Source organism: Aythya marila, assembly GCF_965140915.1.
Source record: "Aythya marila genome assembly, contig: HAP1_HAP1_SCAFFOLD_192, whole genome shotgun sequence".
Taxonomy (NCBI): Eukaryota; Metazoa; Chordata; class Aves; order Anseriformes; family Anatidae; genus Aythya; species Aythya marila.
Window position 1 is genome coordinate 344,380 of NW_028137141.1, and position 51,982 is coordinate 396,361.

Here is a 51,982-nt window from a genome sequence, read left to right on the forward strand (position 1 = left end):
TTAGATGCACTGGTATGTTTTTTGCTGTACAGGTAATAAAGACGGGGAAAGGTTTTTGTGTTTTCTTAATAGGTGAAGAAATCTTGAAGACCAGAGATTGGAACATGCTGAATTTTAAATTACAAAAAAAAAAAAAAAAAGTTCAATTGTCCGGCTGTGGAAGATGGAGCCTCATTTTTGCAGCCACTTTGAATCACGAGTTCATCTCTAAATGCGCTGTTTTTTGTTTTTTTTTTTTTGTTTTTTTTTTTTTTTTTGTTTTGTTTTGTTTTGTTTTGTTTTTTGGTTTTTATTTTTTTGAAGAGCTAACTAACCCTGGCTGCCTCCAGCCTGAGAGAGCATTCAAATGGACTTGCTTCCTCTCTTAGTTATAAGCTGTTTAAAAGCGCATCCTATGTTTGAATTGTGGATGAGAGGTTCCCTTGGGAAAGTGAGGAGGAAAATTCTTCCTACCCCTTTATTATTAATTCACGGATTCAGTCTTGGTTCGGCCTACAGGAGCAGTTAACTGGAAGCCTTTGAAGATCGATAACTTTGCTGAGGTTGTCCAGGTAGGTGAAATCGAAGACCCACAGGGCCTGGAACGTGCTGTTTAATGCGTCCTAACTGTGTTCTAGAGAAGTTATTTGTAGCCATAGTTGATTATTGACTTGCATGTATCATCAGGTGGTTTTTTAAGGAGTGACTCCGTTTTCAGGCTTCCAGATGTGCTCCAAGTCATATTATTGAGGCTGTGGAAGAGAACGCTTGCTGACAAAGCTCCTGGCAGCTTTACAGAACTTTAATATTTAGTTAGTTCATGTCACAGCTGATTTCAAGGCTTTGCTCTCTTCGAGAGACTGATAACTTGATTTGATTAACTGAAGAAAGCTGGAAAAATGTTCGTTCCTCATTATTTTTCACTTGTTACTTTCTTTCGGGTTCCTTTTAAAAAGAAGATTTCACCGATCACAAGCCAGTAGAAGACTTTCAGCCCAAGCAAGGGTGAAGACAGCTCTCTCCAAGAGCAGAGGAAGTCCCTGTGGAGAGAACCCGAGCTTGTTAGCAGAACTCGTCGGCATGTCTAAACAAGGAGACGATTGCTACTTCTATTTCTATTCTACCTGTAGCAAGGTATGGCTGGCTTTCCTTTGCTTTGCTTTTTTTTCCCCTTTTTTCAGGAAGGAGTAGATTAGGAGGAGGAAGCACACTGGTCTTTGTTTAACCGTAGAACCAGATAGATTGTGAATTCAGTTGTAGCACCATTAGGCAGCAGCATGGCCCTTTTTGAGGCTGTACTCTATTTTCCTTGTTGGTTTCCTTTTGGTTCCAGGGAGACAAATGTGCCTACCGCCACTGCGAAGCTGCTCTGGGCAATGAGACGGTCTGCAAGCTGTGGCAGGAGGGTCGTTGTTTCAGGAATGTCTGCCGATTCAGACACATGGAAATTGAGGTGAGTGCCTAACGATGTGTTCTCAAAATAAATCCACAAAAGCATTTTTCAGTGCCGTAGGTGTACTGATTGTGCTTTTGCAGGATAGATTCGTTTGCTTCAAAATCATACTGGTTTCTGTTACCAAGAGAGGGGGTGGGAGGAAGCAGAGGGAAATAAAATCAATGCCTTAGGTATTTCTTAGCAAGATATTTTTATTTTATTTTTTATTAGATGCTGAGAGTTTTCTCAACAGATGCAGAATAGCTGTTAAATAGACTGCTAAAACCTGCTGGAGCAGGGGGGTAATAAACAGGCTGTTCTATCCTCATGGGAGCAGGCTTGATAATGAACTATCAGGTCTCTTCTGACCCACGGTCCTTCAGATAAGGCTGTTGTAGCTGCCTGGGGTAGGAAGTGGGGAAAGTTAAAGGTGCAGCAGAACTAAGTCTCCAAGAAGTAGTTCTAGACAGGGTTAACCTAGGCAATTTCAGATGTTCTTTTTCCCTCTGAATAATCCTCGTATAATCCTAGGTGTATTAGTTTAACCCCCCCTCAACTGATGTCTGAGAGTGCCTGTCTTCTCAAACTGAATGATGACCAATCTAAATGTGCATAGTGGTTACAGCTTATGCAAACTTTGTGAATATGCCCAGAAATACTGCACTTAACTGAGAAACTGACCTTTGGAATGCTGTTTCAGCACTGTGTTGTGACAGCTGTCACGATCTGGAGCTGTGCATCTCTTTGCAAGCCTCAGGTGCATGTTATCACGAGCTTTTCTTTCCTTCTGTATTCAGAAAAAGCGCAGTGAGATTCCTTGCTACTGGGAGAACCAGCCGGGAGGCTGTCAGAAAGCCAACTGTGCTTTTCATCATGCAAAGGGACGTTACATCGATGGACAATTCTTACCCCCAAGCAAGAGTGAGTTTAGGTCCTTTTTCTTTAAGCGCTGAAGAATTAATTTTGAGTATTACTTAGTGGGTGCCAATGCTGTAGGGGGCGTCAGGTAACTGTTCATTTGTGAGGGCAGGAAAAGGTCTGCAGTCATAGGTGTACTGCACCGAGTGTACTGCTGCTGTTTGTTTTCTGCTTTCGTGCTCAGCTTCTCTTTGCTTTGTGTGATGTTTGCCTTGCAGTTTGCTTCCTGTTGTTTCCTCTTTTGCTGGGTGGTAGGGAGATGTGTTGTTGTTGGAAGGGAAATCATTGTTCACGGTGTAAGCAGTGATGGGATGGGCAAAAGGAGATGCTGAACTCGTTGTCTGTGCGGGTTATCTGCCTTTGCTACCATCTCTTTGCATTGTGGTCAAAGTCTTAAACTGCCATATTACCGATGATCCTCCTCTTCCTCTAGCTACACTGCCAAGTCCGCCTGAGTCCGCGGACGATGATTTGAAAGTGGCTCAGATGTCACTGCAGCAAAACAAACTTTCTGTCCAGTCAAATCCCTCTCCACAGCTAAGGGGGTGACGAAAGTGGAAAACTCTGAAAATGTCCCAAGCCCTACACACCCTCCAGTTGTAATCAATGCTGCAGATGATGATGAAGATGATGATGGTGAGCATGTTTTGGTTCTTGGAAGGAATTTGTGCTGTAAATGATTGTGTAAATCTTTGGTTCTTGAAGGAATTTGTGCTGTAAATGAATGTGTTAAATCTTTGGTTCTTGAAGGAATCTGTGCTGTAAATGAATGTATAAATCACAGATGACCTGAGGTCTGACTAGCGATAGGGCAGGCAGTCTGGCCAGGTCACTGGTGGCTTTGTCTGGCAGTCGGTGGACAGAAGCTGAAACGTTGGAGGAAAGCTTAGAACCACTCCTGGCTTTAGCTGGTCTGTTGTGTAAAGTTGTATGTGAAGCTAGGAAGGAAATTTGTTTTTTCTGTCTGAAGAGCAATGTGTTGTGTAGTAGTTAAAGCTGCAGAGAGAATCTAGAGTCCTAGATGTTTTGTCCTAGTGTATTCTACTTAGGAGTTCATCAGGTCAGTGTAGCTGTTTAGAAACAAAGAAAGAAACAAACAAACAAAAAAAAAAAAAAAAAAAAAAAAAGCAACAAAGTTTTTTATATGAACCATGGGCTGAAGTGTCACTGCATGAGCTACGTAATCATGACCAATCTGGTCTATGCATAACTGAATCGATTTTTGCCCTTCAGAGCAACTTTCTGAGGAAGGAGAAGAAACTAAAACTCCCGTCCAGCAACCAGCTGCGGAAGGCAAAAATGGATTACGGGTGATTTCCACTCGGAAAGGCAGTTCTATTACTACTAAACAAGGTATGCCAGCACCTTAGTAGGATAAATCAGAAGAACTTGACAGTTAACTCAAAAGCAGCGTGGTGTAAAAACACAACAAAATGTAGGGGTGCTGAATGGAGTCGGTTATTTCCACGATCTCATTTCTGCCATTAATACCATCACGTGCCCATTGGGTCAGAAAGGTGAACTCCTTTTCTTTACTTTTGGAGAACAAAACAGGGCCACAGCATGGAGTTTAAATGGCTGCACGTGCAGCCTTGCAACCACTGTTGATAAGCCATATCTAACGATAGAGGGATCTAATATCGTGTAAATGGATGAAAATTAAAACTACATTTTGAACCCTGAAGGATGAAAGGAGGGGCAAAATGCCATTGGTTCTATGGCTCTTTCACTTGTGAGGAGTGTTGACAGGCTTTATTCGAAATACTTCAGAAAGTTCCTGAGCGCTAAGAAGCCTGAGGACCTGTGGTCCTCAGTGAGTGCCTCTAAGCCTGTCTCACGAACTGTTTCCTGTTTTCAGAGGGCAATCTGAATTTTGGAATAAAAACACTTGAGGAAATGAAATGGCAGAAGATGAAGGAAAAAACTAAGAGACACGGTGGTGAGTTAATATTGCCTACTTTCTTATCCTGTTCACGGCAGGTGATGGTGACTGGGAGCTGCTTGAGGGACAGACTTCCATTTTTAGCTGGGGGCATAAAGCAACCTGATTCTCAGCCAGCTGGTATTCTAAATGGGAGTGCAAAGGGCAACCAGAGGCAAATTAGTCACCTCTCTTCTTTACATGCTCTGCTTGCTGTATTTTTGACAGTAACAAATCATTTAAAGTTTTTTGTTCTTTGTGATAGTTTTTTATGTTGGGTAAACTTCCTTATGTTTTGGTTGCTCTGAACAGAAGGTTCTTCGAGATCTTCTCTTCGTCCCGTTGATTCTATGATTTTTCCTGCTCCAGAAAAGGAAAATGTCCGGACAGTGGTGAGAACTGTGACACTGTCTTCCAAAAAAGGTAATAATGAATGCTTTTGTTTTGATTTCATTAGTCCTGAACTGGAGGGTTAAGCAATACCTAAAACAATTCACCCATGTTAGCCTTCTGGTGCTGCCTTGTGTTCAAAACGTGCTTTTATGCTTAAAGCCCCTGGTTGTACTGGAAAGATTTGGTGCTCAGGTTAAGTGCAGTGGCAGGAGAAAAAAAAAAAAAGTGTCAGTATGCAAATAGGGGGGTAACTGAAAAACAGAAGAGTAACGAGAAGAAGGAGCTGTAGAAGACAGTGCTATATAAGAAGCAATTTCTGAAGCATTAAAGAGGCGTACAGTGGCAGGTGTGGACACAGTATGACAGGAGTTTGTGTATAAATTGTTTAGAGCTGTGCAAATGCCTTTTAAAGGGAAAAAAGTGTGGAAGTACTTTTACTCGTAGACATTCACCTTAGAAAGGAATATTTCTCAGCATTTGCACCTAAGAATATTCTGCTTGCTTATGCAGCTTTGTTCTGCACAAAGTATAGGTGTCAAGCAGACTCAGATTCACTCTCTACTATCTCAGCTGGAATTTGAAGCAAGCACTGAGACTATTAATATTTTTTTCTATGTTAATTATAGTTAAAATATGAGTTTATGTGGTTTAGCTGTCAAAAGAGTGTCTGACTGGGGTTTGTTGGACATGGGCTAACAGGATAATATTTCTGTTGGCTACTGGTTTCTGTGAAATAGAAAAAAAAAATCCCCTTTGTTTTAGGGGCGGAACCTGTGGTTCGAGTAGATCTTGCTGATAGACAAGGAAAACGGAAAGCCTCCACGGGTAAGAACTTTTTATGAGCTGTTACGTAGGTGCTGCCTTCTATATATGACTGCATTAAAGAGTATTTGTGATGTATGAAAGGAAAATACTTTGCAGTGGAGATCTGTGTTGACTGCAGAAATGGCAAAAAACAAAAAAAATCATTTAGCAGCTGAAAGGCAATTATTTGAAAATATGCTTGAAAAAGAGAAGCTTATTGTTGACTGTTCTCAAACCTTCCTGCAAAGAAAAGTCCTTACAATATTCCTTGTTTTCTCTGAAGATGATGTAGGCAGCCTTCCAGTGAAGCGCAGCCTTGCTGAAAGGCTGGGGAAGAAGGTAGAGGCTCCGGGAAATGCTGACAAAGCACCCAAGAGAGAGACAGGTACTAAACGGGCATCTGGATTGGATTCCTGGGTTTCGTTTTTAGTCTTTCTGTTTGTCCTTTTCCAGTGATGTTTCTTTTTGCATGTTGGCTGAGGTCGTAATCACTGGGATTCAAGGTTCCCTTTCCTGTCTTGTTTTGAAATGTGAACCTGAAGTTGACATTATGCAGCCTCCCTAATTCGTTCTTTTTCTGTTTTGCAGTTCGAGTTCCCAAGTCTCTGAAGGACAGGCTGGGATTACCTCCTAAACAGACCAGTACTGAGAGAGGTAACAGCTAGATCTTAAATATGCTTTCTCCTCCTTCCTTTCCACGAACTTGGACTGCTTTCATACATCCCTACAAACTAATTGAAACGAAAACAAAGAACTGACGCCTCTTGCTTGAGTGCTGAAGCTCTTCTGACAGCCACTATCAGAACTCTGGCTCTAGGTGTGTGTTTATTTTCTGCTTGTGCCTTGTCAAGGTTTTTAGCTGCTTCTGTGAACCGTTAGGTACAATTAGAATAGAACCACTGCCAGGAGCAGGAATTTGAAATGCAGTCTGAACAAGTAATCAAGTAAAGCAGCATTTCTGTGTAGCAGTTCTCTCTGGATAGGGCTGGTCTTCAAAATACAAGTGGCTCATAGGAGGAGGAGAATGTTGTTCTAAGGATATTGTTCTAAGATGCATTATTGGGAACGCTCAAGATGAGTTTTCCTTAGTGCTCTGACAAATTCTGGAGACTTAAAATATTGCTGGACTCTCTTTAAATGTTGGTGCTTCTCCTCATTTCTTGATGATGACAGGGAAGGCTGCTAAGCCGATGGGAGAGATCCATGTGAAAACACTGGAGGAAATCCGTCGTGAGAAAGCTCTTCAGAGACGCGAAACTCAAGCCAAAGCCGAGGCTGAAGGGCATGGTAAAACTGAAGATTCCAGCGCAGGGGCAAGAGCTGCTCGTGCAGGTCGCATGCAAACTTTCTCTGAAGCCTTGTCTGAAAAAGAGAATAATCGCTTGGTAGAAGAGAAGAAAGCACAACCCGGACCTGCCCCAGCAGAGCAGAAATCTTTATGGAGCACAAAACTAACAGGTAATAAGATGCTTTAATGCCTGCCCCAGTGAGGTGCTTCCCATATTGAGCAAGTTCAGTTTGCTCAGGATCTGCTTCATGGATAAATGCTGAATGGCTTGCACATCGTAGCCTTTCTCTCTCTCTCTCATGGGACACAAGGAAATAAATGCACAAAGGAAACAAGTACCCAGCTTTCTTTATTTCTGCCGTTGACAACACTTTTTTTTGTCTTTTTTTAAAGCACCTGAAAAAGAAGAAAAGAAGGCAGTGGAATTGAACCGGCCTTTTCCTAAACTTTCCTCTGGACCTGATGTACGGGTGAGTCCTCTGTGAAGACACACATACATCCGTACAATTTCTGATAATTCTGACAAGTTTTGTTACTCACCGTGTGCCACCCTCTTGAGTGTGTTCTTACCCTTCAGCAGCTGGTAGGAGCTGCAGTGCAGTCTAAATCCTGTCGCCTGCAGCATTTCCAGACAACTCTGTAATCCTCAAACTTGGAATCAGTCTGTTTATACCACAGCAAGAAAGAAACCCTGTTAGCACCAGCTGAAATCTACACAGTTAACGTGGAGGGAATTCTTTTTGTTCTTACTGACTTGATCTGTCAGACATGAAGGATTTCATACAGAAGGCCAGAGTTCTGTGTTCAAGGAAATCAATCTGTCAGTGGATACTGTATAGGGGAACTTGTATGACTTTCTGCTGCTTAAAAAGAATGGCATAAATAGATGTACAGCAGAACACCCTAGCTGTTTAAAGAAGCTTGCCATAGTGGATATTGCAGATATGTGAGACTGTGTCCATAGTAAAGCATGGCTCTTGTTACAGAATGCAGAATTTTATGGAAAAAAAAAAAAAAAAAAAAAAAAAAAAAAAAAAAAAAAAAAACAGTAACCTGAACGAGATTAATATGCTGTTCCACTTCAAGACCATTTTGGAGGGATTGCTGATCAGATTTTCTTAACGAAATCTCCACGGATTTTTTTATTTTATTTTTTTTGTCCTCTTCATGCACTACTTTTCTTTCCTTTTAGCCCACTCAGCAGATTGGAACTCGTAAATGTCCAGAGAAGAGCTTTGAAGAGAGACGGTGGGAGAAGTGGCAACAGAGAGAACAACAAGAGAAGCTTCGGAAGGAGGCAGCTGCTGTCAAATCTACTGCTGGCTTCTTTAATACTGAACCAGCAGGGAAAGTGGCAGCTCAATTTCAGGGCCAGGAAGCTAAAAGTAAGTGTTGAAGGTTAAGAGTTACTTAGGTTGTCTTCTGAAATACAGGCAGAAGATGCCAATTCTCATGCTGTAACTCTGGCTGGGTGCATTTTGCCACGCAGTGCTACGAAGCGAAGGGTGTACTTTCTTTTTCTTAGTTTGCTTCTTTTCCTGCCAGCCAGATGTTAGGTAAGGAATGGGAGACTAGAAAATGACACTACAAATGTGGACTTTGTAGAACAACTTAACTGTGGGACATCACGGCAAGGGAGAGGAAGCTGGTACAACAGTTGCCTACACTCTTGTCCTACTATAACTGCTGCTTTTTCCTTTGCTAGAGGGAGCAGGACTTTCAATATAAGAGCTGTCTATATTTGTGAACCTAGCTTGCACTTAGGATTGCTATGTGTCTGAGGTTTCCCTTGTCCTGGATTATTATTTACTGTAGCTCTTCGGTTTCTTTGTTCCTTTGTATGGCTTGTTGGTAGACAGAGTTTACTATGTGGAAAAGATTCCTGAGAATCCAGGCAATGGCGGTGTAATTCTGCTGGCCAAATGCATTTAACTGTGTAGAAGGACTGTGGAAATGATTAGGAGAACCTGGATTTTTCCTGAGGCAGAGCAAGACTGTATCAGTTCTCTCTTCCTTTTACTCTAGGCAACTTTATGACATCTGCGAAGCCTTCGGGTAGGAAAGTCACTTTCCCCAAGAAGAAGGCACTGAAACGTAAGGCACCTGGGAGTTACCCGGCTGCCATAGCAGCTGTGGAACTACAGACTGCCTTTGATGCTGACATGATGGGACCTCCAGCCAAAAAAGCAGCCATGGTAAGGCCAGGGGCTAATGCAGAGATGGATCCCTTGTTAAATTTCTACCCTCCTCTATTTGAAAAGGTGGAAAACTCAAACGTTCTGCAGGCCTTCTGTTTCCTTTGAAATCCAGTAGCTGTCTGCAGGATGCTTGTAGAACCCTTCTGTATTTATGAGATGAATGGCACTCTGTAACCGGTACTCTGATGCTGTGATTTCTCTGGTGGGGGGGATTTTGTCCATTAATGCCATGTTCTTAAAAGACACCAGATCATGAGTAACCTCCAGGTGAATGTGAACTTTCTTCAGGAGCACCTTGGTTTTGTATTTTGGCCACGGCTCCGCAATGCCAGAGGAGAAGCAGTGTGGAGGAAAAGGCTATTAAGGAATCTTTTACCCATGTGTCATAAATACTGTTTTGCTGCTTTCTAGGGTGTTCCAGACGTGCCGGAGCACGTCCCAGCCATCAGAATTGAAGAAAATCCCCAAAACAGGTGACACCCCCAACTTGTTCTTTTTCTTAATCAGTGTATATCCCCAGGGAAACATAAGTTCTGTCACATGTGGGAAAAAATCAGGGTTCTGAGATAATTAAAGCCAAAATCCATCAAAGGAATAAGTCACCTGAAACCACGTTCTAGCAGCTAGCAGGATTGCTTAATTAGGCTTTCTTGAAATGCTGCAAGTCAGCACAGCTTTCCGGTGACTTCTTGGGTTGTCTGAATACCTGAACGAGGATGAGGTGAAGTTCTACTTCCTCGTGAGGTGATAGATGATGAGTAGTGTCCTCTGCCTTTTGGTCCTCAAGAATGCCACCTCAACTCCAGGTGCCCTGGCTTCACAGATAAACCCGCAGACTGCAAAATGTACCTGGTAACGCATCGGGCTCTAAATGTAGCCCTGGGTTGATTGATAACAATCCCTGTGTAAGACTGAAGCGTAGGAGGGCTTGCCTACAGTTTTAAGAGCCGGTTTGCAGGAAAGGGATTTCCCGTTAAGAAATGGCATATCCTGATTGTTCTTTCTTGCTCTCCCAAGACCTGAAGTGCGTCTTGGAAGCCCGGAAAGATTTGAGGAGCAGATGGAGATGGATCTCGAGAGCTCGACCTCAGCTTCTTCCCAGCCAGAAGAGGCACGGACACGCCGGCTGAGTTCCACAGGGAACGCGCCCTTATCTGCGGATGAAGATTTTGAGAAGCTACTTTGGGAAATCTCAGGAGGCAGACTGGAAGCCGAAATCGACTTAGACCCAGGGAAGGACGAGGATGACCTCCTCCTTGAACTCTCCGAGATGATTGACAGTTGAACTGTGTAGTCCTGTGGAATAATTAAAAAAAAAATAAAATTAAAAAAAAACCTGTTCTTCTTGTTGGATACCCCGAGGTCATCGTTTTTCTAACTGAGGCTTTGCAATGAGACTTAAAGCACAGTCCGAAGTGGTAGAAATTGGCAGGATCTGCACTCAGTTGTCCTAAATTTCCCTGCTGGTCAGAGTTAAGGTCTTGTGCATCCGTTCTGTAAGTATAGGTGGTTACCTTCGATATCGAGAGGACAAAGCACTTCTTTTGGCACAGAAAGATCTCCATTGGCACGCCATGGTGGCTGCAAATCGATCTTCTGATGGAGCGATGCTCTGAAGGCTTAAACGTAAAGCTTCTTCCTTCCTCCGCCCTTGGCACAACTCGATGTTGGGCACATTGTGAAGCTTCGGTGTTCTGATTTCTCGGACAGTTGATAGCCAAATCCTGGAGTTACTATGTCAACTCTTGACTTTGACTCGTGTATGCCATTGTTTTGACTGTACCCGTGTCAGATGATGAAGCTGTAGGGGTGGGAGGGAGCAGAATCGTTGTTCCAGTGTGTTGTGGACCAAACTTGCTGCCAGGAATGGGGGTGGGGGTCAGCCCACCCAGCCTTCCTTTCAATTATCAGGGAGGATCAAATGGTGAAAAGCAGCAGCTCTGCCATGCGGCTCCGCTACCCCCACTCCCTCCTCTTGTGCTGTACCAAAGTTCCCCCAGGCTTTGGTTGGTGCTTTTTGCCTGTGTGAGGACTCCGGGGCGAGCAGTCGGGACTCTGCCGCAGTCACAGGGTTGATGAAGGGTTGTTTAAGTGCCTCTTGGTTTTAAAACTTGCTCCCCTGAGCTGCTGGCTCTGCTGCCTGCTACAGCAAATGTTCGGGTGCCATCAGCATCGCGCTTGGGCGTGGGCACTGACCCTGCGGAGGACAGAGCTGAGATTCGGGTGTATTGTGTACCCTGCCACCAGCCATCGTTTTTTTTCCCCTAGCAGAGCAATTTTGAATTATTTTCCGAACTTTTCGCGGCACGGTAGGCTCTTCCCGCTAGGATTTGTGAAGCTGTGGGGGCCCTCAGGCATTTGCTGCTGGCAGAGGAAAAGCGCTTGTCGAATTTGTTGTAAATACTTAATGTTTGGACAAAACCACGCGTCTCTGTGTGTGTGTGTGTGTGTGTGTGCTGTGACGCCCCGGCCCCACCAGGGAAAACCTCCGCCGCCGAAACTGCTGCTGGAGCTCACGCAGGCCTTCATCGTGCCGAAGGACTTCACGGGGACTTCTGCCGGCTCAGAAATGGGGGAGAAAAAGCAAACTCAGGAGGAGGAGAGCTCAGAGACTGCGCCCACCTGCCCTCGCTTTCCCTTCACCCCAAGAAGCCCTGTTCTACCATCAGCCTTGGCCTCTTCTGCCTGCGGTGCTGGGAGCGGGAGCGGCGAGGCGGCGGCAGCCATGGCGTACCGCGGGCAGGGCCAGAAGGTGCAGAAGGTGATGGTGCAGCCCATCGTATCCTTCCTGCGGCTGGGGGGTGCCGGGGAGGTGGGTGGGGGGCGGCTCGGACCTCAGGGGGCTCGGCCCGGGCCTTGAGGCCTTGTCGCGGGGCCCTGAGGCCTCGCTGTGGGGTTTGGGGCCTTGTCCCGAGCCCGGAACTGTCGTCCCCGTGCTGAGCCCTTAACGCAGCGCCCCAGAACCTCATCTTCCGCTCCCTGCAGAACGTGAGTACCGCGGGGAGGGGGCGGGGATGGGGATTTGGGGGGTGTGGGGGGAGTGGGGAGGGTCTGGGGATTCCCCTCGGTGAGTTTTCGGCTCCTGGCCGTGTCCCGGTGCTGTCGTGGCTGTGGCTAGCAGGTATTTCTGAACACATGAGAGAACAAACCTGCTCAGTGTTTGTGGCCCGCCTTACTCTCCTCCTTCGTTCTGCAGAGGTCGAGGATCCAGGTGTGGCTCTATGAGCAGGTGAACATGCGGATAGAAGGCTGCATCATCGTAAGTATGCGCACATCCCCATGTTACATCTTTCATTTTGCCTCATTCACAATCGTGTGGTTTGGTCAAGAAAAGTTATCACAAGGAAAAAGAGATTTGTACTTCTCTGCCTTTCCCCTCGCCCTGCCCTTCCCTCCCGCTCCTGAGCCCTTCGTCAGGCCTTGCTGGGCCCTCTGTCCGGCTGTCTGTCTGTCCGTCCATCATACCCTGTGGCCATCTGTCCCACCACCCTGCCCCGTCCCTGCGCTCTCCCTAAGGAAGCAAAGAGTCCCCGGGCTGCCTTCAAGGGGGGAAGGGGAGGGGAGAGGGGAGGTTCTGCTGAGAAAAAAATGAAAGATTTCCCCCTTAACGGGCGCCTTGCGAATTATTTCTGTTATAAGTCGCCCCCTTAATTAATTTTCAGAGAGCATTGCATTAATAATAGAAAGGAATTTATTGAGTAAGCAACAGCAAGCAAAACAGCGCTGGGCGGCCGGGGAGTCTCGGCTCCACCAACGGCGCGCACCTCACCCCCGCCAGGGTCCCTTTTTATATCTTGGTGATTTCAGGATTACGCAGCACATCCTGGTATATTCTGCGACTGCGCGCACTGTTGCTAGGGGGTCGTCTCTGTCCCTCTGGTGGTCGTGAAGATGAAGGCCGTAGTCTTCCTCCGCGTTGTGGTTCAACTTCTTTTTTTTATTTGGTCATGTTGGCCCAGCGTGAGACAGGAATGCAGGATGTTGATACACTAGTTTAGCAACTTATCAGGAGATGGTTACATGAACTTTGCAGCAGTGTCTTTGAACAAAAGAGGCAACTGAGATGCAGAAGGAGAGAAGGGGAGGGGGTTCTCTTTTTTGTTACATTAAGCAAAAGAATTTTCATAGTGTCTAGCAAAGGAGTTTTCACAACTCCCGTTCCTCAAACAGAACTCCTTGTTTTTATAATACAAAAGACAATGAACAAACATTTATTGTGTATTACAGAGAAGACTGAGGGGAGACCTCATCCATGTGTATAAATATCTGAGGGGAGGGCGTCAGGAGGATGGAACCAGACTCTTCTCAGTTGTACCCAGTAACAGGACAAGAGGCAACGGGCATAAACTGAAGCACAGGAGGTTCCAACTGTATATGAGGGAGCACTTCTTTACTGTGAGAGTGACAGTTTCACAGAGAGGTGGTGGAGTCTTCCTCTCTGGAGATATTCAAAACTCACCTGGATGCCATCCTGTGCAATACATTCTCGGTGATACTGCTTGGCAGGGGGGTTGGACTAGATGATCTTCAGAGGTCCCTTCTAACCTTGGCCACTCCAAGATTCTGTGAAACCTAAAGAAAACAGGGAGACAGGTAGCCTTGAGATATCAGAAGCAAGGGAGATAAGGGATGGAAGATAAAAAACAAAAAGGAGAAAAACAACTGCAGGAAGATTCCAGACTGACCTTTTGCTTGTTAAGGGTCATTAACATATTAAAAATCACACCAATCAAAATGGTAATGTATGCTAATGTGGAATATGGTGTTTTCCCCACCTGCCTCCCAATACCCCTCCTCCCCCTGCCCCTGGTCCTCTGTAATGCACAAACTCAGTAGAGGTAAGTTAGGAAAAGCTGAAACAGCCAATTAAAAGTAGCCAGAGAGAGAGTTTCATAAGTTTGCTGTGTGTAAAAAATGGTGATTCAAGCTAGATGTATGCTTGCTTTACAAAAGTTCACCAAGAAACCTGACTCTGCAGAGTTCTATAATTATTTAATTCAAAGACCTTTGTGTGCATTCTGACTCTACGTGCATATTGGTGGGGCAGACGGGGCATGAACATACGGACAACACTTGCAGCCCATGGGTACTATGACAGAGTAGATCTCCACACCACAGCCAGTGGAGGAGCCCCAGGTGGAGCAGGTGTATGTGGCCTAGAGGAGGCTGCGGCCCATGGAGAGCCCCTACAGAAGCAGGGGATCTGGGGATCTGGGGGGAGCTGCTGCCTGTGCGGGACAGCAGTTTGCTCCTGACAGATGACCCCAACGGTATGGACCCATGTAAGAGCAATTATTGAAGAGCTGCTGCCTGTGGGAAGCACACACAGGATCAGTTTGGGTAGGACAGCACCCCGTGGGAGGGATCCCGTGCTGGAGCAGGGGCAGAGAGTGACCCTGAAGGAGTGGTGGAGATGAAGCATCATGGACTAACTGCACCTCCCATTCCCTATACCCCTGAGCTACTTGGGGGGTGTAAGTAGAAGAGGATGTATGGAGGGCAAGGTGGTTTTTAGTTTGCTTATAGCTCCTCACTATTCTAATCTGCTGGTGATAGGCAACAAATTATATTAGTTTCCTACGCTCATTCATTTTTGCCCATGACAATAACTGGTGACTGTGACAATACAGGGGGTTGCAGTTGGACCAAATGATCTTGGAGGTCTTTTCCAACCTTAATGATTCTATGACTCTATGAATTCATGAAGCTTGGTGGCTGATCTGATCTTACTAGGTAAACAAACCCTGAGCACTTTTCATCATATTTTCTCCCCCTTTTCCCTTAGGAAGAAGGAGTTAGTGAGAGGTTGTGGTGGAGTTCAGCTGCTTAGCAAAGTAAAACCACCATAGAAGTCAAATGGGAGGGGTTCAGCACCAGAGCTGTGGCCATCCAAGGATGGCATCTCAGCACCCAGGACATGATCTGATATCTCCCAGGGAAATCTGGCCCTGGATTTTCCATCTTTACAGGGATACACAGAGTAGTGATTAAAACAGGCTTTGGGCTCAAAGCAGACATAGCATCAGAACCCAAGAGTCCTGACTGCCACATTGTCCCCTGAGCCCAGTGGGACCCTCAGGAAGGGCTCTCACAGCAGCTACTAGCCCTCTCCAGCTCCCCACTTCCTCCCCCCCTAAGCCCAGGACTTGCAGGTTTTGACAGCTGACAGCAGGTAGAGTAGAAGAGAAGGGTGGATATCTTTTTAATCATTTTAGTTCACTTCTTATTTTTCTTTCTTATTTATTTATTTTTCTCACTGCTTCTGTCTGTTAGTAAATATTATCTTAATCTCCCTACAGGGTCTGCTTCCATGACTGCAGTCATCTCTCCGTCCCTTGACTCAACCCTGCAGCCCTTTCCAACTCTATTTTCTTCGTCTGTACCTTTCAGAAGCAGGGGTGATAGAGTGGTGTGATGGAGTTCAGCTGCCCATCTGTGAAACCACTGCAATGCTCAGACCTATTGCTGACACCAGTGTTGAAAGAAGAGGCAGGATTTCAGGCAGTGCATTGGAGAGATCCTGTTTTATTAAGCAGATGCTAAAAGAAAGTCATTGCTGATATGCATGCAGGCAAAAATTGTACAGTGTAAACAAAGCAGTTTAATACCTCAGGAGATGCTGGATGAATAATAAGCCTTTATTCTAAGAAAGTAATAAATGGAAATGACACTAAAGATAAAGATCAAAATACCAATATTCTTAACGAAACAAGTACCAGGCCTTCAAAGCATATCCAGGAAGTCATTTGTGGAGAAAGAGGGGAAGTTTATCACCATTCAGAAATATCCATGAAATTCCTTTCCTAATAGTAGCCTTGAGCTTCTTGTTTCTCATGCTGTAGAAGAGGGGATTGAATGTTGTGGGCAGCACCGAGTACAGAACTGCCACCATGAGATTTAAGGTTGGGGAGGATAGGGAGAGGGGCTTGAGGTAGGCAAACATGGCAGTGCTGACAAACAGGGAGACCACAAACAGGTGAGGGAGGCACGTGGAGAAGGCTTTGTGCCATCCCTGCTCTGAGGGCATTCTCAACACAGCACTGAAAATCTGCACATAGGAAAAAAGAATGAAAACAAAACATCCAGATGCAAAACAGATACCAACCATAAGTACCCAAATTTCCCTGAGGTAGGAATCTGAGCAGGAGAGCTTGAGGATCTGGGGGATTTCACAGAAGAACTGGTCCACAGCATTACCTTGGCAGAGGGGCAGGGAAAATGTATTGGAAGTTTGCAGGACAGCATTGAGAAAGCCACTGCCCCAGGCAGCTGCTGCCATCTGGGCACAAGCTCTGCTGCCCAGGAAGCTTCCGTAGTGCAGGGGCTTGCAGATGGCAACGTAGCGGTCGTAGGACATGACAGCGAGAAAAGCATGCTCTGCTGATATCAAGAAGATGAACAAAAAGAACTGTGAAACACATCCTGAGTAGGAGATGGCTCTGGTGTCCCAGAGGGAATTGGCCATGGCTTTGGGGAGAGTGGTGGAGATGCAGCCCAGGTCGAGGAGGGCAAGGTTGAGAAGGAGGAAGTACATGGGGGTGTGGAGGCGGTGGTTGCAGGCTACGGTGGTGAGGATGAGGCTGTTGCCCAGGAGGGCAGCCAGGTAGATGCCCAGGAAGAGCGTGAAGTGCAGGAGCTGCATCTCCCGTGTGTCTGCAAATGCCAGCAGGAGGAACTCGGTGATGGAGCTGCTGTTGGACATTTGATTCCCCTGGGCACGGGGACCAGTCTGAGGAGGAAAATACAGAAAATTTTTAGGCTGTATTCTGTGAGCAAAATGTAGTTTATTTCTTGTTAAACCTCAAAACTGATGCTCTCCTTTCAGGAAAACCTCTGATGTAGGTGCCTTGCCAGAGTTGTGGTTGGTGCTACCAGAGGTTGCTGTTGGGAGCGGGGACCTCTGGAAGTCCTTGGCATTTCTGCTGCACTCCAAATTAAATCTTGTGTGTTCAGAGATGGAAACATTCTGTCCCTTAGAGCAGAGTGAGGGCAGCCATCCTGTCCCTCAGTTCTGGTCACAGCTGCCCAGGGCTGACACCACTGTGGTATGGAAGATATCAGACTCAGGTGTTCCCTGAGAAGAATTCTTGAGAAGAATTCGGACGCTGCTGAGAGCAAAGGAATCCAGTTTCCAGGTGCAAATCTCCAATCTCTTCACCTCTTGAGGATGATCTCAGTTCTCCTCACCTAGAAAGTTATAGAGGGATCATTGAACCTAACCACACAGAGATGTCCAGCAGCATTTCCATGCCCTTAGCCCTCAGGTGTCTTCTCCATGGATAGCACAGAGGTGCTATGGCAGAGCTGTGCCCTAGTGGAGGGCAGCCTGTACCCCAGAAGAAACCTTGCAGGAAAAGAGTGGAATGCCCTAAAAGTGGGTGACCTTTAGGTAGGGTCAGTTCATTCACAGCCCTGCATACAGCATTTCCAGAGCCCTAGATGTCATGAGGGGACATGGAGGCTTTTCACCCATTAACATATCTGCATGACAGAACGTGCAGCATTGGTGCTTGAGCTGCACCTGAATTAAGCCTTACATGGTTGACTCCAAAGGCAACTCATGAACAAATTCTCATGCAATCATGTCTGGAGGTCTATACTGGGGGAGCGGAAGAGACCAGAGGTCTTCAGTGTGGAAGGCATCAACAGTGCAGGGATGGCAGATAAATGTCAAAATCCCCCCTCCCATGTTGTCCCTGGGAGCACCTCCCTCTCACTCCCTGCCCATGGCTGTGCTGCCTGCAGCTGTCCCTGCCTGCAGCTGGGTCTCTGTCCCCACACCTCCTACCTGCAGCTCACAGCCCCCATCCCACCCGCTGGGTGCTCAGCTCTGCCCTGCAGACACCTCCTGGCAGCAGGGCTCTGCTAAGGGGCAGCTCGCTGGGGGCACGTCCTAGAGACCAGGTAACTCATACCCTGATGACATTGCTCATGTGCTGCTGGAGCTTTCTATGGACAGGAAAGGGACTTCCTGGCGTCCCTGTAGCCCTCAGTGGGAAGGCCGTATCAGCCGTATCAGCCTCTTCTTGGAAAGTGCAGCCTCTATTTCCATTCCCAAAGAAACAAAGGAGATAAAAATGAAAGCAAATAGTCTGGAAAGCTGAGACCGAAGCATCTAACCCCTGACAAGTTTCTCACCTTGGATATATCCTCGGTGTGCTATGGAGATGAGAGCAGGCTGCCCCAGGCACCAGCCTCCCGCCAGCAGCAGGACCCTGCCCTGCCGGGGGGGCTCCTTCCACCCGCAGCTTCTCCCCGCAGCGCCCTGGGCAGCTCCCCGGGCAGGCTGAGTGCTGAGCCTGGCAGGCGGCAGAGGCCCTGCCCCATCACACAGCTCCTGGGGCACAGCAGGGACCCTGCTCTGCACCACAGCCCTGGACACCCCTGCCTGCACCCCCGGCTTCTCCTGCCTCCAGGAACTGCGGCTGCATTGCCCTCCAGCCAGAGACTTACCGGGTGCAGGGCTGGGAAGTCTTCTCCCGCAGGGACCTATGGGCATGCTGCCACTTCTGCCTGCCTTTAAGCACTGTGTCTCCGCAGGCAGTGCCCCCAGCCCTGCTGCGCTGTGCACAGGAGCTGCTCCTGGGCAGAGCTGTCTCTCTACAGCGCTGCCCACTTGCCAGGAGCTCCCCTTGGGCCCAGGAGCCCGGCCCAGCTCAGCAGCAGAGGCCCAGCCCAAGGCCTCCCTTGCTCTGCCCCCCACCAGGCTCCCTGCACATGGCCCTGGGGCTGCAGGGATACCTGCTGAAGGAATCCCTTGGCTTCCCTCCCTCACATGGCACATGCAATCTTCTCTCCAGAAGTGTCCTGACAGAAAAAGAATTTGATGTAGCAAGTACATCTTCTTGTCCCAGTTTCGTACAGGACACAGTCATGGTCATGAAGACCTCCTTTACCCCCAGTTAAGGCAGAGGCTTAGGAGAGTCACTTGAGGCATCTCAGTCTGGCTTTTAGTCCAGGGCCTGGACTGGGGCTCAACTCCCTCCCATGCCTGCCACAGACCCACAGGTAGTGGGATTCATCTGCTCTCTCTTCAGGTGTGCACAGCATGGGCACCTGCATGTGAGGTACCTCACTGATTACAGAGCCACTAATGCTCCTTAGTGGAGATGGAGCACAGACAGGAGCTGTTCAGATCCAAACGTGGTGAAATTGGAGGTGTTTCCTCTGGTAGTCTGGTGGGGTATTCTGTGGAGTAATGGTTAAGTGAAATAGGACATGTGGATGTTGAGCAGTTAGGAGGCAATGGGCTAGTGAAGTACCGTACTCAACTCACATGAGTCTGGGCACGTACGCAGCTGGCTGAGAGCCAATCAGGCTCAAGGACACGATGCCCTTGAGCGATTGGGAAAGTCCCTAAGGCGGGATGGTAGCTAAAAGGAGGAGGAACTAACTGAAAAGAGCAGGAAGTGTTAGCCAATCCTCAGCTTAGTTTTTGCAATATGTATGAGTTGATTATGTTCGAACTAGATAAAAGGCGACTGAGCTATCCATTAAAGTTGAAGTTCATTGTTCACTCATATTGAGCGTCTGTGTCTTCCTTCCGTCGACAACAGTATTCCTTTGGCCAACTGAAATGGCAGTAGATGCCACATGTAGGACAAATGAACCTGTCACTCCTGTCTGTTCAGGGCAGCCTATAGAGGTAGTCAGAAGAGCAAAAGGAATCCTGTGCCATAGGGAGAGCTAAAGCCATTCCTTTCTCTTCTACATGACAGTTGAGTTTAATGGTTGTTGTTTCATGGACATCCCCACACGGCCTCAGTGATGCGCGGAAAAGACTCCACAACCATAGGGTTGTAAAGTAGGTATAGTTTACTGCGATGCACTGGGAGCACTGGGAATAGCTTCCCTCAAAAAGTGCGCACCTGCCCGGTCGTCTCTCACAACTTTATACATGAATACTCTTACATATTACATGAGCTCTAATACATATTCATTAATTTCCCCCAAAAGGCGGACCTCTTCCAAGTACTCATTTCCATAGTCCCTGCCCTTAGCTTCTTCCCGTTGCAGTGTAGCCTGCTGGTCGTGGGCAGGGGTCTTTCAGGATGAGGCAACAAGGAAGAGGAGGTTAAACTTTTTACCTTTCTGGACTTTGACCTGCTGTTGGACAGTATTTAGAAGTCTTTTGTTTATCTTGGCCTTCCTTCCTGCCAACAAGTTGTTCATTCTTCCCTAATGAGTAGTTTGTCCTTCCCTCATCCCTTGGCCTTGAGTAATATCTTCTTTTTTACATCTGCTTCTCATAAGGTTCTCATTTACATCCCTATAATTAGGATATTTTTAGGTTCTCATCCACATCCCAGATAATTACGATATTTTACCATATAAGTAGCTAAATAGTAATTCGGATAAGTTTTAGCATCTTCCCCATCTCAATGGCCCCGGGGGTAGGTGCACATGGGAGCTGCTGCAGAGGCTCAGAGAGCAATGCTAAGGAGAAACAAAGGAAAGAAAACAAAAGCACCTTCCCCCCAGATCTACCCTCTTCCACCTCCTGTCCCCGAGCGGCACAGGGGAACGGGGGAATGGGGGTTATGGTCAGTCTACAGCACTTCTCTGCCACTCCTTCTCAGTCACTCTCGTCCCCTGTGCTGTGGGGTCCCACCCACGGGATACAGTCCTCGATGAACTGATCCAGCGTGGGCTTCCCACAGGCAACAGCTCTTCCAGAACTGCTCCAGATATGGGTCCGTACCACGGGGTCCATCCCTCAAGAGCAAACTACTCCAACCTGGCTCCCCCACAGGCAGCAGCTCCTGCCGGGTCACCTGCTCCTGCGTGGGCTCCTCTCCACGGGCTACAGGTCCGGCCCGGAATCTGCTCCAGCAGGAGTCTTCCACAGGCGGCAGCCTCCGTCGGTGCAGGGCCACCTGCTCCACCGTGGTCTCCTCCACGGGCTGCAGCGTGGAACCCTGCTCTACTGTGGTACTCCATGGGCTGCAGGGGTACATCCTGCTTCACCATGGTCCTCACCACAGGCTGCAGGGGACTTCTGCTCCAGCGCCTGGAGCACCTCTCCCCCTCCTTCTTCACTGACTTTGGCACCTGCAAGGCTGTTTTCTTCTCACTCCTCTTTCTCTCCCAGCTGCTGTGTTGCACAGTGTTTTTTTCCCTGTCTTAAATATGTTCTCACAGATGTGCAAAACAACATCGCTTTTTGGCTCGGCTCTGGTCAGCAGTGGGGCCCTTCCCAAACATGGGGCAGCTTCTAGATCCTTCTCACAGAAACCACCCCTATGGCCCCCTGCTACCAAAACCTTGCCACGTAAACCCACTACACCAGGGTGAAGAATCGGTGCTTAAGTCCAAATGCTTCCTTGTGGGGCTTCCAATGGTTTCAACTTTCCTTAAGGCTTCGATGGTTTTCAGGAAAACCCTGCTTTGCTCTAAGGGGCAACTTGTGTGGCTGCAGAGGCCGTCTATTGTTCCACACCATTCCCAGCGCCGTCTTGCTGCTTCCATCCACGATCAGCATCACTTGCAGGAGTTGTCTGCTTTAAGTGCAGCTCTGGAGCTAAAGCTCTGTGCTTCCGAAGGCAGGCTGCGTGCAGCAGGCTATCCTGAATTGCCATGGCAATCCAAGGCAGAGCGGATCCAGCTTACAGGTCTTGGGGTGAGTCCTGCCTTCAAGGGGTGCTTTTGTGCCCTGCGTCTCTGTGCAGCTGAGCTCAGGGTTCTTGGTTGTTTGGATTCAGGTTGTGGCTTGGTTTTGATTGCTTCGCTTTTCTCTTCCCCTCCTCTTTTCAAGATGCCTGCACTAAGAAGGAAGTCCTTGGGGGGGCTTCTCTTTGCAAAGAGGCACTGGAGGCTGCTTAAAGATCTCGACATGGCTTTTGCAGTGCACCCAAGAACTGTTTGTCAAAGCCTGCAAGGACTTGAGCTGCCTGTGGCACATGAGGGGAGGCTATACACAGGCAGAGGAAAAGGCTGGCCCGCTTTTGTTGTGGGAACAGGAATGAGGAAGTTAAATGTCAATTTTTCCCCAAAGTGCAAGCAGAATCCTTATTATGAAAGGGGTTGTAACTTTCTGTTTGTTTGTGTTTCTTTCGTTGTGCTTTTCCCCTCCTTGCAGAACTTTCCCATGCTTCGAGGCACAGAGTCATTCTTGGTTCATCTGGAGGACCTCCAGGCTTTGCTGAAGCACTCCAATTGCGGAGACGTGTAGAAGTGCCCTAGATGATAAAGATCCTGCTCCTAGCTGCGTGTTCAAGTCCTAATGTCTCTTCCCTAACTTTGTGAAGCACAAGGACTTGGCGGTAGCAGTTTTTGCAGTTTCCCTGCTATCAGCAAGCCGTTTATCTCCAGGTATTCCAGGAGTAGAAGAATCTTGTCTATGTTCTGACTTTAGGGTGAAATTTAATTTGATGTACTCTTAATGAAACTTCATTTTGTAAGCAGAACGAGGAATATTACAACTTCCCTCCTGTAATAAAAACGATCCTTGTAGGAGCAGCAATATGATGAAGGTCAACAGCAATAAGAAGGGTTCTAAGCTTTGATGTAATGAGCCTTGCTCTTTTCTGGAGGGAGCTCATCATAAACATATTTAGCAAGTTATCGATATGGGAGAAAAACTGTAATTAGATTTTAATTCTAGGATGAATAATGTCAAGCTTGACAATTCCTCTGACCAACTGAATTTAAAGTGTGGTTTGCTGGTACTGTATTTTGTATGTTTTATTGTGTTTTATTTATTCATGAAACACTAAGTTTATGTGAAAGGTTTTGCTGGAATATCTTTTTGCAGAGGATATTAAGCTTAAGTTATCCACAAGGAAATTTTTGGTTTTGAAAGCTGGTGGTTTATTTTGTTTGTTTTGTTTTGTTTTACATGAATAGAGGACACTTTTCAAGCTATTGTATTTCCCTATATTCAATCCCTGTTCAATGGATGGATTGAAAAGCTAGAATGAAAGCATGTCCATGAGTCGTGTCCTGATAAACCTCCTGCTAAAATCAGCAGAGCGCTATGAGCACGCTGATGTCGGTAGCAGTACCTTAAAACTAGAATCACTCTTCTCGGTGAAAGTCTTCTGCTTTTCTAAAAACCATGCATTTTTTTTCCCAACCCCTTTGATGTATCTTTTCGACTTTGGTCACTGAGCTCTTGCTCATGCTTTTGAGCATTCAGGATGAGCAAGCTGGGAAATGTGTGTTCATCCAGACCTGTGTGCATATGGTACGCAACAGACTTGGGGGATTTGGACCCTGTGTGTGGTCCACAGGCTTTTCTTTGCATATCATGGAGCACTGGCTTATAAACATGGTGAATTTTCCCATTCTTGATGGGTCTAATCCAAGAATTCTTTTCTGCCTTCTCTCATGTAGACAGTTGACAAAGCTGAAATCAGGCTGAAAAAGAGAACCTACTGCAGGTAAGTGGCTGTAACTCTCTAGGATACCTGTTTATGCTGGTTACGGAAGTGGATGGCACTTGGTCACTCCATCTATTTCATTTGGCCTCCAAACGTTCTGACCTCGTCAGCTTATTCATTCATCAGTGACTTCTCTGTGAAGGCAGGTAGGTGCAAATAAGAGGTGCAAATAATTTTATGAATTCCTTGAATGCTTGGGGAGAGAGCAGTGTGAATTCCAGCTTGTTCGTAGGCACAAAGGAATGTGTTGCTTACCTCAGGTTTGTCTATGATGTGGGTTTTCTGGAGCTTGCAGGACACATGATAATTGAAATTGGTTCTTTCAAATAGGAGGGACTACTACAGTGTTATAAATTACAGTATGTGTATGTTAATGAGTAATTCAGTGAGGGGATGCACAAAGCCACTGATGTTTGGAAGCTTTCACTGAAGTTACAGAATCACAGAATCACAGAATTTTCTAGGTTGGAAGAGACCTCAAGATCATCGAGTCCAACCTCTGACCTAACGCTAGCAGTCCCCACTAAACCATTTCCCTAAGCTCTACATCTAAACGTCTTTTGAAGACTTCCAGGGATGGTGACTCCACCACTTCCCTGGGCAGCCTGTTCCAGTGCCTCACAACCCTTTCAGTGAAGAAGTTCTTCCTAACATCTAACCTAAAACTCCCCCGGCTCAACTTAAGCCCATTCCCGCTCGTCCTGTCACCAGGCACATGGGAGAACAGGCCAACCCCCACCTCGCTACAGCCTCCCTTGAGGTACCCATAGAGAGCGATAAGGTCGCCCCTGAGCCTCCTCTTCTCCAGGCTGAACAAGCCCGGCTCCCTCAGCCGCTCCTCGTAGGACTTGTTCTCCAGGCCCCTCACCAGCTTCGTCGCCCTTCTCTGCACCCGCTCAAGCACCTCCATGTCCTTCTTGTAGTGAGGGGCCCAAAACTGAACACAGTACTCGAGGTGCGGCCTCACCAGAGCTGAGTACAGGGGGACGATCACCTCCCTAGCCCTGCTGGTCACACTGTTCCTGATACAAGCCAGGATGCCGTTGGCCTTCTTGGCCACCTGAGCACACTGCTGGCTCATATTCAGCCGACTATCCACCATCACTCCCAGGTCCTTCTCTGCCTGGCAGCTCTCCAACCATTCCTCTCCCAGCCTGTAGCTCTGCTTGGGGTTATTGCGCCCCAGGTGCAGGACCCGGCACTTGGCCTTGTTGAACTTCATGCAGTTGACCTCAGCCCATCAGTGCAGCCTATCCAGATCCTCCTGCAGAGCCTTCCTACACTCAAGCAGATCGACACACGCACCTAACTTGGTGTCATCTGCGAACTTACTGAGGGTGCACTCGATGCCCTCGTCCAGATCATCGATGAAGATATTAAAGAGGACCGGCCCCAGCACCGAGCCCTGGGGGACGCCACTAGTGACTGGCCTCCAACTGGACTTGGCTCCATTCACCACGACTCGTTGGGCCTGGCTATCCAGCCAGTTTCTAAGCCAACGAAGCGTGCGCCAGTCCAAGCCAAGAGCAGCCAGTTTCTTGAGGAGAATGCTGTGGGAGACGGTGTCAAAAGCCTTGCTGAAGTCAAGGTAGACCACATCCACAGCCTTTCCCTCGTCCACCCAGCGCATCACTTTGTCATAGAAGGAGATCAGGTTCGTCAAGCAGGATCTGCCTTTCATAAAGCCATGCTGACTGGGCCTGATCGCCTGCTTCCCCTGCAAGTGCTGCATGATGACTCTCAGGAGGATCTGCTCCATGAGCTTCCCTGGCACTGAGGTCAAACTGACAGGCCTGTAGTTTCCCGGGTCTGCCCTCCGGCCCTTCTTGTAGATGGGCGTCACATTTGCTAGCCGCCAGTCGATTGGGACCTCCCCCGATAGCCAGGACTGTTGATAAATGATGGACAGTGGCTTGGCCAGCTCCTCTGCCAGTTCCCTCAGTACCCTCGGGTGGATCCCATCCGGCCCCATCGACTTGTGCACATCCAAGTGCCGTAGCAGGTCACCAACCAGTTCTTCATGGATAGTGAGGGCCACATCCTGCACCCCATCCCCTTCCACCAGCTCAGGGTACTGGGTATCCAGAGAACAACCGGTATTGCCGCTAAAGACTGAGGCAAAGAAGGCATTGAGCACCTCCGCCTTTTCCTCATCTCTTGTAACTAAGTTTCCCCCCGCATCCAGTAAAGGATGGAGATTCTCCTTAGTCCTCCTTTTTGTGTTGATGTATTTATAGAAACGTTTTTTGTTCTCTTTAACGGCAGTAGCCAGATTGAGCTCCAGATGAGCTTTGGCCTTCCTAATTTTGTCCCTGCACAGCCTCGCTACTTCTTTAAAGTCCTCCTTAGTGGCCTGCCCACTTTTCCAAAGCTTATAAACCCTCTTTTTCCTCCTAAGATCAAGCCACAATTCTCTGTTGAGCCAGGCTGGTCTTCTTCCCCGCCAGCTCGTCTTTGGGCACATGGGGACAGACCGTTCCTGCGCCATTAAGACTTCCCTCTTGAAGAGCGCCCAGCCTTCCTGGACCCCTCTGCCCTTCAGAACCGCCTCCCAAGGGACTCCACCAACCAGTGTCCTGAGCAGCTCAAAGTCAGCCCTCCGAAAGTCCAATACAGCGGTTTTACTGGTCCCCTTCCTGGCCTCGCCAAGAATAGTGAACTCCACCATTGCGTGGTCACTCTGCCCAAGACAGCTCCCGACAATCACGTCCTCCACCAGTCCTTCTCTGTTTGTGAAGAGAAGGTCTAGCAGGGCACCACCCCTGGTAGGTTCACTAACCAGCTGCGTCAGGAAGCTATCTTCCACGCTCTCCAGAAACCTCCTAGACTGCTTTCTCAGGGCTGTGTTGTGCTTCCAGGATATGTCAGGGAAGTTGAAGTCGCCCACGATTACAAGAGCTGACGATTTTGCAACCTCTGTCAGCTGCCTGTAGAATTCCTCTTCCGTCTCCTCATCCTGGTTTGGCGGTCTATAGCAGACCCCGACCAGGACACTAGCCTTGTTGTCCCTGCCGATCCTAACCCAAAGGGACTCGACCTTGTCATTCCCAACCTCGAGTTCTACAACTTCGAAAGACTCTCTAATATAGAGAGCCACACCACCACCCCTTCTGTGCTGCCTGTCCCTTCTGAAGAGCTTATAGCCAGGCATTGCAGCACTCCAGTCATGAGACTGGTCCCACCACGTCTCCGTGATGGCAACCAAGTCATAGCCTGCCTGCCGCACGATGGCTTCCAGCTCCTCCTGTTTGTTACCCATGCTGCGTGCATTGGTGTAGATGCACTTCAGCTGGGCCATTGCCTTATCCTCCGGCCTTGCCATTGTTCCCACTAGCACAGCCCCAACAATCCTAGCCTCAGCCCCATCCCCCTTCCTACCTAGTTTAAAGCCCTCTCAATGAGCCCTGCCAGCTCCTGGCCCAGGATCCTTTTTCCCCTAAAAGATAGGGACCCGTCTGCGGCCATCAGGCCAGGTGCTGAGTAAAGTGCCCCATGATCAAAAAACCCAAGATTTCTGCATTGGCACCAGCCCCGGAGCCACGTGTTTAACAGGTGGGCTTTCCGTGTCCTCTCTGAACCCCTCCCTGCCACCGTAGGGATGGACGAAAACACCACCTGCACTCCCGCTCCATCCACTAACCGACCCAGTCCCCTAAAGTCCCTTTTGATAGCCTTGAGGCTTCTCTCTTCGATGTTATCACTGCCCACCTGGACTATCAAAAGGGGGTAATAGTCAGAGGGGCGTACCAGGTTGGGAAGCTTCCTGGCAACGTCCCTGACCCTGGACCCAGGGAGACAGCAGACTTCCCTACGGGTAGGGTCAGGCCGACAAATAGGGCCCTCTGTTCCCCTACGAATAGAGTCTCCAACAACAATAACCCTCCTGTCTTTCTTGGTGGAGGCAGTCCTGAGGCGCGGAGTTGACCTCCTCGCCCCAGGCATCCTCCTGGGAACATTTCCTACCTCTTCCTCACTCACCGGCCTCTCAATCTCTAGGGCCTCAAACCTGTTGCGTAAGGGCACCTGGGAAGGTGGGGCCGGAAGGGGAGGGCATCGCCTGCGATGTTGAGCAGGGACCTGTTTCCTCAGCTCCCAGATCTCCTCCCTCTGCCCGACAGGGACAGGGCAAGGGGTCCGCCCCCATTTGAGGAGTCTCACCTTGGTACCTCCCCTTGAGGCCCTGCAGGGAGTTACTCCACAAGTCTATCTCCCGCTCACACTCCCTGATGGCCCTCAACCTCTCCACCTCCTCCTTGAGCTCTGCCACCATGCGGAGCAGATCATCCACCTGCTTGCACCTCACGCACGCAGTTTCTCTGCCTCCCGCCAATGGCAGCAACAGGCTCAGACACTCCTTGCATCCAGTGACCTGAACTGCGGCATTTTTTAACGGGTAGTCGGTCTGCGTGTGTACCGACTTTCTGGAGAGCGCGCCGTGCCTGGTGGCGACCATTATCACCTAGTTATGACTGTTGTTAGGGAGGTGTTGTTTGTGTGTAGGGGGAGCGCTCTGCCCTTCCTGCGCGAACTGCTGCGATAACTGCCGCGCCACTCCCTTCTGACGCACCACGCCCTGTTTGCCTGCCCTGTTCGCCACGCTCCTGGTCGCTCGCGCTCCCTAGGGGCAGCTTTTGAACGGCTGGGGAGGGGGCGCTGCTGGCTCCGCCTTCGCCTCGTCAGCCTCCCTCACGAGGGCTGCCGGGTCCTGGCGGCTCCCTCAAGTAGGCTCGATGCCGGAAAAATTAGCCCTGCCTGGCCCGATCCCCCGCTCCACTGCAGAACGTGTCTGCCCCGGAGCCGATCGCCTCGGCAAATGGCCGAGGTGATCAAAACTGCTCAAAAAGTTGAGCAGTTTGACTTGAAACCAAAGTGCAGTGCTGAGTTAACAGGCACGCTTGGTGTAGTGAGGCCACTTGCTGATGCCTGGAAACATCTCTTAGTTGCAGGCAGTGTCCTAGCAGCTGTGGGCCAAACAGGGGCAAGGGGCGTGAAATACAGCATTTCAGGTGCAGTAATTCAAGTTCTCATTGTGCAAAGTAAATTGTCAGTAAGCTTAAACCTAGCTTTATAGTTGGCATTCACCAAATGAAATCTTAGCTGTGCTCCTGCTACCACAGTGGTGTAGCTCTTACCTTCCCCTTGTCCTCTTGGCTATTTTAATGAGAGTGCAAGCAAGAAATCTGTGCCAAAGGATGCTGTATGGTGAACAATGGGCAGAGGTTTCTCTAAAAAGCAAGAGTTGGAGTTACCTGGTGTTTGGGTATTTCTCTTGAAACCGTTCTTACCTCCTTGAGTTGTTAGATCATAATGCAGGAAATGAAAGTGCTGCATGCTTAAACAAGGTAATAAAACATATACGCCTTAGAAAGAGACTTACAATGTAATAGTTTCCGTGAACACTGTAAGATAGTTTTACATGAACAGAGTGAAAACAGCTTAGAGGAAGGTGTTGATTGTTTTCACTTTTCTAGAAAAGAAGGAACTGGGGTAAACTTCCCTCCTGTGAGGAACAAAAGTTGCACATTTGTTTTTGTCAGACTAGCTTTCAGCTAAATGGAAAAGTTTCTCTACAAGTCATGCTTTTAAGTAGATATTTAAACATGCAGAATGATAAAAAAATGGAATGCAGTACTCATGACGAGGACTTCTAATTTAGTATTTAAAGAAAAATCCAACCGCTTCAGTGTGTCTCTGTTTGTTTGTTTATAATTTTACAAGAGCAATGGTGAAATCAAGAGAATCCCATCTTTACTATCTCAAAATATTGTATATGTTTCTGGATTTCAGTCACCAGAACGCTGAGGACCAGAGCAGATGCAAAAGCTGCAAATGAGTTCATGGAGAAAATGGGGATTTGGAGGTCCACCAAAACTACAGACTTCGACGAAGTTGTTACCCTGCTACCAATCCATCCTTTCTGTTTGACAAACGTATAACAAAGTAAGTCATCTTTTCTTGCAAACCTCTTCAAATGATCTTTCTGAGCAAGCCTTTGTGCTATGGCACGACATTGGCCTCAACTCACTCTTTCTTTTGACAACAGAGAGGTATTGTCACTCCTGGCATTGAGAGTTCAGTGTATTCGGGGTAGGCTGAGACTTCCTTACGTGCCCCCGTGCATGCGATGCATTGCTACTGGTAACTACTGGCCACCAGTGACATTTACTGGTCAGGTGTCAGAGGCTTTGGGAGTGTTTGGTCTGAGCATTCCACTGCTGAGCAGTTTTCGTGGTTGGTGAACGTAGGTGGTGCTCTCTCTTCATTGCTCTACTAACGGTCATCTCTTTCCTTGGCCTACACCGGTATGTCCTGCTCTCCTTGTTCATAGATCAATTCCTTGAAGTCATGGTCATTTGTAGCTTGTTGCCAGGCTGTTTAACCTGACTTTTGGGGGATTAGGTAGTCATGGCAGGTTAAGTCTGCCTGGACTGAGAGGGTGTGGGAGAAGATGAACTTGGCAGGTGCTTCATATCTAAAGGATTTGGGCCCAATTGGTTTAATTTACCGCTGAGGTTGTAGTTTTGGGATTGCTGTTTGATGAGAGATCTTCCTCCTGAGCATCTTTTCTATGTGGGCCTGGTGGGTTTCTGGGTTGTTTTCTGAACCAAAACGATTTCTTTAACTGTTACTTCTGTTAGATTTAACTTTCCCCATTCAGCAATTTTCTTAGTATCAGAAGTGCCTTCATTTTCAATTAACTTTTTGTTCCATCCTTACAATCGGGAACATGAGGCCTGGTTAAGAAACTGAGGACACTTTGATATAGTCAAAATGAAGTAGTCCTAGTGATTCTGTTTTTATCTCTGGTTTATTTCTGCTTCAGAATTTCATTTCCTTTCATTATTTTCTACGCCATGAAACTTCGATTACCATTAAGAGAAGAGCAAACAGCCTTTCCTCGGTTAACAAAAAATCACTTAATGCTCCTGTGCAGAGCAACTTAAGTAGTATTAAAAGCTGACATCGATCCTTTCTAATGTCTTATTATGTTATTCAGAATCCTTATTTTCCTCCTGCATTTAAATGTATGTATTTTTTAATGCGCTCAGTAAGAGGGAAAACAAACCTTAAAACACCATATATTTTCAAATCCTAAACATTTGTTCTTAAGTCTCTCTCAAAAGGAAAGATTTGACCTAATTTTTTGGTAATGTCAAAAATGTTGGCTAAGCATCCATGACTTTTGCTTTGTGCATACTATATCAAAATGTCCTATTGATGATGTGTACTGTTTTATTTTTTTTCATCCATGCCTAACTTTGCTCTTCTATGTCAACTTTTTATCTTCGTACTGCGGAAGTTGTGTTGCCAAAAATGGATGAAATGGAGAAAATCCATAGATGCCAAATCTTGAATTTGGAAGATGTTGAGGTGTGCAGCAACCCAGAAGCAAATAGTCCTTTGTTTTGCCCTTGTTCTTTAAGTAGAGTATTTCAGCCAGGGAAGTAACGTAGTTGTAATTTTAATTGAACTGAAATGGCTTCCTTCTAAAGAATAGTGTGGTCTAAAGTAACATACAGTCTTACTCTCTAATTCTAACTTCATGTCTAGTTGAGATGGTTGTGCTCCAGATATCCTTTAAGAGTGGAGGAAGCATCTTCTGCAGAAGACGTGAGGTAACAGGGAGATGCTGAAATGCACGTCTCCTACTCCAGTTTCTGCATTGCCTTCTGGTTTTTGAATGGACACTGCTTACAAACAGCTGTTTTGGACTTGAGTTTTTACTCCAAATCTTACTAAAAGCTCTGACTGGGGGAGTGAATATGCAAAAAGACTGGTGCTTTCCACCACCTTAGCAGTTTAAGCTGTTTATCTTTTTATCCTGAGCTCCTAAATTGCATTTCTCATCCTGCTCAGGAACACATTTCCTTGGAAAGCTTAACAACAGGCAGTGCATAGCTTCCTGTGTTTGTCACTCACTCAAATTTTGATTCTTGTTAACATGCTTTTTTTTTTTTTTCTTGCTAGCTCACAAAGAATGTCCAGTATCATGTAGTGTCAATCATTTGTAACAGGCAAATGCAACTGTTTTCCTAAATTGACCTAACTGTCATGCTAGAATACTTCCTTGGTTGCAAGCTGTTGCAGGAAGAATAGCCAAAGTCATAACACACACCAATATGGTCAGATCATGCTTTCTCTTTATTACCCGAATAGCTTGACTTTTATAGCAAATTTAGCAGGGGCAGATAGTGTCTCACACAAGATTATTGGTCGAAAGCACTCAGACAAACTGCAAGAATACAACCCCAGCTGCAAGAAAACAACCCCCTTGTGATTAGCAGTCACGTAGATCTTGTCCTTTTGAAGCCAGCAGCTGGCAACAATATTTTTATTTCCTCAATCAGGCGATAAGGGAACATCGTCATGGGAACTCCCCGTAGTCATCCTGGTAGCTTGGTTTGCTCAGCTGAAGCAAGTCATGGCCTCCTTGATGTTTCAAAAATCCCTCAACATTTACCTTTTTCAATTCTGTCATTTATCCTGCTGTGAATGGAGAGGGGAAAAAATGGCTGTGCGGTGCTTAGGTGCCTGGCAGGTTATACAATATCAGACCCTCTGTGTCTTCCCTTCCTTGTGCATGATATCTCCCACTGAATCTCACAGGAGCTTCAGAGTCATCTTTTGCCTGTGGACATCTTAATTTGGTACTGTCCCTGTGGGTGACTCCAGCTTGACTGATCTCTCACTTTGTGAGGCTCCAGTCACTGTCTACCGTGGGCAAATGCTGTTCCCAGGTGAACTGTTTTGTGTGTGCTCAGCTGCATCCATGTGTGCACATTTGTGTGTGTGTACAAGACTGTGTGTTTATGTACACACAAGGGTGTATTTGCTTGTTAGTGAAAGACAGTTGGGTACTCTGGGGCAATTTCTCCTGGTTGCTGATGCAACAAGAAGCTGGGCTGTAGCTTAGGACTGAGGGACATTTTTTGATGGCCTGAAGAGCAAGGAGATGGTATATGGAGCATCGGGATGTTCCCAGTATGCTGTCCTTTCCCTTGGGGCTTGCAAAGGCTTCCAGCCATGCAGAGATCCAAGGAGAGGGGTGTAGTGGGTTTATGTGGCAAGGTATGTAGCAGGGGGCTATAGGGGTGGTTTCTGTGAGAAGGATCTAAAAGCTGCCCCATGTTTGGTAAAGGCCACTGCTGACCAGAGACGAGCCAATAAGAGATGTTGTTTTGCACATCTGTGAGAACATATTTAAGACAGGGAAAAAAAAATGCTGAGCCACACAGCAGCTGGGAGAGTGAGAGGAGTGAGGAACGGCCTTGCAGGTCAGTGCAGAAGGAGGGGGAGAGGTGCTCCAGGCGCCAGAGCAGAAGTCCCCTGTGGCCTGTGGTGAGGACCATGGTGAAGCAGGATGTCCCCCTGCAGCTCATGGTGTACCACAGTGGAGCAGGGTTCCACGCTGCAGCCCGTGGAGGAGACCACGGTGGAGCAGGTGGCCCTGCACCGACGGAGGCTGCCGCCTGTGGAAGACCCCTGCCGGAGCAGATTCCAGACCAGACCTGTAGCCCGTGGAGAGGAGACCACACAGGAGCAGGTGACCTGGCAGGAGCTGCTGCCCGTGGGGGAGCCAGGTTGGAGCAGTTTGCTCTTGAGGGATGGACCCCATGGTACGGACCCATATCTGGAGCAGTTCTGGAAGAGCTGCTGCTGTGGGAAGCCTATGCCGGATCAGTTCATCAAGGACTGTATCCCGTGGGTGGGACCCCACAGCACAGGGACAAGAGTGACCAAGAAGGAGAAGAAGTGCTGTAGACTGACCATAACCCCCATTCCCCCGTTCCCCTGCGCCGCTCGAGGACAGGAGGTGGAAGAGGGTAGATGGGGGGGGAAGGTGCTTTTGCTTTCTTTCCTTTGTTTCTCATTTCTCTAGCTTGTTAGTAATAAGCAATAAATCTTAAATAAATCTTACTATCTCCCTATGCCGAGTCTGTTTTTCCCATTACAATAATTACTGCGTGATCTTCTTGTCCTTATCTCAACCTTGGAGCCCTTTTCATCGTATTTTCTCCCCGGTCCACTTTGAGGAGGGGGAGTGAGAGAGCGGCTGTGGTGGAGCTTGTCTGCCCACTCGAGCAGAACCACGACAAGGGGTTGCTCTTTCTGTGATCATAGCTTCACTCCAGTCCTTCAAGTGTACTGAGCTGAGAAGCCTTGTCCAGTGGTGACTTTTGAGGTAAGGACCAACATATAGCTTGGGGGGACTGTCTCAAGGATGTATGCTGGCCATAGGAACTGAAGGACAGAACCAAACAGATGCCACTGCACAGGGTGGGAAGTAGACCCAGATGGGTTGGGATCACTGTTGCCAAACTCTCTCACTGGGTTCAATGGCTGTAGCAGGTGCTCGGAAAGACTAGGGAACATTTCAAGGACACTAGAGTTTTCAAGCTGTCTTTCTAGATCCACCCAATTGTAATTCCTCAGAGATGACAGCAATTCCTCTCCATACTCCCCACCTTGTGTGTGATGGTGTCCTGGTTTCAGTTAGGACAGAGTTAATTTTCTTCCTAGTAGCTGGTAGAATGCTATGTTTTCGCTTAGGATGAGAAGAGTGCTGATAACACCCCGATGTTTTAATTGTTGCAGAGCAGTGCTCACACCAAGCCAAGGACGTCTCAGCTTCTTGCTCTCTCCTGCCAGCGGGCAGGCTGGGGGTGCAGCAAGAGCTGGGAGGGGACAGACCCAGGACAGGTGACCCAAACTAGCCAAAGGGGTATTCCATACCATCTGACGTCATGCTAAACAATATATAGGGGTAGCTAGCCGGGGGAGGGGAGCTGGACTGCTCGGGGTTAGGCTAGGCATCAGTCAGCGGGTGGTGAGCAATTGCATTGTGCATCACTTGTTTGTACACATTATTAGTAGTAGTACTATTATCATCATTGTTATTATTATTGATATTATTATTATTTTCCTGTCTTATTAAACTGTCTTTATCTCAACTCACGGGCTTTACTTTCCCGTTTCTCTCCCCCATCCCAGAGAGAGAGGGGGGAGGGTGAGCAAACGGCTGCATGGTGTTTAGTTGCCGGCTGGGTTAAACCACGACAGATGGTCCCCCACTGAATCCCCCAGGCATTGCAGTGTCCTTGTGTGCACATGGACATCTATATTTGGCATTCTCCCTATGGTGCTTTCATCTTGGGTGAAGTGATCTCTCACTTTGTGGGGCTCCAGTCACTGACCACCTCAGACACATGATACTCAGGGAGAACACCTAGGCTCTTCAGGCAGCTCCCCATTAATTTCCTGGAGGATGTCCTCTGCCCTGACACTTGTGGGACAGTCATGGCTATATACCTCAGTGACTGTTAACCATTTCTGCTGTCATCAGACACCAACAGGTTACTCCTAAATCCTACCCTTGGTCCCTCACAGCTCACAAAATGAGCTTTTTCTTTCCCTTATCCATAGAGCAACAGGCTTTTCAGGGAGCAGGTGCTCAGCCCTGGTCTTGGCACCAGCTTTTTGAAAGAAGAACCACGTCTTCAAGAAGTGGGAGATACAATTTTATTAGGCAGATCCTATCACAGAGTTTGTTCTGGCCTGCTGTTATACACATATTATAAAGCCTCAGTAGTAAACAGAATGGTTTCATTCCTCAGTAGATAGCCAATGAATAAAGAAACATATTTCTAATAAAATAGTAAATGCAAATGATACTGAGGATAACAATTTCAATAATGATAAACAAAGAGCAGGCCTGCAAGGGAAGTCATTTGTGTAGATACAGGGGAAATTTATCACCAACCAGAAATATCCATGAAAACACTTTCCGAACAGCACTCTTAAGCTCCTTGTTTCTCATGCTGTAGATGAGGGGGTTCAATGCTGGTGGCACAACAGAGTACAGAACTGCCACCACCACGTCCAGAGACGGTGAGATGGAGGGGGACTTCAGGTAGGCAAATATGGTCATGCTGAGAAACAGGGAGACCACTGCCAGGTGAGGGAGACACGTGGAAAAGGCTTTGTACTGTCCCTGCTCAGAGGGCATCCTCAGTACAGCCCTGAAAATCTGCACATAGGACAGCACAATGAAAACAAAACACCCAGACGCTAAACAGAATCCAACCATAATAATCCAAACTTTCCTGAGGTAGGAGTTTGAGCAGGAGAGCTTGATGATCTCGGGGATTTCACAGAAGAACTGGTCCACAGCATTGCCTTGGCAAAGTGTCAGAGAAAACACATTAGCAGTGTGCAGCGCAGCATGGAGAAATCCACTGCCCCAGGCAGCTGCTGCCATCTGGGCACAAGCTCTGCTGCCCAGAAGGGTCCCATAGTGCAGGGGCTTGCAGATGGCAATGTAGCGGTCATAGGACATGACAGTGAGAAGATAATACTCTGCTGAAAAGAAAAAGAAGAAGAAAAAGACCTGTGCAGCACATCCTGAGTAGGAAATAGCCCTGGAGTCCCAGAGGGAATTGGCCATGGCTTTGGGGACAGTGGTGGAGATGCAGCCCAGGTCGAGGAGGGCGAGGTTGAGGAGGAAGAAGTACATGGGGGTGTGGAGGCGGTGGTCGCAGGCTATGGCGGTGAGGATGAGGCCATTGCCCAGGAGGGCAGCCAGGTAGATGCCCAGGAAGAGCGTGAAGTGCAGGAGCTGCAGCTCCTGCGTGTCTGCTAATGGCAGGAGGAGGAACTCAGTGATGGAGCTGCTGTTGCACATTTGACTTTTCTGGGCCTGGGGACCAGTCTGAGGAGGAAAATAAAGCAAAATGTTAGGCTAGACCATGTGAGCAAAATGTACTCTAATTCTTGTCACACCTCAAAACTGCTGCTACCCTTTCAGGAAAACCTATATCGCAGACGCCTTGCTAGTTCTAGTTGGTGCTGCCAGAGGGTGCTGCTGGGAGCAGGGGACTCTGGAAGTCCTTGGCATTACTGCTGCACTCCAGGTGAAATCTTGTGGGTCCTGTGAGGCAATGACTCTGTCCTTGAGATCAGAGTGAGCGAAGTAATCTGGGTATGGAGAGCTGTATGAGGAGGAAAAAACAGGAAAACATTAGGACAGAACACTGTGATCAAACCCACTCCATTTCTTGTACAAACCTCCCAGACTGCCTCTCCCCTTTCAGGAACACCTCTGCAGGTCCCTTTCATGAGCTGTGGTTGGTGCTGGTTGATGGCGCCACTGGGATGAGAAGGGCTCTCGAGGAGGCAGTCCTGCCCTCAACAGTTAGGTAAATGAGAACATGGGCTGTTCTTGGATTAAATACAGATGAGATATCAAACAATTTTCAGCATGCTTGCTGCAAATTCACAATAACTCTTGCATAAGAAACAATGTGGCCAGCAGGGCTAGGGAGGTGATCGTCCCCCTGTACTCAGCTCTGGTGAGGCCGCACCTCGAGTACTGTGTTCAGTTTTGGGCCCCTCGCTACAGGAAGGACATCGAGGTGCTTGAGCGGGTGCAGAGAAGGGCGACAAAGCTGGTGAGGGGCCTGGAGAACAAGTCCTACGAGGAGCGGCTGAGGGAGCTGGGCTTGTTCAGCCTGGAGAAAAGGAGGCTCAGAGGTGACCTTATTGCTCTCTACAGATACCTTAAAGGAGGCTGTAGTGAGGTGGGGGTAGTCTATTCTCCCACGTGCCTGGTGACAGGACGAGGGGGAATGGGCTTAAGTTGAGCCAGGGGAGTTGGATGTTAGGAAGAACTTCTTTACCGAAAAGGTTGTTAGACATTGGAACAGGCTGCCCAGGGAAGTGGTGGAGTCACCATCCCTGGAAGTCTTTAAAAGACGTTTAGATGTAGAGCTTAGGGATATGGTTTAGTGGGGACTGTTAGCGTTAGGTCAGAGGTTGGACTCGATGATCTTGAGGTCTCTTCCAACCTAGAAATTCTGTGATTCTGTGATTCTGTGAACTCTCTGTTCTTGTGAAAACCCACCATCCAGACTCCAGTGTGTTTTTTAAAGTTTCTGCAACTCATCTAAGGGGTCCTTTTAGGTCTATATCATTGGTGTTTGTCCTGCCCACCCATGGAAATCTTGGAGGTCCCAAAAGGCAAAGGTCACACTCAGGTGTTCTCCTGAATAGAGCCTTAATGCTGATGAGAGCTCAGGAATCCACTTTCAAAGAGCAGACCTCTTAACCCCTCACCCATATCATCATATCTGAGGAGGATCTTAGCTCTCTGCCTTTCACCACGGACACAGAGGGGTCATAGCAGCTGCCCATATACAACCATTCAGCAACATTTCTACAGCCTTAGGACTGACGTGTCTTCTCCATGGGGCTGCTAAATAACACAGGGTTGCTAGGGCAGAGCTGTGCCTTCTGCAAGGATATATGCAGCCCAGCAGAAGCCCCATGTTAAGAGTCAAATTTCCTTAGATGTGGTGTCCTGAAGGGAGAGTCAGCTCCTTCCCCACACACAGCATTTTCCCGAGACTCAACAGTTAGGAGGAACATGGATGCCTTTTATTCATAGCATATCTGAGAGATAGGAACATCATCACCAGTTTTTGAGCCGCACACAAATTCTCATACCCAGAAGACTAGTTAGTCAAAAGAATCTCATGATATTATTATTAGATGAGAAAAGAAACTAAGGAGTTTGTATGAAGAAGGTGTTGGCAGGGCAAGTGCCCAAATCCCCCCTCCCATCTTGCTGCTGGGAGCAGCTCCTTCTCACTCCCTGCCCATGGCTCTACTGCCTGCAGATGTCCCTGCCTGCAGCTGGGTCTCTGTCCCCACGCCTCCTGCCTGCAGCTCACAGCCCCCATCCCACCCCATCAGAGCTGGGTGCTCAGCTCTGCCCTGCAGACACCTCCTGGCAGCAGGGCTCTGCCCAGGGGCAGCTCACTGTGGACACATCCTAGAGACCAGGTCACGCAGACACTGCTGACACTGCCCATGTAGTGGTGGAGCTTTCTATGGGCTGAGAGGCAGGAAAGGGTGTTTCTGGGGATTCTTCTAAACCTCCTTCTGATGGCGTATGAGTCTTAGGCTCTTCCTGGAAATAACAGCTTCTATTTCTATTCCCAGTGAGCCAAAAGAAGAGAAAACTGAAAGCAGAAGCTAAGGAAAGATGAGAGTGAAGTTCCCTTTGAAATTCTCTTGGTGTGCTGTAGAGCTGTGAGCAGGCTGCCCCAGGCAGAAGCCTCCCGCCAGCAGCAGGACCCTGCCCTGCCAGGGGGGCTCCTTCCACCCGCAGCTTCTCCCCGCAGCGCCCTGGGCAGCTCCCTGGGCAGGCAGAGTGCTGAGCCTGGCAGGCGGCAGAGGCCCTGCCCCGCCACACAGCCCCTGGGGCACAGCAGGGACCCTGCTCTGCACCACAGCCCTGGACACCCCTGCCTGCACCCCCAGCTTCTCCTGCCTCCAGGAACTGCGGCTGCATTGCCCTCCAGCCAGAGACTTACCGGGTGCAGGGCTGGGAAGTCTTCTCCCCCAGTGAGCTCTGGGCATGCTGCCACTTCTGCCTGCCTTTAAGCACTGTGTCTCTGCAGGCAGTGCCCCCAGCCCTGCTGCACTGTGCAGAGGAGCTGCTCCTGGGCAGAGCTGTCTTTCTGTGCAGCGCTGCCCGCTTGCCAGGAGCTCCCCTTGGGCCCAGGAGCCCGGCCCAGCTCAGCAGCAGAGGCCCAGCCCAAGGCCTCCCTTGCTCTGCCCCCCACCAGGCTCCCTGCCCATGGCCCTGGGGATGCAGGGAAGCCTGCTGGGAAGCACCATGGGCTTCCTCCCTCACCTGGGCAGACACACTTCTTGACAGCAGTAGTTTTTTTCCTGTTGGAAATATGCATTCAGAATGAGAATCACCTCTCCTTATCCGTCATTATGCAGGACACCAATTTATGGACAGGGACGGAATCTCCTCTATCCCTGCAGTGGGAAGCCATTCAGATGTGTCAATTGAAGCATCTCATCCTGCATTTCTAGTCCTGGGGTAGTTGGGTGCTCATATTCCCCCTGGCATTCTGCATTCCCACAGGGGCTGGATTCCTCTGGCCTCCATTGAGGTGTCCTCAACATAGGCACCTGAATGTGAGATATCTCACTAATGCTGATAACTGAGCCATACAGCTAATTAGTGGAAATAGAGGACAGGAAAGAGCTGCTCAGATCCTCCTGTTGAAATCTGCCATCCACAGCAGCAGGTGTCTATTCTGAAGGAAAGCCTCTTCATGCCCAGGCTCTTGGCACAAGGTCTGGGACAAGTCTGAGTTTGGCCCTTGTGCCACAGCTGAGGTACTGCAGCCCAGATGTGCCCCAATGCCCTCAGCCTGGGGCACAGGCAGGAGGAGCTGGATCCGCGCCTGCTGTCACAGGGCTGGGACATTGATGGAAAAGCTGCTGAGGTGTGGGGGGACAGGTCCCTCAGCTTGGGGTGCTGTGCAGGATGGGTGCAGATTGTCCAGAAGAGACAGGCAGGGGTGATCAATAGGGGGTTGCCCTCCATGTGAAGGTTCTGTCTGGATGCTTGGAGCTCCTCTATGGGATGGGCAGCAGACTGGGGGAGCCCTTGTGGGTGAGGGTCAGAGCAGAGCCAGTCAGGGTGACCTTGTGGTCAGAGGTAGATGCCTGCAGTCAGGCTGAAGAAGCAGACAGTCTTGTGGAAGCCACTGGACTAAGATGAATTCAATGACCCCATGTCACCCTGGGGGCCTTTAATCACTCGGACGGTCACAGGAAAGGGACACTGCTGGGTGCAAACATTCCCGAGGTTTCTGTGGGTTCTTGGAGACAGCTTCTGTGCACAGCTGCCAGATGGGCTGACCTAGGTGATGTTCACCAGGATCTGGGACTAGCAAACAGGAAAACTCCTCCTGCAAAATGCATGTCATAGTCCAGCTGCTTTTCAGCACATGGAAAGAGATGAGGTTTCAGGGCCCAGCCCTACATCCAGCACTGCACAGGCCCATTCACTCATATAGACCCTGGGAGGCCTGCAGCCCCTCCGTGCCATCCCTGAGGGTCTTCAGGCAGCTCCTCCTGCCGCAGGGCCAGGGCAGCCGGGCCTGAGCTGCTGCAGCCAGAAAGGTTTGCTGGTCCCATTACTTCCTCATCAGCTGAGATCGCATCTCAGACAAAGAAGAGGCTGTAGCTGCATTTAGTTTGCTTAAATATGCTGAGAGCCTGGGGACAGCTTCTGCCGAGAGGCAAAACCCCTCTCATTTATACGCAGCAACATGGTGGGGACTCCTCGGTCAGTCGCAGAAATATGTTGGAGAAATAATCCACTAAACACACAAAAATCCACTGCTGAGGGGCAGGCACCTGGAGAGTATTGGCAGATTGACTTTAGCGAACTGCCTAGAAAAGGGGGGCTGAAGTATTTGTTATTCCTCGTGGACTCATCTGCAGGCTGGCCTGAGGCCTTTCCGTGTCGTACCAGGAAGGCGAGAGAAGTAGTACAAGCTCTGGTAAAAGAAAGAATTCCGAGATTTGGGGCACCTTTGGGAACGCCATCGGACAGAGGTCCACAATTTATAGCTGTGTTGGGTCTGTCTGAGCTGGAGTCACCTTTTCCCTGCAGCAGCCCGCACAGTGCTGTACTCTGCACTCGTAGCTGGAACAGCACTGATATCACTCCAGTGTTGTGTCTATTGCTGCATAGTGCTGGCACAGCATCAGGACTCCTTCCAAGCCCCCAAGAGCCATCAGGCTGCGGGTGGGCAAGTGGTGGGGAGGGGACATTGCCGGGGCAGCTGACCTAAACCAACCAAAGGGATATTCCATAACACCTGATGTCACACTCAGCAATAAAAGGGGGGGCTCTCGTGGGGGAGGGGGCTGTTCCTCCTGAACAACCACTACGCATTTGAGGCCCTGCTTCCCAGGACGTGGCCGAACACCGCTCGCTGATTGGAAGTAGAGAATAATTTTTTCCTCTCTCTGTGCTTCCGCGCGGACTGATTGCTTCTTTTGTTTCTGTTTTTTCCTCCCCATTCCCTTTCCCTTTAATTAAACCTTTCTCATCTCAAACCTCGAGTTCTCTGTGTTGTATTTTCTCCCCCTTCCTCTTTGAGGAGAGGGGGAGTGAGAGAGCGGTTGTGGTGGAGCTCGGCTGCCCACCTGAGTAAAACCACTACAATAGTCAAGGGTTGTTACTGAAAGAAGCAGACTATTAGGTATTGGTTGGGATCCGCATACCCCTTACAGACAGACCCCAGTCTAGTTGCAGAGTGGACAGAATGAATCATACTCTCAAGACTCAGGCAAAGCGTGTCAAGAAACTTCAGTGGCCTGAAGACAGATTTTACCCTGTCTCTTGCAAAAGGCCCAGCCCTAGGAAAAGCCTCAAACCCCACCTTCCTGGATGGGCTTCCAAGAGCACAGGCGTGTTGAGGCAGGAACACAGCAGTGACTTCTCCAGCGCTCCACTTCCTTTATTCCGTGGCCTTTGTCAGCATTTGGAGATGTTCCTGGTGGATGGGCCAGGAACCGCTAGGAATGAACTGGGCAGAAGGGAGGTGACTGTTTCTCAGGACAAGAAGGGAAATCTCTCGTCTGTCTCGTGAGCTGTTCTGTCTCCATGCTGCTGACATCATAAGCCTTCTTATGACATGGGCTGATGTCACAGGGGGATGCCCTGCATCACCAGGATATAAGCACTGGAGCAGCGGCAGTGCCGGCACTTCCCTGCAAGGCCTGGTCCCTGCTGGGCACTGCTTGGGTGCTCCCCAGCTCTGTCCTTGTGTGGCCAGGAGTTGGGTCAGCAGGCAGCAAGCTTGCACTGGGCAACCCTCGCTGACGGGCAGAGGAGCAGGGGCACATTGCTCCTGCCCTGGACCCCAGTCCTGGTCCAGTCCCCAGCCCTAGTCCCAAGCCCTGGTCCCCAGTCCTGCTCCGGTCCCCAGACATGTTCCCCAGCGCGGTTCTGGTCTCAAGCCCTGTTCCCCAGCCCGAGTCTGGTCCCCAGCCCTGGACCCCAGCCCTGGTTCCCAGCCTTGGTCTCCAGCCCTGCACCCCAGCTCGGGTCCAGTCCCCAGCCCTGGTTCCCAGCCCTGGTCCCGATCACTGTTCTACAGTCCTGGTCCAGTCTCCAGCCCTAGTCCCGAGCCCTTGTCCCCAGCCCTGGTCCACAGTGCTTGTCCGGTTCCCAGCCCTGGTCCACAGCGCTGGTCCGATCCATAGCTCTGGTCCCCAGCCCTGGTCCCCAGACTTGGTACCCAGTCCTGGATCCCAGCCCAGGTCCGGTCCCCAACCCTGGTCCCCAGCCCTGGTTCCCATTCCTGGTTGACAGCCCTGGTCCACTCCCCAGCCCTAGGCCCTAGCCCTGCTCCACAGCCCTGGTAACAGCACTGTTCTGGTACCCAGCTTTGGTCCCCAGCTCTGGTCTGGTCCCTAGCCCTGGTCCCCAGCCCTTGTCCGGTCTCCAGCCCTGGTCTCCAGCCCTGGTCCACAGCTCTGGTCCCCAGCCATGGACTGGTCCCCAGCCCTGGTTCCAAGACTGGGTCCACAGCCCTGGTCCTGTCCATAGCCCTGGTCCCCAGCCCTGGATCCCAGCCATGGTTCCCATCCTTGGTCCCGAGCCCTGGTCCACAGTCCTGGTGCAGTCCCCAGCCCTTGTCCACAGCGCGGGTCTGGTCCCCAGCTCAGGTCCCCAGCCCTGCTCCCGTCCCCCTGCCTGGTCCCCATCACTGTTCTGGTCCCAAGCCCTGGTCCCCAGCCCTAGTTCCCATTCCTGGTAGATAGCCCTGGTCCACTCCCCAGCCGTATTCCCCAGCCATGGTCCCCAGCCCTGGTCCCCAGCCCTGGTTCCCATTCCTGGTAGACAGCCCTGGTCCACTCCCCAGCCCTAGGTCCTAGCCTTTGTCCACAGCCCTGGTCCCAGTGCTGTTCTGGTACCCAGCTCAGGTCCCCAGCCCTGCTCCCGTCCCCAGCACTGGTCTCCAGAACTGGTCCCCAGCCGTGGACTGGTCCCCAGCCCTGGTTCCAAGACTGGGTCCACAGCCTTGGTCTGGTCTATAGCTCTGGTCCCCACCCCTGGTCCCCAGCGCTGGTCTGGTCCCTAGCCCTGGTCTCCAGCCCTGGTTCCCAGCCCTGGTCCCCAGCCGTGGACTGGTCCCTGCCCTGGTTCCAAGACCAGGTCCACAGCCCTGGTCCCGTCCGTAGCTCTGGTCCCCAGCCCTGGTCCCCAGCCTCTCCTGAGCTGTGCTGTCTCCATGCTGCTGACGTCATAAGCCTTCTTATGACACAGGCTGATGTCACAGGGGGATGCCATGCATCACCAGGATATCGTCACTGGAGCAGCAGCAGTGCCGGCACTTCCCTGCAAGGCCTGGTCCCTGCTGGGCACTGCTTGGGTGCTCCCCACCGCTGTCCTTGTGTGGCCAGGAGTGGGGTCAGCAGGCAGCAAGCTTGCACTGGGTGACCCTCGCTGATGGGCGGAGGAGCAGGGGCACCTTGCAGAGGAGCTGTGGTTAAGGAGCCAGGGCAGGCATCCCTTGTCCTGAGCTGAGGGCCAGCAGCAAGTGAGATGGAGGGCTGCTGGAGGGTGACCATCGCCTCTGACATGACTTCCATGTTCCCAGATCTCCTACACCTCTCCCCCAAAGGTAAGGGTGTCAGGAGTCCCTTCCCACGGGGTGGCCCAAGGGCTGTCAGGTGTCCAAAGTTGCAGGTCCTGGGCTGTGGGGTGGTGGTGGTGCTGGACAGAGCTGGTGGCTGCTGCAAGAGCCCTGCCTGAGTGTATTGCTGGGCTCTGGGGACAATGTGGCAGCCAGGACTCCTGGGTCCTGATGCTAGGGCTGTCCTCAGCCCTAGGGCTCCTCTGGGCATGGCTCAGCCTCCTCGTGATGGGGACAGTCCAGGGCCAGGTTTCCCTGGGAGCTGCTGCCTCTTTGGGATCTGGCTCTGGGAGGAAGTCATCCTATGTTCCAGACACTGGTGTGGCCTGCAGCTCCCACAGGCCTCTCACGAATGTTCTAGAACTACCTGAGTTGGAAATCAAGCCTTAAACCCAGGACAAGTGCTGGGGATCGGACCAGGCCTGGGGACCAGGTCTAGGAAACAAGGCTGGGGACCAAAACATTGCTGGGGACCAGGGCAGGGGACCAGGGCTTTGGACCAGGGCTGGGGACCGGACCAGGGCTCGGGACCAGGGCTGGGGACCAGGACTGGGGACCAGGGTTGGGGACCGCACCAGGACTGGGGACCAGGGCTGGGCACCAGGGCTGGGGACCAGACCAATTCTGGAGACCAGGTCTGGGACAAGGGCTTGGGACCAGACCAGGGTTGTGGACCTGGGCTGGGGACCAGGGCTGAGACCTGGACCAGGCCTGGGGACTAGGTCTGGGGACCACGGCTGGGGACCGGACTAGGGCTTGGGACCAGGGTTGGGGACCATGATTGGGTACCAGACCAGGGCTGCGGTTCAGGGCTCGGGACCGGAGCACGGCTGGGGACCAGGGCTGGGGACCGGAGCAGGGCTGGGGACAGGACCAGGGATGGGGATCAGGTCTGGGGACCAGGTCTGGGGACAAGGGCTTGGGACCTGGGCAAGAAACGGGACCAGGGCTGGTGTCCAGGACAGGGGACCAGGGCTGGGGACCGGAGCAGGGCTGAGGACCGGACCAGGGCTGGGGACCAGGGCATGGGACCAGGGCAGGAGACCGAACCAGGGCTGGGGACCGGACCAGGGCTGGGGACTGGAGCAGGGCTGGTGACCATGGCTTGGGACCAAGGCTGGGAACCAGGGTTGGGGACCAGGGCTGGGTACAGGACCAGGGCTCGGGACTAGAGCTGGGGACCAGGGCTAAGGATCAGGCCTGGGGACTGCACCAGGGCTAAAGTCCAGGGCTGGGGACTAGGCCTGGAAACCAGGGCTGGGGACCAAGACTGGGGACAAGGGCTGGGAGCAGGGTTGGGGACCGGATCAGGGCTGGGGACAGGAAAAGGGATTGGGAACAGAGCTGGGGATTAGCGCTTCGGACCGGAACAGGGATGGGGTCTGGACCAGGGTTGAGGACAGGACCAGGGCTGGGGACCATGGCTTTGGACCAGGGCCGGGGACCAGGGCTGGGGACTGCACGAGGGCTGGGGACCAGTGCTGGTGACCAGGGCTGGGGACCGGACAAGGGCTGGGGACCAAACCAGGTCTGGGGATCAGGTCTGGGGACAGTGTCTGGGGACTAGGGCTGGGGACCAGGGCTGGGACCAGGGCTGGGGACTGGACCAGGACAGGGGACCAGGGCTGGGGAACGGACCAGGGCTGGGAATAGGACCAGGGCTGGGGACCATGGCTTGGGACCAGGGCTGGGGACCAGGGCTGGGGACTCGACATGACCCGGTTCCCGACCTGACCGGGTGACCCGGGCCGGGGACCCAACCCGACCTGGGGACCTGAGGCCGGGGTGAGAACGCGAAATTGGGACACGGGCCCGGGAACCGACATGACCCAGTGACCCGGGGTCGAGGTCCCAACCCGATCTGTGGACCCAGGCCGGGGAAGCGACCCGACCCGCTGACCCAGGACCATGGTTCCAACCTAACCCGGGGACCTGGGCCGGGTACCCGACATGACCCGGTGACTAGGGGTCAGGGTCCCGACCTGAGCCGGGGACCTGGGCCGGGGACCCGACATGACCCGGTGACTCGGGGTCGGTGTCCCGACCTGACCCAGGGACCAGGACCGGGGACCTGACATGACCCGGGGACCAGGGGCTGTGGTCCCGACCCGACCTGGGGACCAGGTCTGGGGACCCGACATCACCCGGCGACCCTGGGCCGGGGTCCTGACCCGACTTGGAGACCCGGGCCGTGGACCAGACATGACCCGCTGACCCGGGGCCAGGGTCCTGACTGGACCTTGGGACCTGGGCCTGGGACCCGACCCGACCTGGGGACTTTGGGCCGGGGACCCAACCTGATCCATGGACCTGGGACTGGGGTGGGGACCTGAACCTGGTACCCGGGCCGGGGACCTGACATGACCTGGTGACTAGGGGTCGGGGTCCTGACCTGACCCAGGGACCGGGCCCGGGGACCTGACATGACCCGGGGACCTTGGGCCGGGGTCCCTACCCGAGCTGGGGACCCGAGCTGGGGACCCGGCCAGACTCAAGGAGCTGGGGCCAATGTGTGGACATGAGCCTGGGACCCGGATCTGGGGAAACGACATGACCCATTAACCCGGGGCTGGGGTCCCAATCCAATCCATGGACCTGAGCCGGCAACCCGACACGACCCATGGATCCAGGGCTAGGGTTCCGACCCGACCCGGGGGACCCAGGCCAGGGACCCGACATGACCCGGGGACCCGGGGCCAGGGTGGGGACCTGACACTGGGACCCGGGCCAGAGACCCGACATGACCTGGGGACCTGGGCTGGACACCTGACCCGACCCAGGGACCCAGGGCCGGGGTGGGGACCCGACCCTGGTACCCGGGCCGGGGACCACACATCGTGTCCCCACCCCAGTTCTGGGTCCCCGGATCGGGTCGAGTCCCCATCCTGGGTCCCCGGGTCGGGTCCCCACCCCGGACCCGTGTCACCGTGTCATGTATGGTCCCCGGCCTGGGTACCAAGGTTGGGTGACCACCCTGGTTCAGAGTCCCTGGATCGGATCAGTTCCCCAGCCCAGGTCCCTGGGTTGGGTCTGGACCCCAGCCTGGGTCCCTGGGTCGGGTTGGGACCCCGGCCCCGGGTCACCGGGTCATATTGTGTCCCCGGCCAGGGTCCCTGGGTTAGGTCGGGCCCCTGGCTCGGGTCAACGGGTCATTTGTGGTCCTGGGCCTGAGTATCGGGGTTGGGTCCCCACCCCGGTCCCCGGTCCCCGGATCGGGGTGGGGACCCGACCCTAGTACCCGGGCCGGGGACAATACATGACCCGGTGACCCGGGGCCGGGATCCCGACCCGACCCGGGGATCGGGGACGGGGACACAATATGACCCAAGGACCCGGGGCTGGGTTTCCCAACATGAGCCGGGGACCCGGGCCGGGGATCCAACATGACCCGGTGACCTGGAGTCGGGGTTCCAACCCAACCCGGGGACCTGGGTCGGGGACCCAACCCAACCCGGGGACCTGGGTCAGGGAACCGACATGACCTGGTGAGTCGGAGTCGGGGTCCAGAGTCGACCCAGGGACGCGGGTTGGGGACCCAGCCCGACCTGAGGACACGGGGCCAGGGTGCGGATATGAGCCTGGGACCCGGGTCAGTCTCATGAACCGTGGCCCCGGGTCCTTGGGCCATGATGGATCCACGGCCTGGGTCCTAGTGTCAGTCCCCACCCTGGCCCTAGGTCCCCGGGTCGGGTCAGGTCCCCGGCCCTGGGTTCCCGGGTCATATAGGGCCCCGGCCCAGGTTCCCGGGTTGGGTTGGGACCCCTTACCCAGATCACCACGTCATGTATGATCACCAGCCCAGGTACCAGGGTCGGGTACCCGGCCCAGGTCCCCGGGTCAGGTCGGGACGCCAGCCCAGGTTCCTGGGTCGGGTCTGGACCCTGGCCCAGGTCCCCGGGTCAGGTCTGGACCCTGGCCCCAGGTCACCAGGTCATATCATGTCTCCGGCCCGCATCCCCAGGTTGGGTCGGGACCCCAGCCCCGGTCCCCGGGTCATGTCAGGTCCCTGGCATGGGCCCCAGGGTCGGGTCCCCAACCCGACCCTGGGTCCCTGGTTCGGGTTGGGTCCCAGGCCCTGGGTCCAGGTGTAGGGTTAGGTCACCGGCCGGGGTCCTCTGGTCATGTTGGTTCCCTGGCCCGTGTTCCTGGGTCGGGTGGGAACTGCGGCCCCAGGTCCCCTGGTTGGGTCGGGTCCCCGGCCCAGGTCCCCAGGTCGGGTTGGGACCCTAGCCCCAGGTCCCCTGGTCATGTCGTGTCCCTGGCCCAGGTCTCTGGGTTGGGTCTGGACCCCGGCCGGGGTCCCCGGGTCAGGTTGGGCCCCGGGCTCGGGTCAACGGGTCATGTGTGGTCCCCGGCCTGAGTATCAGGGTCAGGTCTCCACCCCGGTCCCCGGTCCCCAGATCGGGTCGGGTCCCCAGCCCGGTACCACCTCAGGTCACCAGGTCATGTCAGGTCCCCGGCCCGGTCCCCAGTCCCCGGATTGGGTCGGATCCACGGTCCGGGTCCCCGGGTCGGGTCAGGACCCCGGCCCCGGGTCACCAGGTCATGTCAGGTCCCCAGCCCAGTTCCCAGGTCATGTCGGGTCCCCGGCCCGGGTCCTAGGCTCATGTCCGCACCCTGGCCCCGGGTCGTTGGGTCAGGCTGGGCCCCCGACCCTGACTCACCAGGTCATTTCAGGTCCACAGGCCCAGGTCCCAGGGTCGGGTCGGGACCCCGGCCCTGGGTTTCCTGGTCATTTCTGGTACCAGGACCATGAACAGGGGCCGTGGTCCCGACCCAATGCAGGGACCCGGCCCATGGTCAGCAGGTCATGTCAGTTCCCTGGATCAGGTCCCTGGGTTGGGTTGGGACAACAACCCCAGGTCACTTGTCATGTCGGGTCCCCGGCCCTCGTCCGTGGGTTGGGTCGGAACCCCGGCCCCGGATCCCCGGGTCATGTCGGGTCCCCGGCCGGGGTCCCAGTGTCGGGTCCCCACCCTGGACCCAGGTCCCTGGGTTGGGTCGGGTTCCTGGCCTGGGTCCCGGGGTCGGGTCGTGTCCCTGGCCCAGGTCCCCGGGTCAGATCGGTACCCCGGCCCCAGGTCACCAGGTCATGTCAGGTCCCTGTCCCAGGTCCCCGGGTCGGGTGGGGACCCCGGCACTGGGTCACCGTGTTATGTCGGGTCCATGGCCCGGGTCCCCGGGTCGGATCGGGACCCTGACCCATGTCCCTGGGTCAGGTCAGGACACCAGACCCAGGTCACTGGGTCAGGTCATGTCCCCGGCCCAGGTCTCTGGGTCGGGTCAGGACCCCTGCCCAGGGTCACCGGTTCATGTTGGGTTCCCGGCCAATGTCTCTGGGTCGGGTCGGGATCCCGGCCCCAGGTCACCAGGTCGGGTCGTATCCCCAGCCCGGGAACTCAGGTCGGGTCTGGATCCTGGCCCCGGTTCAACGGGTCATGTCAGTTCCCCAGCCAGGGACACTGTGTCAGGTCGGGACCCCATCCCAGGATCCCCTGGCCATGTCCAGTCCACAGTCGGAGTCCCTGGGTCGGGTTGGGTGCTAGGCCTGGGTCCCCTGGTAGGGTTGGGACCCCGGCCCCGGTTCACCGGGTCATGTCAGGTCCCCGGCCCGGTTACCATGGTCAGGTCCCCACCCCAGTCATGGGTCACCGGATCGGGTCGGGTCCCCCTCCCTGGGTCAGTGAGTCATGTCGGGTCCCCGGCCCAGGTCCCTGGGTCGGGTAGGGACCCCGGCCCTGGGTCAGCGGGTCATGTCAGGTGCCCAGTCCAGGTCTCCGGGTTGGCTCAGGACCCCAACCCCAGGTCACCCAGTAATGTCGAGTCCCCGGCCCGAGTCCCCAGGTCGGGTCGGGTACTCGGCCACGGGTCACCAGGTAATGTCGGGTCCCCAGCTGTGGTCACCGGTTCAGGTCAGGACCCCGGCCCCGGGTCACCGGGTCATGTCGGGTCCCCGGCCCGAGTCCCAGTGTTGGGTTCCCACCCCAGCCCCAGGTCCCCGGGTTGGGTCCGGTCCCCGGCCCGGGTCCCCGGGTCGTATCAGGTCGGGACCCCGGCTCCGGGTCCCCCGGTCATGTCGTGTCCCAAGCCCAGGTCCCCTGGTAGGGCCTGGACCCTGGCCCCGGGTCACCGGGTCATATAAGATCCCCATCCGGGTCCCCTTTGTCACGTCGTTACCCCAGCCCCGGGTCACTGGGTCATGTCAGGTCCCCGGCCCGGTTACCATGGTTGGGTCCCCACCCCAGTCATGGGTCACCGGATCGGGTCGGGTCCCCCTCCCTGGGTCAGTGAGTCATGTCGGGTCCCCGGCCCAGGTCCCTGGGTCGGGTCGGGACCCCGGTCCCAGGTCACCGGGTCATGTCAGGTGCCCGGTCCAGGTCTCCGGGTTGGCTCAGGACCCCGACCCCAAGTCACCCAGTAATGTTGACAAGGTTCACTGGGTGATGTAAGGTCCCCGGTCCGGGTACCAGAGTCGGGTCCCCACCCCGGTCCTGGGTCCCCGGATCGGATCGGGTGTGCGGTCCAGGTCCCCGGGTCGGGTCGGGTCCCCAGCCCCGGGTCACTGGGCCATGTCTGGTCCATGGCCCGGGTCCCCGGTTTGGGTCGGGACCCAGGCCCCGGGTCACACGGTCATGTTGGGTCCCTGGCTCAGTCCCCGGGTCGGGTCGTGACCCCGATCCTGGGTCCCTGGTTAATGCCGGGTCCCCAGCCCAGGTACCCGGGTCAGTTTGGGACCCCGACCCCAGGTCACCAGGTCATGTCGGGTCCCTGGCCTGGGTCCCCAGGTCGCAATGAGACCCCGGCCCCGGGTCACCAGGTCATTTATGGTCCCCCGCCTGAGTACCAGAGTCGTGTGTCTCCACCCCGGATCCGGGTCCCTGGATCGGGTCGGGTCCCCATCCCACGTCCCCAGGTCGGGTCGGGACCCCGGACCTGTGTCACCAGGTCATGTATGCTCCAGAGCCCGGGTACCAGGGTTGGGTCCCCAGACCAATCCCAGGTCCCCGGGTTGGGTTGGGTCCCCGTTCAGGGTTCCTTGGTCGGGTCAGATCCCCGGCCCAGGTCTCTGGGTTAGGTCCGGTCCCCGGCCCAGGTCCCCGGGTAGGGTTGGGACCTCAGGCCTGGGTCCCCGGGTCATGTCGTGACCCCAGCCAGGGTCGCCGGGTTGGGTCCGGTCCACGGTCCAGGTCCCCAGGTCGGGTCGCGTCCACGGCCCAGGTCCCCAGGTCGGGTCGGGACCCCGGCCCCGAGTCTCCGGGTCATGTCCAAGTCTCCGGCTCATGTGCAAGTGTTGCGTCCTGACCCTGACCCCAGGTCCCTAGTTTGGGTCGTGTCCCCGGCCCGGGTCACCTTGTCGGGTCGGGTCCCCAACCCTGGTCCCTGGGTTGGGTCGGGACCCCGGCCCCAGATCGGGTCGGGACCCCGGCCCTGGGTCAAAGGGTCATGTCGGGACAGAGACCGTGTCCTCGGGTCGGGTCTGGGTCCCCAGGTCATGTCAGGTCACCGACCGGGGTCACTGTGTCAGGTCGGGACCCCGACCTCAGGTCATTGGGTCATGTCGTGTCCCCAGCCAATGTCTCTGGGTCGGGTCGGGACCCCGGTCCCAGGTCACCAGGTCGGGTCGTATCCCCGGCCCGGGTCCCCGTGTAGGGTGGGGACCCTGGCCCTCGGTCAGCGGGTCATGTTGTGTCCCCGGACCAGGTCACCGACCGGGGTCACTGTGTCAGGTCGGGACCCCGACCTCAGGTCATTGGGTCATGTCGGGTCCCCGGCCAATGTCTCTGGGTCGGGTCGGGACCCCGGTCCCAGGTCAGTTTGGGTTGTGTTCCCAGCCCGGGTCCCCGTGTGTGGTTGGGTCCCCGGTTCTGGTCCCTGGGTTGGGTCGGGACCCTGGCCCCCAGTCCACGGGTCATGTCTGGTGCCCTGACCAGTTCCTCGGGTTGGGTCTGGTCCGCAGTCCAGGTCCCCGGGTTGGGTCGGGACCACGGCCCAAGGTCACCGAGTCATGATGGGTCCCCAGCCTGGTTCACTGTGTCAGGTCTGGACCACAGCTCTGGTTCAATGGGTCATGTCGGGACCCGGCCCAAGTCCTAGTGTCAGGTCGGGACCCCAGCCCCGGGTCACCAGGTCATATCGTGTCCCC

The 51,982-nt window shown here is 52.3% G+C and overlaps 1 protein-coding gene across 1 annotated transcript; it reads right to left on the reverse strand.

Moving 5' to 3' along the window:
* Positions 1-35,042: 35,042 nt before the first annotated feature.
* On the reverse strand, positions 35,043-35,999 carry LOC309891166 (olfactory receptor 14C36-like; the record flags this gene model as incomplete). The annotated part of the gene is made up of 1 exon (XM_082785548.1): positions 35,043-35,999. One exon carries the CDS (start codon positions 35,997-35,999, stop codon positions 35,043-35,045), a length of 957 nt encoding a protein of 318 aa, XP_082641674.1.
* Between the last annotated feature and the right edge of the window lie 15,983 nt (positions 36,000-51,982).